The sequence below is a fragment of the Kogia breviceps genome, chromosome 6, assembly GCF_026419965.1.
Source record: "Kogia breviceps isolate mKogBre1 chromosome 6, mKogBre1 haplotype 1, whole genome shotgun sequence".
Lineage (NCBI taxonomy): Eukaryota > Metazoa > Chordata > Mammalia > Artiodactyla > Physeteridae > Kogia > Kogia breviceps.
In genome coordinates this window covers 146,586,712-146,654,736 of record NC_081315.1, presented here as the reverse complement: position 1 = coordinate 146,654,736, position 68,025 = coordinate 146,586,712, and the positions used below count along the sequence as shown (strand labels likewise).

The 68,025-nt window shown below is 62.5% G+C and overlaps 2 protein-coding genes and 1 pseudogene across 10 annotated transcripts; 1 reads left to right on the top strand and 2 right to left on the bottom strand.

Moving 5' to 3' along the window:
- Nucleotides 1-3,317: 3,317 nt before the first annotated feature.
- Nucleotides 3,318-6,816, bottom strand: SPON2 (spondin 2). Of its 2 annotated transcripts, none has more exons than XM_059067421.2 (6): nucleotides 6,598-6,816; nucleotides 5,990-6,212; nucleotides 5,410-5,633; nucleotides 5,140-5,331; nucleotides 4,867-5,044; nucleotides 3,318-3,748 (listed from the first exon to the last, which is right to left on the bottom strand). In XM_059067421.2, the coding sequence occupies exons 2-6, from the start codon at nucleotides 6,207-6,209 to the stop codon at nucleotides 3,564-3,566; spliced, it is 999 nt and encodes a 332-aa protein (XP_058923404.1). In that variant the 5' UTR covers nucleotides 6,210-6,212; nucleotides 6,598-6,816; the 3' UTR covers nucleotides 3,318-3,563. The 2 variants fall into 2 exon arrangements, with proteins under 2 accessions (XP_058923404.1, XP_066892958.1); XM_067036857.1 differs by having other exon boundaries at nucleotides 5,410-5,627; nucleotides 6,598-6,813.
- A 24,342-nt stretch (nucleotides 6,817-31,158) lies between these two features.
- LOC131758235 (queuine tRNA-ribosyltransferase accessory subunit 2 pseudogene) lies at nucleotides 31,159-32,823 on the top strand (annotated as a pseudogene).
- An 8,770-nt stretch (nucleotides 32,824-41,593) lies between these two features.
- CTBP1 (C-terminal binding protein 1) lies at nucleotides 41,594-65,161 on the bottom strand. Of its 8 annotated transcripts, none has more exons than XM_067036852.1 (10): nucleotides 65,026-65,161; nucleotides 57,158-57,350; nucleotides 55,641-55,795; nucleotides 48,147-48,291; nucleotides 46,906-47,112; nucleotides 44,907-45,121; nucleotides 44,036-44,166; nucleotides 43,280-43,407; nucleotides 42,702-42,819; nucleotides 41,594-42,474 (listed from the first exon to the last, which is right to left on the bottom strand). In XM_067036852.1, exons 2-10 carry the CDS (start codon nucleotides 57,162-57,164, stop codon nucleotides 42,288-42,290), a joined length of 1,293 nt encoding a protein of 430 aa, XP_066892953.1. In that variant the 5' UTR covers nucleotides 57,165-57,350; nucleotides 65,026-65,161; the 3' UTR covers nucleotides 41,594-42,287. The 8 variants fall into 8 exon arrangements, with proteins under 8 accessions (XP_066892953.1, XP_066892956.1, XP_066892955.1 ...); XM_067036855.1 differs by having other exon boundaries at nucleotides 41,594-42,471; nucleotides 65,026-65,111; XM_067036854.1 differs by lacking the exon at nucleotides 65,026-65,161 and adding an exon at nucleotides 64,448-64,582 and having other exon boundaries at nucleotides 41,594-42,471.
- Between the last annotated feature and the right edge of the window lie 2,864 nt (nucleotides 65,162-68,025).

The following is a 68,025-nucleotide window of genomic DNA, read 5'->3' as shown; positions in this document are numbered from 1 at the left end:
AGCCTCCTGTGACATGCCATCCACTCTTCACCTCACCAGGAACAGAAGCTCACGGCCCGTCTGCCCCGGCCTCCTGCCGGGCCAGCCCCACTTCCTGTGCGGGCCACACAGGCCCCCTGGCTGTGTCCTCTGGCTCTCGCTCTTCCTCTGCCCGGACGCACATCGCCATCTCTCTGCAAGGCTTTCCCTCCTTCCTTCAGAGCTCTGCTTGGAGGGGCTTGTCAGGAGGGCGTCCCCAACCACCTTCCTGAAACAGCATCTTGTACCATCAGCACCGCCACCTGCATCACCACCACCACTACCACCATCAACATCACCTCGGCCACCACCACCAGTACCAACACCACCACCACTACCACCACCACCATCAACATCACCTCTGCCACCACCACCAGCACCAACACCACCACCACTACCACCATCAATATCACCTCCGCCACCACCACCAGCACCAACACCACCACCACCACCACCATCAACATCACCTCCGCCACCACCACCAGTACCAACACCACCACCACTACCACCACCATCAGCATCACCTCCGCCACCACCACCAGCAGCAACACCACCATCAGCAGCAGCAGCAGCAACGCTGTCCCAGCCCCTCTTCATCAGAGCCTGGGCATCACCTAAGGCAGGACTCCTTTACAGGCTTACTTTCATCATGGGCTCCCTTCACATCTCGTTCCTGAACGCACCAAACTGGCTTCTGAGTCGGCGCTGAGCCCCGGGCACTCTCCAGGGTGCCGTCCTCCGGGTGCCGGCCCGGGAGTCTTCTGCAGACGCACCTCCATGTTGACTTGTACTCCCACGTGGGCAGTAGATGTTCTGGCCCCAAAGACGACACGCGCCCTCCCCCCAAGGCCCCACCCAAGCCTGTGCCCCAGAAGGAGGGGGAGGTGGACAGGGGGTGGGGTGCCCCCTACTGTCTTTCCCCAGCCTTTCAGTGTTCTCACAGGGTGTCCCCTGTCCTGTAAATGGCACATGGTTTGTGAGTCCAGCCTACAGTCTCTCATTGGACTGGAGCGTTTAGCCCATTGATTCAGGCTTAAATCTGTAATTGTGTTACACGCTCGGTTCAGTGGTGCACTTGCGTTTTGAGCTCAGGTGTGGATGACACAGTCAACCTGCTTCACTGCATCTCACACGTGATCATCCCAATGTCAGTGGCTTTGTGGTCTGATTTTGGAGCTTGATGTCTCCTCCAATTTAGGGGTGTCATTTTCCCGTGTTCTGTGGGTTTGATTTGAGTTCATGTCAAGGTAGGGATTTTGAGTCCGGAGTCCACAGTGGGGTCTTGCAGGGAGCACCTATGCTTATTTCTTCTCTGTGCTTATTTCTTATTTCTGCTTATTTCTTCTCTGTGCCTCAGGATGTTAATTGGGGTTTTCAGACCTTTGCTGTGGTCTCAGAGCGCAAGCCCCGGCGAACGTCAGGGTGCGTTCGGGAATCGTGTTCTCTGTGCAGAGCCCCGTGCTGGAGGCTGTGCTCTCGCAGGGCCGACTGTGTGCTGGTTCCCATGCTGGGGCTACCGCTGCGAGCGCCTCAGACACCAGGCAGAGTGTTCAGAGGTCAAAGGGGCTGTTCAGGCTGGAGTCTGGCTCCTGCACCACTGCTCGCCAGTGGCCGCCCTCTGCAAAGCAAGGCCAACTCCTCTGTCTAGTACTCAGTGTCAGGACTGCTGCCAAATAGAGGAAGCAAGTCAAGCTTCTCAGTCACTCGAAGTCACCCTGCCCCTGCCCTGCACCCCAGGGCCACTTGCTCGGTGCCTGCGGGGCAGCTGCTGCCCCGGGGCAGGAACATCTATGCCCCTGGACTCACAGGAATCTGGCCCCGGTGGCGCTCCAGGGACATGCAGGGAGCCAGGGATGCGGGATGTGGGTGCGGTGCCTGGTGGGGTGTGGGCTGGCACCCCCATCGGGGAGCGCTGTGCCTGAGCCCATATGTCCACGGAGCACGTCCGCCAGGAACCTCAGGCACCTGAGGCTCCTCCAAACACGCGTGCCGTCTGTCGAGCAGGGCTTCCGCTGGGCTTCCAGCCCTGACTGGGGGTGGCTGCTTTCACTCCTTCCTCCCTGAGGTCAAGGGTCAAGGTGACCGTGGGGGATAGAAATCTGTTGTGGAGAGGATGGGTGGGGGGGTCCGAGGTCGAGCTCCTGGGGAGGGGTGTCAGGGAGGAGAGGGGCGCCATCAGAGGAGACAGAGAGGCCCGTGGGGGGATGGGGCGGGGGCCTGGGGGTCAAGGGGCATGCAGGGCAAGGAACAGGAGCCAAGTCACGGGCCCCCAGGTGCAGGGATGGGCAGACAGGGCCCTGGACAGCGTGGGGACGGGGGCGGCTGCGGGGAGGGGTAGCGCTGGCCGAAACGTGGGAGCCCCTTCCAGGGCGTCTGCACCCGGCGGGGGCGGCCCCAGAGAACTGTGTCCTCGGGTGGAAGGAGGGGCGCGTCTGCTGAGGCAGAGGGACAGGGGGCACGGGGGGGGCTGATGACGGGGACCGCACGGCAGGTGCGCCGGGCTGGGGGGGGCCGAGCAAGCCGCTTGCACGGGACGCGGAGGGTCACCTGTGCTGACTCGAGGGGTCACCGAGGCTGCGGGGAGCCCCGAGGGCCGCCCGGAACAACCTTCAGGGGAACGAGGTGGCCTAAGGGAATGGAGAGGGTGGGCGAGTGGGGCTCCACGTGGGCGAGAAAGGGCCCGAGAACCGCCGGAGCAGGCTGAGGCGGGCAGGGGCCGTGGCGCCGGGCGGCCGTGGGGTCAGCGCCTAAGGGGGCCAAGCAGGAGGAAGAGTGGTCTGGGGGCGTCGAGGGAGCAGGCCGTCCCCTGAGGGACCAGCCGGGGTCCACGGCAGCAGGACGAGGTTGTGAACCCCGACCTCAGACAAGGGTTAGGGCAGGTCCAGAGTGAGGCCTCAGGGCCCCCCTGCGAGGCCGGGGGCCTGGATGGTCAGAGGCCTGGGGGGGTGGCACTGCTGGTCCTGAGTTCCCCCTGTGCGCCATGTGTGTGCCGCGTGTGTCCTGTGTGTGCCCTGTGCGCCGTGTGCCCTGTGTGCCCTGTGCGCCGTGTGTGTGCCGCGTGTGTGCCCTGTGCGCCGTGTGTGTGCCGTGTGTGTCCTGTGTGTGCCCTGTGTGTGCCCTGTGCGCTGTGTGCCGTGTGCCCTGTGTGCCGTGTGTGCCGTGTGTGAGCCGAGTGCGGTGCGGTGGTCCACCGGCTCCTCCCCGCAGGGTGACACCTGCTCCTCAGGGAAGTCTGGTGGCCCATCTGCCGGCCCCGCCTTCACCCGGCGCCCGCCCAGGACACAGACCACAGCACCGGGTGTCAGGAGACGCTGGTCTTTATTCAAGAGCTGGGATGGGAACGCGACGAGGCAGGTGTTGGTCTCGCGCCGGTGACCCGGCGGCCCGGGCAGCTGCCTGGCGACCAGGTCAGCTGCCTGGCGACCAGGTCTGAGGTATTTCACGGCCGGGCTGTGGCTCTCGTGCAGCGCGGCCGCCGGGCCGGGGGCCAGTCTCTGCGCGGAGGTCGCCGGCGGCGGGGCTCAGGGGGCTCAGAGGCCCCGGGGTCAGACGCAGTTGTCGGGGACGCAAGGGGCCTCCTCCTCCAGCGCCGGGCAGGGCGCCCCGTGGTTGGCGGGCCGCGAATGGACATAGCGCGTCCTGCTCTTGGCCCCGGGCCGCCCGCACGGGCCTGCGCACAGCCCCCAGGACGACCACAGCGACACCTCGCAGTCCAGCGGCGTCTCCGGAGCTGGGGGCGCAAAGAGGACGGTGAGCGCGCCGGGGCTGCGGGGGAGGAAGGGGGCCCTCGCCCGAGACCGCCTCCGAACTTGGCCAGGAAACTGACTCTATCAGCGCGCTCTCCAGCGGCCTCCAGGGCGACGCCACCAAGCACACCCCCGAAAAGCCACCCCCAGCCACTGGGTGAAGGTTTCCGCCCCGAGAGCCCGACGCCGTCTGGGCCCCCGCTCTCCGGGGTGGGGGGAGGGGGGAGGGCGGGGGGAGGGGGGTAAGGCGGGGGAGGGCGGGGGGCCGGCGGAGACCCTGTCGTGAAACGTTCTCTGACGTGGGCACAGACCGGCAGGGCCTCCACCGCCTGCTCTGCTGTTCCAGGCGCCGACCCTTCGGGAGGCTGGCACACTGGGGGCGCGGCCCCCTCGCTCGCCCGGCACCGGCGCACCGCTCGGCCCTCCCCTGCGGGCAGCACCGCCCCCACCGCCCCGCTGCCGGGAGGGCACACAGGGGTCGGCTGGGACACCGGGCGGGGCCGGGGGCCTCTCCGACTCACTCCTGGGCTGTAGAAGTGTGAAAGGCTTTCGGCCGAAAATGCTGGGCAAGAGTTAACTCTTCGGTTTGGAGTTGAATGAACCGAATCCCAAATCTCTCAGAACCAGCGTCCCCAACCAAATGCTCCCATCCTGCTTCTGAAGTCGCTCAGAGACGCGGGGTTCACGCAGCCCCAACGGCGCTGCCCCGCCCTCTGAGCCGCGGCGGCCTCTCCCGGTTTGCCCCGTCCTCACACTGCACGCGGCCACCCAACCCGGCTCTGTGGCCTGGCGACGGTGCTCTGCGTGGGGCGGGCCCAGGCCCCTGGGGGCGGGGCGCACGCGGGCCGGGGGCGGGGTTGCCTCTGGGATCAGCGGGTGTCACTCCCCAGGCGTTCCCTCTGGGGCGGGCGCTGACTTTCGAGGGTTATTCTAAGGGTGGGAGGTAAGAGCTGGAGCGGAGCTCAGGACCAGGTGATGTCTGAGCAAGTGGTGAGCGTCGCGGCTGCCCGGCAGCCCGAGCGCCTGCAACCCAGGGTCACGCGTGTGAAGCGGGGGCGGGGGGTGGCCGTGGGTGCCTCGGAGGGGTGGGAGCTGGGCTCACCTGGCAGGCTGTTGGCGACCTCGTTGCCCCCGACCCCCAGGTCCAGGGCGGGCGGGAAGGCCCTGGGGCTGTGCAGGAGCCGCGCCAGGGTCAGGGTCACCGTAGCGATGGGAGGCAAGGACTTCAGGCGCGGGTAGTAGAAGGAGTTCACGGGGTGGCTGGGAGAGGAGGCCGTGATCTGGAAGAGGGGCCCGGCCCGGAGATGGGTCAGGAGGGGCCAGCCCCGCCCCCAGGCCTCGGCTGTCCTCCCCGGGAGCGCCGCCGTCCCCTCACCTCCGTCACCGTGTCCTGCGGGACGGTTGCGAACTTGGGGGATGAGAAGGTGAAGCCGCTGTCGGTCCCGGCGTCGTAGGGATGGAGGTCCACCGCCACCTGCTCCCTCCAGCGGCCCCCGTCACACAGGTCCATGCTCTCGACGCCCACGAACCAGTCGGGGCTGGGGACGATGCGGACCACAAAGGACACCTGGGGGCCGAGGGCTCAGCGGCAGCCCCCGCGCCCCGCTCCTGCCCGCCCGCCCGACGTCCACGCCGCGCCACTCACGAGCGAGTGCCTGGAGTGGGCCTCAAGCTGCGCGGACGTCTGCCCGGTGCCGCTGGGTACGGCTGGGGCCGAGAACACGCTGTGCACGCTCTGCAGCTTCTCCCCGGCGGCTTCCATCTCCCGCATCAGCGCCCAGGCCTCGCCGCGCTCCGCGAACTCCCTCAGCCCGTTGCTCGCATACTGGCCCTTCCTCCACAGGCTGTAGTCGGGGCTGTGCACTGCCCCTGGGCCCCACCCACCCGTGTGAGCATCACCCCTGGACACCGCCCCTCCCCCCGTGCAGCTGCGCCGGATGTCCCACAGCTGGCCTCCCACCGCCCGGCACCTGGCTGGTGGAACGGGCAACCGGCTGGCCCTTCCCGTGACCCAGGCCACCCTGCCCCGCCGCGGCCCCGAAGCCCGGGACACTGCTGCCGGCACACAGTAGGCACTCAGCCAGTACCTCCTGCACTGGAGCGAACTGGGTGAGGTCCCCTCCACACTGTGAAGTGCGGGGCCACGGTTGGGTGACCGCCCCCTCCTAGGCAGTGGGGGTCACCGCCAGGCCCACCGGGCACGGGACGGCAGGGGCTGCACTCACCCAGCAGGGGTGACCACTGCGCGGGCGGGCGGAACATCGGGTACTGCTTGGGGAAGGATGCCTGTGTCCACTTGCCCGTGAAGGTGATGCTGTACTTGGCCAGGGGCTGGGCCGTGCACATGGCCTCTCCCCCCAGCGGCTGGCCGGCCGAGCAGCCAAGGGTGGCCAGGAGGGCCCAGAGGGCTCCACCCCAGGCGGCAGCCGGACTTGGGCTTCCCATCACCTATGAGAAGGGGGGGGCACATGCTGCACCGCTGGTCCCCGATGCCCTGCGCACGGCCCCTGGTTACAGGCCCCCGAGGATGCCGGGCACCTCCCTCCACGTTCCCCCTCCAGGCTCTGGCTGGGCCTGACGCCATGGCTGGAAAGCCAAGCTGTGTTGGGTTACAGGAACCCAGGGCGCCTGGCCGGTTACACCTGGCATGGAGCTCACAGCCAGCTCAGCGCCCTGCGGCTTTCCCGAGGGACACACCTCTGGCTCTGCCGTCTGAGGGAACCCCGGGAACCAGGAGGGTCGCCGTGCCCCTGACTAGATGGGCCTCCCTCTTGGGGTGCTGCGGGTTTCTGGGCGGGGGCAGCGCCAGGAGGCCAGCGCACACAGTACTTACCCAGCAAGAGCGACCCGAGGCTGTGGGCAGCCGAAGGTCCCAGCAAGAGCCCAGAGCTCCAATTTATGCTGCAGATGGCACCCAGCCGGCCAATGAGGCCCCAGATCCTCCACCGCGACCGCCGGAGAGCGAGCGGAGCAGCAGATAGCACGCGGGGGAGAGGGAGAGAAAGGGACCTCAGTGCTGGAGCTGGCCTGGCCACCCGCCCGCTCTGACGCCGAGCAGATGCTGCTCCAGCGCTGAGGTCACTCCCCTTGGGCGCCGGCCACTCGCCGCACCCCTTCCTTTGTCTTTCCCTCCCGCCCACCCCCCTCTCCCCCCAGTTCTCTCCGTTCCCATCAGGCCCTCCCTGGTGTCTCCCCGGAGGGGGTGCCAAAGCCAGCTGCTGGGAAGAGAGCTGGGCCAGGGCCGCCAGCGTGCACTGCCCTCAGGGCAGGGTGGGACGTCTGGGCCATGGTCAGGCCTGATACCTGTCCGTCTGTCCGAGCACTGGGGACGGGCGGGAAAGCAGGGGCCCTGGGTTCAGTGGACACAGCTGCCTCCTTCCCGCGTACAGAGCTGCATGGAGCAGCCATGCTGTCCACACCGTGGCCAGGGCAGTGGACCGTCCCCCCCGAGGGGAGTCGGAACCATGAGGCCACCTTCCCCAAGCGCCAGGAGGTGACCCCAGGCCCCCCAACTTCCCTCATGGGGAAGAGCTCCAAGGATGCCTGGCATATGGAAGAAACTGCCAGCAGATTCTTATCTCTGCTCACTGTCAGGAGAACATTTCCAGAACCCTCATCATGGGGCCTGGGAGCCGGGAAGGACAAGGTAGTGGGATGGTCTGCCTTGTAAGAACCACCCCGGGAGCTTTAAAGCTTAAAATGAAGCATTCGGAGTTTTGAAACCACCTTAATGTTTTACACATTCCAAAAAAGAGAGAAAAATAAACAGAATCCACAAGAACAGACGGCAAACAAAAACAAATGATCGAACCTGTATTTCAAGTGAACAACACAGCCGCGGGGAAGCGGCTGTGAACGCGGCGTTCAGGCTGCGGGTCCTGAGGCTCCCGACAGAGCCAGCGCAACGGTTCTCAAACACTTTGGTCTCGGGACCCCTTACGCTCTGAAAAGTCACGGAGACCCACAAGGAGCTTCTGTTCGTGTGGGTGACATCCATCAACCTCACCGTGTTTGAGATCCTAATGGAAATGCTCGGAACGCTTATCAATTCACTTAAAAACAACAAAAATAAACCTATTGCACGTTGACATAAATAGCAATGCTTTACGGAAAACAACTCCTTTTCAAAAAGAAAAACCCTGTGAAAAAAGCGAGGAGTGCAGCTCTTTTTCCGCCTGGCCTCCTGGGAGGCGTGGGAGGGTCCCTGCCGCCCCGCGGTCGCTCCGAGGGGCGTGTCCTGCCCGTCGCCGTCCTCGCAGAGAGGCCAGCCATGCAGGGGTGCAGCCGGGGCTCGGAAGGCTCGTCGCGCGTGGGTGTGCCACGTGGCCTCTGGGGACGTCCCCACACCCTCGCGAGCCGGGCAGAACGGGCAGGGGTGTCTTCGCTCACACCCTGTCCTTGGAGAGGTGGCCGATCCGGGTTTGAGGAGAGAAGGTGGGAGGTCGGCCCGGGCCGTTTCGTGCCGGGAAGTGAGGACGTGCTTGGGCGGCGCTGGCCCGCCGTCCAGCGGCCGCGGGCGGCCTCAGGGCTCGCCCCGTCTTACAGGAGGCTCCCCTCCTAGCCCCTCGCACCCACAGCTCCGCCCTCCCGGGGCCCCACCTCGACGTGCGGCCACGGGGGACTGAAGGCTGCACCTTCAGTTTGCTCAGGGCTCCCCTGGGAGGGGCCGGGGGCGGGTGAACAGGGAGGCACTTCCTTTGGTGGTGGAGTCCTTGGGACACAGAGAGGGGTGCAGAGGGCAGCTTGGGGGCCGGCGGCCTGCGGCCCCTTGGCCTGGGCTGGGTCTCCTCCACCAACCAGGACGCGGTGCCCCGTCCCTCACGGGCACCAGGTGGGGTGGCATCTGGGCAGCACTTGACGGCCCTACGGACAGCGGGCTCCTCTGCACACAGGTGCCCCCCCATCGGGTAGAGTCATCCGTCTGCAGACACATGTCCAGCACCGCCGGGTCTCAGCGCTGGGGACACGGGAGTGACCCCAGCGGACGGAAGCCCTGCTCCCCGAGGCTGTGGGGCTGGGGACCTGGGTGCCTTTGTGGGTGGAATTCCGTTCTTCGGCGACTGCTTGGTTCTTTGGCTGACACCGAGGCCGGGGTCCCCTCCCGTACGTCGGTCTATGGTCAGTCACCCCGAGGTGGCTTCTGGGGACCGAGGCTCAGGGCTGGGCTGTGGCCAGGCCTCTGCAGACTCCACCCTTGCTGACGGCTGCCCCTCCCCGCTTGCCCCAGTGGCAGAGGCCTGTCCAAGCCCCGCTTCCCAGGCCTGCCTGCAACCCCCGCCCACCCACGACTCCGATGGCCGCAGCGGGCACCCCGACCCCAGACCCCCACCCCGGGGCCGCTGTAGCTCCAACGAGTGCCCAGCGCAGGGCGAGCCGCTGACACTCCTCCCAGGGCCTGGCGGTTCTCAAAGGCGTCTTCTAGCCGAGTGTTGCTCATGGTGGACTTGGGGCGGGGTCTGGGCTGCCCCAACTGGCCCCGGAGGGGCGTGGAGTTAGCAGAAGTCCCTGTGTGAGCTGCTGAGGACGGGCTAGGCACACGGGATGCCGGGGACGCAATGGTCGTGTCCGTGCCCCGGGGCGGGGCCCTGCCACGGCCCAGAACCCACGGGGCCCGAGGGACCTTCCGTTTGTATTCTGGCCAAGGGGCTCTTGAGGCCGGAGTAACAAGGGCTCTTTCAGGCGGGGCCCTGGGTGTGGGGACGCCCGTCTCCCTGGGAGCACCTAGACCTGGCGTGGAGTCCGGCTCCTCAGGGACTGGCCGGCTGACAGGCACGCGTTTTGTTTGCTGCTCTGTCCCCACTCCAGACGTTGACCGAGGGCCAAGTTCCTGCCAGACGCCACAGCCCGCACACAGGGGCTTCCCATCCCCGAGGCTGAGCCCTCCCAGCGCCCTGCTGGCCCCTTGCCTGCCCGCCCTCACTCCTGTCCCAGCACCTCCTCCCCGTGTGCCCCAGGGCCTTTGCACTGCGGCTCCTTCTATCTGGAGAGCTCTTTCCAGGCCGGCCTCTTCTCGTCTCAGGGAGAGCCCCTCCTGACAGGGCCCCCGGAAGGCCTGGTCGGCCCTGCCTTGTTTACAGTCTTGGCTCCTGCAGAGAAGTAAGTCTGCCCGAGCAGACAGGGATTTGCCCTGGGGGGTCCTGCAGCCCAGAGTCTGAGGAACGCAGCTGTGAGCTGCTGCCCACCTGTCCAGAGACCTCGCTCCTTCCCTCCTTCCCACCTCACTCCATCCTGGGTTCAGGGCTCTTAGCACTTCAGATTGGTGGGGCCTGAGTCAGGTCAGGGGACCCTGGGTCCGGGAGGCGCTAGGATGGGTGCTGGGTGAGCTGAGCCCCCCAGCAGCACCCGGTTCCCTGCGCTCGTGCAGGGAGGCCCAGTGGGGGCCTCGCCACCGGCTTGGCCTCTGTGGGTGTCGCCCCTGCGAGCAAGCCTGGCTTGCAGAAGGACCAGGGGAGCCAGGGCTCTCGCCAAGCCTCACCTTCACGGAGGAGGCCTCCACGGCCGCCGACCGCAGGCCTGGGAGGAGATATGCCTCCATCTGGCTGTAAACATGAACGTTCCCTCCTCTGCTCAGCAGTCCGGCTTCCAGAAACACAGGACTGTCTGTGCAGCAGAATTTGCTGTGTCTCCATCCCAGTTAAGATTCCAGGACCTCAGCAAAAACGGCAGTGAGGAGCTCGGAAAACACTGTCCGTTGTAATAGCAACGAGAAAACAGGCCCAAACGGCCAGAGCCAACTTTTTCTATACTCTGGAAATAAACCAGAAGCTTGCAGCAGTCCTTGGAGAGCTGTTTTTGGTTTTCTGTTTTTCAGTCAAGAAAATTAGCTGAATCTTGGTAAGAGCAGCTATGAGGTTTTTGTTTTTCACCATCTTAACCATTTTTCAGTGACAGCTCAGCGGCATTAAGCTCATTCACATGCTGTGCCGCCATCGCCACCATCCGTGCACAGACCTTTTCGTCTTCGGAATCTGAAACTCTGTCCCTTTCCAGCAACAGCTCCCTGTCCCCTCCTCTCAGCCCCGGAAACCCTCACTCTACTTTTGGTCTCTGTCATTTTGGCGACTCTAGGGCATGTGATCTGAGTGGAGTCGTACGGTGTTTGTTTTTCCTTTTGTATCTGGCTTATCTACTCAGCATAATGTTCTTAGGTTCCTCCATGTTGTAGCAGGTGTCAGAATTCCTTTGTTTTTTTCATGTCCCTGTAATTTCTTCTTCTTGTAAGTCGGTGTTTACAAAGTGTCATGTACATAAAGGAAATTATATTTTTCCTTGCATATAGCTCAGTGGATTTTCAGAAATGGAAGGCATTCGTGTCATCAGTGATTGGATCAAGGAGTAGAAATTTAAGAGCACAGGAAACCTCCTCTTTTGTTACCTTCCGGGCACTACCATCCCCTAAGTGAACACTGTCCTAATTTCCAACTTTATCCGTTATTTTTGCCTCTTTTTATGCTTGATACAAATAGTCACATAGTGTACTGTCGGTGTTTGACTCCCTTCATAGAATTCCCTTCCTTTTAAAGGCTGAATAATAGTCCACTGTACGTATTTACCACACTTTGCTTATTCATTCATCTGACAATGGACACCTCCACATCTTGGCTATTCTGACTAATGCTGCCAAACAAGGTGGCACAAGTATCTCGTCGGGACCCTGCTTTCAAGTCTTTGGGGTAGAAGTAGAATTGCTTCATATGGAAATTCTTTAAAAGCAATTTTTTTTGTTGAAGTATAGTTGGTAGCCCTGTTTTTAATGTTTTGAGGGACAGCTGCTGTCCCTCAAAACATTAAAGCCGTCATTGTTTTCCACAGCTGCTGCACCATTTCACATTCCGGTTAACAGTGCACAAGGGTTCCGGGTTCCCGCATCCTCTCCAAGCCGTGAGGTGTTTCACTTTGCCCTAGGCCCATGCCCCACCCTCCAGCTCTGTAGTAGCCTTGAAAATTGACAACCCAGATTCATGGTGAAAACCAGCAGCCCAGCACCACTGGAGAGATCAGAATGGCGCCGAGCACTTTCAAAGCACTGTCCCCAGAAACTTGTCATTATGTGACCTGTCCGTTGGTTTCCTGGAAGACCCCCACTTGCAAGGCTGTCTGTATTTGACTTGATTCGGAGCCCACCCGGGATGAAAAGCCTTTTCCCCGGGGCTGATTCTTGAAAACGGTTACGGACGATTAATGAACTTTGCAGCAGCCGAGGTGATGCATAAACATGGGGGCAAATAAGAGACTAACCAAGGAGCTTAGAAGGAAAACCTGAGGATGCAGACTGTCTGGCTGCGTGTTGAAAATGTGGCCCAAGACCCACAGAGCCCCGCAGTAAAGACTGGGAGACTCATTGGTTCCAGGCATTTAAGGAAATCTCTGTCCAGTCATTGACCACTAAACTGACGAGGCTGAGACTCAGTGACCACACGTGGCAAAGATTCAACAGAATCAACTCAGAAATGTCACTAAACAAACGGCAGCAGGCGGCAACAGCAACGAGTCCCAGGGAAACCACCAGGAAAATAACTGAGAAACATGGTAAAAGAAACAACAAGTGGGGACTTCCCTGGTGGCGCAGTGGTTAAGAATTCGCTGCCAATGCAGGGGACACGGGTTCGAGCCCTGGTCCGGGAAGATCCCACGTGCCGCGGAGCCACTAAGCCCGTGCGCCACGACCACTGAACCTGCGCCCTAGAGCCCGCGAGCCACAACTACTGAGCCCGCACACCTAGAGCCCGTGCTCCACAACAAAAGAAGCCACCGCGATGAGAAGCCCGCGCACCGCAACAAAGAGTAGCCCCCGCTCGCCGCACCTAGAGAAAACCCACGCGCAGCAACAAAGACCCAAGGCAGCCAAAAATAAATAAATGAATAAAATTTAAAAAGAAAAGAAACAAGTGAATTAAAATGAGACACTAGAAAATATCCCTTTAACACAAAGGGAGGCAGCATAGAGGAATAGAGGAACAAAAAAGATACAATACAGGTGAAGACATGTAGCAAATGGCAGATCCTACCTTACGGTTAAAGATTCGATATGAATTAAACATCGATTAACTGAGAGTGAATGGCAGGCCGGACCGAAATAAAAGCTGCTCTTACTACACGCTGCCTGCAAAAGACCAGCGTTGCCTTCAGAGACAGAAAGAGGTGGGAGTTAAAGGATGAACCAGGCGAACCAAACGGTAAACAAAAGCAAGGGAGAGGGACTCTACCGTATGAGGCAAAAGAGGCTTCAGGACAGATACGGTTAAGAGACAGAGAAGGGCGTTTTATAATGATAGCAGGCGAATCCTTCAAGAAGATGTAACCGTTATAAAGTATATGCATCTCACAATAGAGTCCCAAAATGCGTGAAGCACACCAGACAAACAAAGGGTGAAATGGACAATTCAACAGTAATCATTGGGGACTGTCAGCTTTCAACAGCCTGTTTTCAATGACGGATAAAGCAACAGGACAGCAGATCTCCAGGAAACAGAGGACGTGAGCTACTCTGTAGACCCAGCGTAGACTCGGCCCAGCAGGCGTCTGAGAAGACTCCGCCCAACAACAGTGTGCTTCAGCACATGGAGCGTCTCCAGAACAGACCAGGTGACAAGATGTCTCAGCAAACTTAAAATGGTTGAAATCATGCAAAATACGTCCTCTCACCACACCGGAATGACATTAAAAATCAGTAACAGGAAGACATTTGGGAAATCAAAAAATACATTGAAATTAAACCTTATACTCCTTAGTAACCAATGGGTCAAAGAAAAAAATCACATTATCATTTAGAAAATACTTTCGAGATAAATGAAAATGAAAACACAACATATGGAAACTTATGGGATGAAGCAAAGCCGTACTTAGAAGGAAATAAATAAGATCTCAAATCAGTAACCTAACCGTCCACCTAAAGAAACTAGAAAAAGGAGAGAAAACTAAATCCAAATCAAGCCGAAGGAAATAATAAATATTAGAGCAGAAATACATGAAACGGAGAATTTCAAAAATTGAGAAAAATCAATGAAAACAAAAGTTGGTTCTTTGAAAAGATCAAGAAAATTGACCAGCTAGACCAAGAAAAAAAAAGAGGAGATTCAAATGACTAAAATTAGGAGTGAAATAGGACACATTACTAATTACCTTACAGAAATAAAAAAGAATTATAAGAGAATCCTATGAACAACAGTACGCCAATAAATTAGATAACCTACATGAAATGGATAAATTCCTAGAAAGACACAAACTACCAATGCTGACTGAAGAAGAAATAGAAAATCTGAATAGACCTATAATAAAGAGATTGAATTAGTAATAAAAAAAACTTACCATAAAGAAAAGTCCAGGATCATATGGCTTCACCAGTGAATTTCACAAAATATTTAAAGGAGAATTAATACCAATCCTTCTCTAAATCTTCTGAAAAAATAGAAGAGGGAACACTTCCCAACTCATTCTACAAGGCTAGTATTACCCTGATACCAAAACTAGATGAAGTCATTGCAAGAAAAGGAAAAGGAAAGCTTTCCCCCTAAAATTAGGAGCAAGACAAGGTTGCCCACTCCTGTTACTTCTATTCTACATTGTGTTGGAGGTTCTAGCCAGGAAAATTAGGCAAGAAAATGAAACAAAAGGCAACCGGTTGACAAAGTAGAAGTAAAACTATCTTTGTTTGCAGATGACATGATTTTGTATACAAAATCAAAAGAAATCCGTACAAAAAATATTGGAGCTAATAAATGAGCTTAGCAAGATTGCAGATACAAGATCAATACACAAAAATTAGTTGTATTTCTATACACTAGCAAGAAACAATCTGAAAGTGAAATGAAGAAAACAATTCCATTCACAATAGCATCAAAAAGGATAAAAAACTTAGGAATCAATTTAAGCAAAGAAGTATAAGAGTCGTACACTGAAAACTATAGAATGTTGTTGGAAGAAATGAAAGAAGACATACAGACATCTCACATTCATTGATTGGGAGAGTTAGTATTGTTAAGATGGAAACATTCCCCAAATTCATCTACATATTCATTACAATCCCTATCAAAATTCCAACTGCTTTTTTTTTCCCCTCCAGAAATGGAAAGGCTGATCATAAAATTCATATGCATTTGCAAAGGGCCCCAGATAACCAAAATAACCTTATAAAAGAGGCACTAAGTGGGAGAACTCACACTTATCAATTTCAAAAATTATTACAAAGCTACAGGAATCAAGACAGTGTGTCACTGGCATGAGAATAGACATAGAAGCCAATGGAACATTATTGATAGTTCAGAAATGAACCTTCACATTTATGGTCAATTGATCTTTAACAAGGGTGCCAAAACCATGTGCTAGAGGAAAGAACAGTGTCTTCAGAGATGGTGCCAAGACAAATGGACGTCCACATGCAGAAGAGAGAACTTGGTTGCCTCCTCACACCGTATACAAAAATTTGGTCAAAACAGATCAAAGACCCAAATGTAAAACTAAAACTATAAAAATATAAAAGGAATCTTAGGTATATATTTTGTGACCGTGGATTTAGACAATGATTTCTTAGCTTTGACACCTGAAGCACAAACAACCAAAGGAAAAATAAATTATGCTTCATCAAAATGAAAAACCTTTGTTCTTCGAAAGACACCATCAAGAAAAGACAGTCAGGGACTTCCCTGGTGATGCAGTGGTTAAGAATCCGCCTGCCAATGCAGGGGACACGGGTTTGAGCCCTGGTCCAGGAAGATCCCACATGCCGTGGAGCAACTAAGCCCGTGAACCGCAACTACTGAGCCTGTGCTCTAGAGCCTGCAAGCCACAACTACAGAGCCCACGTGCCACAACTACTGAAGCCCACGCGCCTAGAGCCAGTGCTCCACAACAAGAGAAGCAACCGCAATGAGAAGCCTGCACACAGCAACGAAGAGTAGCCCCCACTCGCCGCAACTAGAGAAAGCCCACGCACAGCAACGAAGACCCAACGCAGCCAAAAACAAATAAATTAAATAAATTTTTTTTTTTTAAAAAAAGAAGAAAAGACAGTCAAAACAATCGGTGACTCCTGTGTGCCAGGCACAGTCCTCAGCACCAGCCGCATCAAAGGGTAGAGCAAAGATGCCAGCCCGGGTGGAGCCTGGTATTCAAGACAAGATGCAAAGGAGAAAAAACAGAGAGGAAACCAGACAAGCACACAGGTTCGCAATAAACTGCCGGTGTTTCCAGAGAGAATAAGACACAGGGAAATTTGTCTCAAAGATACAGTATAGTAAGTTCCCTATGTACGAACAAGTTCTGTTCCGAGAGTGTGTTCGTAAGTCCAATTTATTCGTACGTCCAGCAAAGTTAGCCTAGGTGCCCAACTAACACAATTGGCCGTATCGTACTGTACTTAATAGGTTTATATTTTTCACACATATAATACATAAAAAAATAAATAAATAAAAGCATTTTAAATCTTACAGTACAGGACCTTGAAAAGCACGGTAGTACCAGCTACATCACTGCTGCTTTTACGCTTGCTTCCAGACATCCTGGCCCTGAAATAAAGATACGTTACTACCGTACTCTGTACGGTACTGTACAGTAAAGTACACAAAAACACAACCACGGGCAGAGGACGCACACACGTGACAGTGTGTGCCAGACACGTGACTAACGTGCGTGATTGGACGTGGGAACACACGTTCGCATCTTTGAAAGTTCACAGCTTGAAGGTTGGTATGTAGGGGACTTAGCGTAGGAGAAAATGCTCCTTCGGCGAAGGAAGTTGTGGATGGGCAGATTCCCGCGGTGGTGCCCGCCGGGAGTAATCGAGAGCCTGGGCATCTCAGGGGTGAGAGAGTCGGTGGATACGTGGCATCCGAGGAGAAGGAGCCCAACAGACCCGTGAGCAACAGTCCTGGGGGAAGGCCCGACTGCCTGCGCCGTCCCTGCAGAGTGTTCTGGAAGACGCGGCCACGGGGCTTTGCATTCAGGGCAGGAAGCCTTTTTGGGCTCCCGTGAGCACTCAGACCCCCAGCGCTGCAGGGACCACGGGCCTCAGAAGGGTCTGGAAGGAGCCCCGCTGCCAACAGGCAGCGCCCCGGGCCCCGCATGGGCTCCGCTCTGGTTATCGGCGGGCACTTGACCAGCCAGCCCGGGACCGAGTGCCTGGAAAGCACCGCACCGTCGGTTTTGCCCACAAACCTGCACGTGGGCAGGGCTCAGTGGGCAGCCGGTCCCTGCTCCTCCCGGTGTCACGGGGTGGCTGGAGGGCCACGGCCGAAGTCATCCGGAGGCCCTTCCGCTCACTGCCCGGGCTTTCACGCTGGCCTGGGACCTTGGCGGGGCCTGGAGCTCCTGCCCGTGGCTTCTGTGTGCCCTGTGCTCCCTGAGGCGCGGTGGCCGGTTCCCGGGCGGGTGCCCTGGGAACGCGAGCCAGGAGGAAGCTGCACGGCCGTTCCTGCCCTGCCCTCGTGAGTCGTGGAGCCACGGCCCCGGGTCACGGGACAGGCGGCCGACCCCACCTCTCACGGGGAGTGGCGCCGTCCTAGAAGACGTGGGGCTGGAGGGCTTGTGGACATCTGGGGGACCCGTGAGCCGCCCTGGGGTCTCTGCCGCAGCTCACACCTGTCAGGAGCTTCCGGGTCCCTGCAGGGGCCGCCAGTCACACGGTCGTCGCACCCAGGGGCAGAAGTGCGGCGTGTTGAGGAGGATCCAGTGCCCCAGGTTCCTCTGCAGCCCCCAGTCCCAATGCCGCCCACCCGTCAGAGGTGGGCTCCGAGGAACCGGCCGCCCAGCGCCGGGCAGGGACGCAGCTGCAGAGCAGCCGAGGTCAGGCGCTCAGAGAGCAGGGGGAAGCCTTGTGGGAAGTTTACCCCAAGCGGGGCGGGGCTGAGCTGCAGGCGGGGGCTGGGACCCCACCCCATGCTCCCCCCAGTGCCCAGGCCCACGACAGGGGTGCCCGGGGTGAGCTCCCACCCAGCAGGATATGGGGCGGGTTGAGCCTCTGCTTCCCTATCTGCTCTGGGTCTCGGCCACGAGCGTAGACAGACAGTGCTGAACGGTCGCACACGGGAAGGACCCAGCGGGGGGCAGGAGGGTCCTCACTGCTCACCCGACCCCTGGCCCCATGGCCTCTTCCCGGGCTGTGTGCTCCGCTGCCTCTTACACCCTCTCTGGGACCCTGTCTAGCAGAGCTCGGCCTTGGGAAGGGCTCTGAGATCTGCAGGGATGGCCTGGGGGTCGGGGAAGGGGGGCACTGGCTGGAGTGGGCAGCAGGGGACGGTGCTTGAATGTGTGTACGGCCCAGAGGGGATGCTGAGCCCGCGGGCAGGACCCCAACGCACCCTCCCGATGGGGTTTGGACCAGGGCAGGTGGGGGGGGCAGGGCCCCCAGGACAGCAGCCCCCGCCTCTGGGCCTGGGCGCCCAGCACCAGGAGGGTGGCCCCGGGCTTCTGGGCTTTGACGGGGCTGCGGACGCCCTGCGCCCGGGGGTGAGCTGGGCCGAGGAATCCCTGAGCCAGAGTTGCCTCGGGGTCTCTGCAGAGTGTGGGGTGTGGCCAGCTCCCTGATGGCCTCCAGCCCCTCTGGCTCCCAGTGTGCTTTCCCACCGGGACGAGCCCTGTCCTCATGACCCCGAAGGCCAGCACAGCAGCTGTGCAGGAAGGGAGCTCCGTACAAGCCCTGAGTCAGAGGCCTTCCCTGGTGGCCAGGCTGGCCGTGAATCCTGGGGAGAGTTCTGGGATTTGTGGATTTACGCTTTAATTTTCACATTTTCTTCCTCCTGCTGGATTTTCCTCTGTCACTTTCCACGGGGCTGTGAAGTCATCTGCTATATCTGAACCTGGAAGCCGAGTTCTGATGGGTTCCGGGAGCTCCGTCTCCACAGGAAAAACATCTTTCCTTGGAAGGACACGTGGAGGGGAGAGGGGCAACATTGGAGAGAGCCAGCAGAGGGCTGCTCCCAGCAGAGGGCTGCTCCCAGCAGAGGGGGTGCTCCCAGCAGAGGGCTGCTATCAGCAGAGGGGTGCTCCCAGCAGAGGGGCTGCTCCCAGCAGAGGGGGTGCTCCCAGCAGAGGGCTGCTCCCAGCAGAGGGCTGCTCCCAGCAGAGGGGGTGCTCCCAGCAGAGGGCTGCTCCCAGCAGAGGGGGTGCTCCCAGCAGAGGGAGACCCAGGAGACGCCTCGCCCCTGGGGCAGAGAGCACCTCCACCACCGACACCTCCCTCCTTGTCTGCCGGGTTCACAGGACTCACAGTCTGGGTTACAGGCTGGGGAGGAGTGGGGCGAAGAGGGGGAGGCACAGCCTGTTGCTGCTAAAAGCCTGGAAGTGTCCCGCTGTCCAGGGGGCCCCAGCCCCAGGGCATTTGCCTCAGCGCTCCCTGTACCGCAGCCCCACCTGGTCCAGCAGGCTCCCACGAGCCACACCACCCATTGATCCTGTCAGCAAGGGGAAGGGGCTGGCTGAAGCCGCAGACCGCCAGTGACAGCCGGGGCCGAACCCTCGGGCTGGGCTCTTCTGCAGAGCAGAGCCGGCCCAGCACCGGGGGAGGGAGGCGGGGGGCCGAGGTGTCCGAGTGAGGAATCCGCGGGCCACAGGCCTCAGTGTCTGGCGGGGCAGGGGCTGCCGGGGCTCTGCTTCACTCCCCCTGCACCGGGGCACGGGGCGGCACACGCATACACCCCCCACGCACAGCCCTGCGCCCCCGCGATCGCAGCCGGCGTCCCGGGCTGACCCTGCAGCTGTTTTCGAGGACGCACCGGCCCCACGCCCCCTTGCCCCTGTCACTTTGCTGGGGTAGCTGTCCTGAGATGGGTCCACCCGTCTGTCCAGTGGGGAGAGACCACGCTGCAGCTCAGGGACCTGGCCCTTCGCCCCAGAGCTCCGGCAGTGCCAGCGGCCCTGGCCTTGGGGCTGGCAAGTGAGGCCGTGACACCCCTGGTGGCCTCACTCGCTGTGGCCCTGAGCATTGCTGGGGGGTCCTGGGGGGAAGCGACCGCTAGGGCTCCCCACCGTGGGGGAGACACACCGCCGGGGCTTTGAGCACAGCCGGCGGGGCTACCAGAGGGCAAAGTACCCCCCCCCCCGAGCGATGCTCCCTGGCCTCCATCCACCCCTCCCTCAAGATGGGGAACGGCCCCTCCTGGGGTCTGTGCTGCGGCGTCCAGGCCTGTCCTGTCTAGTCAGGGCGTCAGGTTCAACCGGAGGGAGCCCGGTCAAGGGGCCACCTTCAGACGGGGGGCGTCACCGGAGGAGCCAGCCCCGCTGGGGGGGGTCGCCAGGGCGGTGTGAAAGCAGCGCCGTGCCCTGTCCCCGCCCCCTGCCCAGGCGGCCTCCCCGCTTCGCCCCACAAGCCTGGCGAGGCCGGCACCCCGAGGACCAGGGGAGGCCTCCCTCCCCTCGGGACCCACTTCCCAGCCTAGGATTCTGGGCCCACAGCCTTGCGGCCAGACGCCCCGGCTCCAGCCTCGCGGTGGCCTGCTTTCCTCCGGGCGCGGTGGAAATGTGGGTCAGCGTCAGCTCGCGTGGCCGGGGGCCAGAGCCGCTGGCAGGAAAAGCGTGCGGCGCAGGCCTGGCTGCCGGCGGGGCCCACTCCTCCCCCGGGGGCACCAGGGGGCCCGCCCGCCCCGCGGGTGCCCCTGCCGCCCCAGCGGGGGGTCTGCAGCACCTCCTAGAGTCCCCGGCCCCCCGAGCAGCCCACAGGGCCCCGGTCCTCCAAATAGCTCTGCTCGCGGGGAGAGGAGGACCCCGGTTTGGGAGGGCGCCCCGGCGTGGCGCCTGCTGCGGCCCCTACAGACCGCGGAGGGCGGAGCCGGTGGGGGGCTCGGAGGATCACGTGCACTTTGTGCAATGCCCCCCCTCCTTCTGGGACGTCCCAAAGGACATCTTACAAACGTGGAAAGTGAGCCTTATTCTTAGTGAGTTAAAGAAAGCACCAGCTGCCCCCCGCCAGCCACAGAGCAGGAGAGGAGTGGGCGGGAGCCCAGCAGCTGCTCATCGGCGGGGGGTGGGGGCACGGAGCCCGCCTCGGGCGGGTGACAGGCCGGGGGTAGACGAACGTCCACCCTCTGGCGAGCCAGCGTGCGCTCCGGGCTTCCACAGGCCGACCGCGAGCCCTCGCCCCGCACCGCCCCGACCGCAGAGACACTCGTGAGGAAAACGTTTGTTTCTGAACTGACTTTAGGCAGAAAAGTTGCCGAAACAGTCGAGTTGCTTGTGCCGTCCACCGTTAAGGCTTTAAGTGCCCCAAAGAGCGGTCAGAACCAGGACACTAACGCTACCACCTGTCGCTAGCCAAGCCGCAGACCCGCGCAGACGTCAGCAGCTTCTGCCGGCGTCCCTCCGTGCAGGACCCCCTCCCGGACCCTGTGCTGCCCTGCGGACCCGTGAGTCCTGGGCGGTTTGAAGGGTGTGATCAGGCGTTGGAGGCTGGCTTGGGCGGGAGTGCCACGGGGGCGGCAGGGCAGGCACCCCCCTCAGGGGTCAGGTCGGGGTGCTAACGTGTAGATCCCTGTGTTCAGGCCGGGGCGAGCGTCCCCAGGGGTCGGCACCTGGGCCCCGAGCTGCTTGGGTGAGGCCCCCGGCCAGGCACAGGCCCTGCGGGCGCAGGTGGGATTTGTGGGGAGACGGTGGCTCTGGCCAACCTTCCGCAGGTCCTCTGCAGGGAGACCCTGTCCTGTCTCCGTTCTCCTGGCTCCCCAGGTCCTGGGGGTCCTGCCCTCTGTGGGAGAGGGGCTGGCAACCAGACCCCTGATGTCCTGGACGTCCTGACCGCAGTGGGCCTGGGAGGGTGCCAGGCGGTGTGGGCTTTGGCTCGGCCCCTCATCAGCTGTGGGGGTGGCAGCCCACCCTGGGGGACGCAGTGCAGGGAAGAGGGTGCCCCTGGGTCCCGCAGGGCCTGGCGGGGGCTGTCCACCAGTCCCCTCTTAAGGCAGTGAGTTTCCCCTTTGCTGCGGTGATCCGAGCTGGGGTCCTGTGATGGATGTGAGAGGGGGCCGTTCGGGTAGTCCTTGGTGCCCTGGCCTCTTAGGAGGCTTGTGGAGGCTGGAGGCTGCCCGCCCTCCCACCGACCTTTACCCTTCACCCCCAGCGGGCCGGGAAGCCGCACCCAGAGGGAGCCCAGGCCAGGGGACGTGCCCAGGGAAGGAGCGGCCTCTTGCGCGCTTTCCTATCGGGCCGCGCCCGCAGGAGGCCGCGCTCCACTCCGGGGAGGGGACGCTGTGGAGAGCCTTTACTCACCAGCCAGGCACCCCCAGCGAGGTTCTGTGCCTCTCGGGGCCTCGCCTCTCCCCGTCTGAGCGCAGGGTCTGCAAGGCACTAAAGGGCCGGGGGGCTCTGTCTTGATCTCTCACCTCTGCCACTGTACTGGGCAAACCCACAGGCATCCAACGGGGTCGCCGACTGAAAGCACGGAGGCGGGTGTGGCAGCAGCACGGCGGGCGCCAGGCAGGGGCCTCGCAGAAGCTGCTGCCGTAATCGTGGCCGCAGCAGCCCCGGCGCCCTCCTCACCCTCCCGGGCCCTCGCAGGCGGGGAAGGTTTCGTGCTTGCTGTCAGAACGAACGTGTTACTTCAAGAGAGAAGATACTAAGGAGGGCTGCGGTTCTCATCGGCAGCCTTGGAAGTGGAGGACGGTGAAATGTCATCCACGGGTCTCAGAGGGAGGGGGACACCGCCCAGCGTGGCACGCTAGCCCAGAAGTAGTGGCTGTGAGCATGGCATCCACACATCCCACCCAAGGAGAATTCCAGGAACAGACCAGCACTGACCGTGGATCAGAATAGGGGGTACAAGCTGATGTCCCGACGCGGCTGAGGACGGGAAGCAGTGGGGCACGGAGGCCGACGGAAGCACTGGACGCGCTAACGCACGCGTTCGGTGAGCAGGCAGACGGCAGGAAGCCGTAAACGTACGTGCCAGATAACACAGGGGCTAAACACATAAAGCCAACTGGAAGGTGAAACAAGGACTGTGGATGCAGACACGGGGGTTCTCCCCGGACCGCTGCATAGTTAGGTCTCGTGACAACTGAAAAGCAAGCAGATGTGGGTGTAGATACGGATCTTCGTGTTCCTCAGAGAGAAAACGTACTTTCTATGAGGCCGCGATGTGGACTCACCCACAAAGGAAACTTCCTCAATGAGCAAAAAGTAGGTTAACATCTTATTATAATCCAACAAGATTTAAAATAAATTTTAAAAGGTGTCCCACACATAGCCCCAATCTTGACCACTCGTAAACTAAGCAAGACATTCCCCGGTAACGCTTAAATAAAAGCAGGAAGTCGAATCTGAATGCGCAGGCTCTCTGGAAAGCTCAGCATCTCAGCCGAGCCCACAGGCTCAACCGACCAGCGCTCAGGCGCTCCAAGGAAAGAGTAACAGTGAGGGATTTCGTGCCCCATCTTAGGAAATTAGAATGAGAGCAATAAGATACAGTTTAGAAAGTAGAGAGAGGAAATTATGAAGGTAAAACCAGAAATTAGTTGAGTAGAAAACAAATAAGAAAAAAGGAGAAACGATAAGTGTTTTTTTCTAAAAGAAAATAAAATGGAGCTGCCTGGCCCTGCCCAGAAGCCTGAGGAAGGAATGGCGGTCTCGATTTAGAATTTACGTATGAAATTTAGAAACCTGCCTATAAATAGGAAGGAGGAAGGAGACTCAGGGACAGAAAAAGTGGGAAGGATGACACACACCACAACTTTCAAATCTGGGACGAGTGCTGAGAAACCTGAGGCAAACTGGTAATTTTCTAGTGAATGCAAATCACCAAAATAGCTTAAAATAGGGAAAATGTGAGCAGGCGGACACAAGCACCTGGGAAGGTGACTGAAAATGAACAAATAGGGAAAAGCACCAGGGACAGACGTTCACAGCTGAGTAAGATCTAACCTTAAGTTACAAGAAAAGATATTCCAGTGTTATTTTAACTTTTCCGAGACACATAAAAAGATGGAAAACTCTGTAATTCACCTCATGAAACCAGTATAATTTAATAGAAAAACCTTATGTAGTACAAAAAAAGAGAACTATAGACAGATATTACTTACAAAGGAAGATGAGGAAAAAAATCTAAATAAGAGAATAGCAAAGAGAACCCAGTAAAAAGTCTGCAGAATGAGATGCTACGACTGGTCTAGGCCAGGCTTCCAAGGGGGGCTCAGTGATTCACCTAAATAACAATGGACAAATTAGCACAGAAAATTCATGAAGCCAAATCAATAAGTACTGAAAGGAAATGTGACAAAATTCAGCGATTAATAGTAACAACATTAATTAAAATAGAAGGACAAAGTGAAGACTTTGCCCACAACAGAGGCCAAGATCATGCTGCATGGAAAACACAAAACTGTCTCCCCAATGCAGGAGAGGACGGCAGTACTCCCCTTTGTCTGCTGTCATTCAGCATTTTCTTGGAGGTTCTAGCAAATGCAACAAGAGAAGCAAGAGAAATGACATCAACCTTAGAAAAAATAGATAAAGTTTTTAGTGTGGATGATGTGATTATAAGTCTAAAGACTCCCCCATATCCCCTAGTTTAAAAATTACAAATGAATAAGCGAAGGATACTAGAGAAATGTGCAAAAGCTAGTAAACTTCTCGAGCAATGGGCGCCTAGAAGCCAAGGCGGCAGAGATTCCGTTCAAAGCAGTAACTGTGGTCGAGCGGCCCCACGCGTAGAGGTGGCGTTAAGGGCCGAAGGCATTCACAGCTCTCGCCCTGATTGGCCGCCCAGCTCCTGCGGGCCTGGGAACCGGCCCCTCCACCGCGCCTCCCCGCTGGCCCCCGGGGCTGCCCTCTGGGCTGCGGGATCCAGCCTGCGGGAGGAAGCGGCCGCCACCTCTTCCGAGGCCGTACCTGGGGGGTCCACGTCAGCCCGTCTGCTCCGCGTGGCCACTGCCTGGCCGCCAGGGGCCCGGTGCAGCCCCGCCGTGTGCGTGGTGGGGGCATGATGACGCGGAGGGGCGCCAAGCACGCCGAGCAGCAGGCCCCCCACGCGAGCAAAACGGCAGGAGCAGAGCCACAGCCGCTGAGTGCAGAGCAAACGAGACTTCAACAGATGGAAAAACTCGAGGCGCTCGGAGGGCCCGACGGCCAGACGCAGCGGGTGCGCGCGCTCCCGGTGGGACCCCAGCTTCTCCCGTGGCGGACGCTGGCGGTCGCCGTGGAGGGCGCACGCAGGACACGTGGAGGGGTGGAGGCCCCGGTCCAGACCCAGCCGAGGGACCTTGGGCGGCCACTGCGCCTCTAGAGCCGCGGCTCCACGGCTGTCGGGGGGGTGTGGCGGTGGACCGTTCCGCGTGAACTACGGGGACCTGCGGCGGCACGTGGCGCCTGCCAAGCGCCTGGCGAAGGTCAGCTCGTCCTGGTGGCGGCATCTGCACGACTCAGAACATACCTGCCGCCACGGAAGCCCCGTCCGGGTGCTAGTGAGACGCAGAGTAAGTCGTCTGCTGCCTAGGATAGAGCCCAGAATCGGATTCTGGAATATGTGAGCAAGGCCAGATAGACAGTCGGTGCAGAAAACGGTGGTTTGATCCAGTCATAAAGAACCTCCTGGTGAAGTAGCCCGGAGCAGTCCTGCAGCGACGGGTGGGGCTCGGCTGGGGTGCTGGGGGGGCCCCGGATGAGGGGCTGAGGCCACCGAGAGGGGGTGTGGCCTCAGAACAACCAGCCCCGGCGCGGAGGAGGCTCCGGGAGGGCGCGCCGGCGCAGCACCCCGGGACCCGCCCCCTCCCCAAACATCTCATCGGTCTGCGGAGAACGGGTAGCCACGAGCTAACTGCCGCGGGAGTGGGCTTTCTGCTGGGCCCGGGGCCGACAGCAGCTCCCCAGCAGGAAGCTCGACACCCGTCCGCCACTGCCCGGCTCCAGGCAGCCCTGTGGGGGGGCGGGGGACAGACAGGGCCCAGGTGCGGGGGGGGAGCAGGCCTGGGCCCCGCAGTCCAGACAGAGTAAGGATGACCTCGCAAAACCACGGGGGAGGACGGGGGCCTTAGAAGAAAAGAGGGTCCGCCCTCACGGGCACAAGGGCGGAGGGCTTACGCAGCCTCAGGGGAAGCCACCCTCCACGCCGTCCTCGTGGAAAAGGGGGGCCACACTCGGGACGCGGCGTGGATCCCTGCCGACCCGGCACGGGCCCCACCGTCGCCCCCGAAGACAGATGGCTGGATTTTCTAGAAACGAGGCCTTTCCTGAGACATAATTCACATGACATAAATTCACCCTTTTAAAGGGTGCGATTCAGCGGTTTTTAGTGTCTTCACAAGGTCGTGCAACCATCACGTCTAATTCCAGAACATTCCGCCACTTCCCAGAGAAACCCCATGCCCGTTAGCAGTCACCCGTTCCCTCCAGCTGCCCCTGGAGTCCACCTCTGCCTCTTGGAAGCTGTCTGTGCTGGGCGTTTGCACGCATGGAACCTGCAGGAGCCGCCCCCTCACGTCACATCACTTCTTCAAGGTCCATCCCCGTCCCTACAGGTGTGAGGACTGGCTTCCTTCTGGGGGCTGAACACTCTTCCCTGTGTGGATGGACCACGTTTTGTTTATGGCTTCATCCATCGACGCCACCTTCCAGCTGCTGTGAACACCTGTGTGCTCATCTGCTTGTGTGGACAGGTGTTCAGACTCTCGGGTTTGTGCTGGGGAGTGGAGCTCGTGGGCTGGGTGGCGACCGTCTAACATTCTGAAGTGCCCACCTGGGCCCCCAGAGGCTGCATCCAGGTGGGCGTGAAGCCCTAACTCACTGATCTGCTTTCCTCGATGACCACCGACGCCGAGCGTCTTTTCACGTGCTTGTCAGCATTCGGGTAAATTGTCAGGAGCCCGTGTGCACGTGTGCTCCGCCCACGCTCTCTCTCAGCTGTTCATCTCTTGATTGTTGACTTGTAGGAGGTTGTTAGCACGTCGGTTTATAACTGCCTCGCCCTGGGGTGACAGACATTGCCTCTGTCCAGAAATAGTCACATGACCTCTTGAACCAGCTCGAAGGGGGCGCAGGACATGTTTTAGGGGTGTCGGCTGGGTTAGAGCCCAGGAAGGGGGTCGCCTGCCCCCCGCCGGGGGGAGAAGCTGCCCCGCCGCCCGAGTCCCTTGTGTATCCGGCCCGCCTGCTCTCCCGGGCCGGGAACGGGCCTTAACATCTGGCAGAGGCAGAGTCCCCACTGCCCGGCCCCCCCAGACTCTTTCTACCTGCTCTCACTGTGTTTCCCAGCAATTGAGAGGTTCTTTGGTGATCTCCATGGCCTGAGTCACGTTTCAGATGAGCTCAGGGTCAGATGTCATCTCGGGGGTGCTGGGACATCCCAGCCTCGGGCGGCGTGGGTGCGGGTGGAGGCTGGAGGGTGGTGCCGCCGGCCGCCTTCCGGGGCTCTTTCCACGGAGACCGGGCACGAAGCTTGAGCTTAGACAATCGACCGCTTTTATCGCTGTCATAAACGCCGTGTTCTCCTTGTCATCTCTTCTAACTGGAAGCTGCTCTGCTTTCGGAACATTGGTTTTGTGCACAGCTGCTCTCGTGAATTCACCTGTGGCTTCTGTGGTTTCTGCTTGTTCCAGGGCCTGCACGAAGTTGCAGCGGGGCCTGTGTGTGTACGTGCGCGCGTGGTCCGGGGGGCCACGTGGACAGGGCGTGGTGGTCTCTGAAGGCCAGGCCAGGTGAGGCCTGGGTCCGAGCCGTCATCACGCGGGGATGCGGGGGAGGGGCCGCCAGGCTGGGGCCCTGCTCCTCATCCCTCGTTCCGAGGAGAAATGTGTAGGTCTGTGCGTCTGTGCCGTCTGTGCCGTCGTCTGTGCGGTGTCTGTGCGTCTGTGCCGTCGTCTGTGCAGTGTCTGTGCGTCTGTGCCGTCTGTGCCGTCGTCTGTGCGTCTGTGCCGTCGTCTGTGCCGTCGTCTGTGCCGTCTGTGCCGTCGTCTGTGCGGTGTCTGTGCGTCTGTGCCGTCTTTGCCGTCGTCTGTGCTGTCTGTGCCGTCGTCTGTGCCGTCTGTGCCGTCGTCTGTGCGTCCGTGGCTGTTGCCGAGGGCGTCTGGCACTTGGCAGCACTGGATGGGTGTCAGGATTTGGGGTCACTAAGAGGAACTCGAGTCTCCCTTGGGGAAGCCAGGACACAGCCCAGCACCCTCCACCCCAGGGCCCCCGCCGGCACCGGCTGCGTTCACCCGGCCCGGCCAGGCATCCCGAGGTGTTCGCCTCAGGGATGGTGGCCTCAGAGAGGGTGGGGGGGCCGCAGGGGCCGCGCATCCTCACTCACCCAGATGCCTCCTCCGTAAGAGCCCCAGGCTGCCCACCACCCAGGCCCCCTTGAGGCGCCCCCGCCCCCCGTCGCCACGGGTCCAGCGGGGCAGCTCCCACCTCTGAAGCCACGCAGACTTGCACAGGCTGGGGAGGCTCGGGGCTCAGCGGCCGGCAGGAGTGGGGTCCCCGGGCCCCAGGAGGCAGGGTAGCAGGAAGCAGCCTGGTCCCTGGCCCCACCTGGAGCTTTCCCGGGGGCACCAGGTGGACTCGAAGGTCTGCCCCGGCCCCTCTCTCCCTCCAGACCCCACGCCCCGGCCAGGGAGGGGCTGGGGCAGGAGTGCGGCGCGGGAACGGCCTGGGGACCGGCCAGGCCCCAGCGTGGGGTCTTGATTTCGGGTGACGGCGCCTCCTGCCAGAGTCTTCCTCCCCCCGTCCCTAGACCGGGGGCCACCAGGGTGACCCTGCTCTGCCCAGGGCCGGCACGGGGCCCTGAGTGGGAGCGGTCCCTCTCTGGTGTCCCCGTGTCCCACCACGCGGGCCGGCGGGCAGCTCACAACCCCGGCCACGTCTCTCAGGGAGCCCGCCTGAGGGCCGGTCCAGTCCAGCCTCTGGAGCTCAAAGGGCCCAGCGCGGGGTGGGTCGGCACTGCCCACCGCGCGTCCCGTGAAGAGCCCAGCCGCAGAGCGCGGCGTGTCCGCCCAGGCCAGGCCCCAGCTCCCCCAGGCTGACCGTGGGCCCACGTGGCGCTGCCACAGCCCTGCCGGGGCGGAGGGGCCGGTAGCCAAGGTCACCTGGCTAGTGTGTGACCCTGGCCAGCGTGTCACACGGCCACCCCCCACCCCTCCAACCGCTGGGCGTCCCCGTCCATCCATTCACACTTGCCACCCAGGGTGACCTCGGTGGGGGCCACATCCCAGGGACAGAGACCAGCGATGAGAGTCAGCAGGTGACAAGGGGCCTCAGGCTTGGGACCCACAGCACCTTGGCCCTGCACCTGGGTGGGGGACAGTCTGCCCAGCGGAGGGCCGCTGGCTCAGCCAGGATGCCAGGGGGAGGGGGCACCTGCTGCTGCCAGGGGTCCCAGAGTAAGAGGGGTCTCCTTCAGAGATGGAGCCCAGCAGCGTTCATGGCGGCTCAGGATAGAAGGAGCCCCCCAGCAGCCCCGCCTCTGGGCTCAGTGCTTGGCCTAGCTCTGCGGAGAGCGGGGGAGGGTCCCTCGAGGGGGAGCAGGCCTGGCCTGGGGGGTTCTTGGTCACGGGGCAGAAGGGCTGGGGCATCCCACGAGGTGGGTGGTTGGAGCTCTGCCAGGAGCACAGGGGGTGCACAAACTGACGCCCAGCCCTGGGTGTGGGGGTGAGAGCAGGTGTCTGGGCCGCTGGTGGAGAGTGAGGGCAGGGCAGGGGGGGAGGGGAGGGGAGGCACCGTTGGCCAAGGTCAGTTGCGGGAGGGCCCGAGAGAGGACGTGAAGGTCTGCAGGGTCATCATTGCTGGCCTGGGGTAGGTGGGCCGTGAGCGTCGGGCACAGCTGAGGCACAGCACAGACCTGACCTGCTCATCCCAGGCTCCCTGAACAGGGCCCCGGCGGGGCACGGCTGCACCAGCCCCACTCTCGGCCCCCGCTGGGGGCGTCCGGGGTCCGAGCTTGCCGGGCCCAGGGATCCCATTTCAAGAAAACCGGCGTCCCCAGCGTGGCCTGGGGCAGGGGCCAGGGCCGGGCCCCCATCCTCTCCGCGGCCCTCTGAGCACCGCCGTGGGCCCAGGGCGGCCTCTCCTCCCCGTGGCCGTCCCGGCCAAGCCGCATGGGCCCGAGGACTGGTTTTTTCCTCAGCAGTTTCCAGGACCTTCCATTTGTCAAAACACTCACTGCTTTTATTGGAAAGCTGGCCCCCGGCCCTGAGCTCGGGCTGCCACCCCCGGCCTGCCCCCGCCCGGGTACCGGGCCCCCCGGGGACGGTGCACTGGGCAGCCTGCCACGGCCCCGAGGGGGCAGTGACGGCCCGCTGCTCGGATGGGGACACCGCGACTCGCAGCAGGTGGGGGAGGGCGTGGGCGGGTGTGGCTCCTGGAGACCCACGCGTCCCGGGAGCAGGATGGAGGTGGCCTCTCTCCGCAGCCTCGCGCCCCCAGGGGCCCGGCCTGGCCCTCACCAGAGGGACCTCCTCTGCCCTCCCAGCCCCAGGCCTCCTCCCTGTGCTTGGGTGGGAGGGGACAGGACTAACTCCGGCTCTGCCCCCCACCTCCCAGCTGCAGCTCCGCACCCAGGGGACAGGGCCCGCTCACACCGGATGGGACGCACCGGGGTCAGCTGTGGGCCGTGGGGCAGGCTGCTCTAGAAGGCTCAGGGGCTGTGGGCGTGGGTTTGGAGGAAATGGCCTGGGACGGCCAGGAGATCCAAGGCAGGCGGGGACCTCTGGTGCCCCGTGAGACTGGACGTTTGCCGAAAACCATGCGTTTCATCCTTAAGGACAGGACGGAGGGGGTCTGGCCCATCCCCACCTCCAGGACGGAGGGCTCTGTGCGCTGGGCGCCACACACCAGCTCTGACCCTGCTGTTGATTTGGGGTTGTTCTCCTCCGTGGGAGATCTTAGTTTCTGGACCCAGTTAGGACCATCAGACATCAGCTGCCCTGGACTGAAGCCCCTGGCCTTTATCAGAGTGAGGAGGGAGTCTGTCCTCCCGAGTGGGGGCTTCCTGGGGGATGCACTTCTCTCCTGACCCCCGAGGGGCCTGCCACCCTCTCGATCTGGGCCCTGCCCTGGCCTCCACCCCTGGCAAAGTCCAGGGCACCAGGCAAGGAGAGTCTCACCTGAGCCTGGGCACCAGGCCTGGGTAGGGCAGGCTCCCGGGTGAAGAGGACATGGTGCCGGCACAGCCAAGACACTCCCCCCGCCGGGGCTGACCTTCCCGAGGAAAGTCAGTAAATGTGTATGTAAACAAACAACAAATGAGGAAAGTATTTACAACTCATGTTGTGGATAAGCCTGATTCCTTAATATATAAAGAGCTCTTACGAATCAATAAGAGAAAGACCAGCCATAATTTCCCAAATAGAAAATGAACGATTTTCAATTACCTTCGCCTTTTCCTGGTGCCCGGTGATGACGCAATGCTCCCCGATTGGCTCTGCTTCGGAGGCTGTGGTTCAGGGAGCCGAGAATTCTGAAAGCTGGACACGTGGTAGTGAACGGCAAGGAGCTTAAGGGGTCCAAAAAAGTTGGGAGGTTTGCAGGACCTAGAGGAACCCCTTAGGATGAAGCTAAGTCTTACCAAGGTGGTTAATGGCTGTCGCCCAGGAAAAATAAAAAAACCTAGGCAAAACAGGGGACTGCACCATGGACATTCCAGGCTGCCTTCTGTACACCAAGACTGGCTCCGCCCCACACCTGACCCATCACACAGTGCACAAAATCCACGGGGTTCCTGCCACGGCTCAGCTTACACTGTCATCACTGGCAGAACATCATGAAGTCTTGGCGGAATATAAAGAAGGAGTTGGAAAGTTTATAGGCATGCCAGAATCACCCTTGTACCGCTCCCTGCATGATCCAGTCAGCCCTTGCCCAGCTGGTTATGTAACAAATAAGTCGGTGCCTGTGTGGGGTGTTGGAGGACGAGTGGAAATGACTGCCTCCAAGTTCACGGCAATTCAGCAGGCCCTTCAGCCAGACGGGTTCCAGTGCCTGTCAGATGGAGAGGCAACTTGTGATGAAGCCACTTCCATAAAGAGAGCCAGAAAGTCTGTTGACCGATCGCGTCTATTCCTGGATAATTGTCTGAAGCTACAGGAAGAGTCAGAGGTCCTCCGGAAAAGTATGATCATTGGAGTGACTGAAGGTGGAGATGTGATGGAGGAGAGGCTGAGGTCAGCACGAGAGACAGCCAAGCGGCCTGTAGGTGGCGTCCTTCTGGGTGGCTTTCAAGGGACTCCAACAACCCTAAAGACTAGACTGCACTTTGCCGTCACCAGTCACAGCGGAGCTGCCGGAGCGCAGACCGCGACTCACCTGCGGTGCTGGCCACCGGAGCACAGACCACGACTCACCTGCGGTGCTGGCTGCCGGAGCACAGACCACGACTCACCTGCGGTGCTGGCCACCGGAGCACAGACCACGACTCACCTGCGGTGCTGGCTGCCGGAGCACAGACCACGACTCACCCGCGGTGCTGGCTACCGGAGCACAGACCACGACTCACCTGCGGTGCTGGCTACCGGAGCACAGACCACGACTCACCCGCGGTGCTGGCTACCGGAGCACAGACCACGACTCATCTGCGGTGCTGGCTGCCGGAGCACAGACCACGACTCACCCGCGGTGCTGGCCACCGGAGCACAGACCACGACTCATCTGCGGTGCTGGCCAGCCGGATGAGGCGCTTGAGCGTATTGAAAGAGGAGTGGACTTATTTGAGAGTTTTTTCCCTCATCCAGCAACGGAGCGGGGATGTGCCCTGACTTTCAGCTTCGATTAGCGGCCGATTCCTGAAGAGAGATTATTGCAACAAAATGGGACACAGGAAGAAGTAAGATATGTGGATCAAACAAAGAAAAGTAAGACAACCAGCTGCACCCAAGAAGTGACATCATTTGAAATTAACCTGAAGGAAAGAAAATACCAGGAGGACTTCGACCCGCTCGTGAGAGGGTGTCGCTGTTACTGCTGTAAGAATCACACCCGGGTGTACATCCACCACCTGCTGGTGACCAACGAGCTGTTGGCTGGAGTCCTGCTTGTGATGCACAACTTTGAGCACGGCTTTGGATTTTTCCAGGCCGTCCGGGAAGCGCTAAAGGGTGGCCGACTGGCACAGTTGAAAGAGCTCGTCCACAGGCAAAAGCATCTCGAGACCCGGTGCGCACGACCCGACTCTCCACGTTGAGCCTGCGCTGCGGTTGTAATGCGGGAGGAAGAGAGCGGGAGGCGATCTTCACTTTCATCACTGATATTTGAGAATGAAGGAACTTCTGTACTGTACTCTGCCCACCTGAGGCCAAAGAGACTTCTTCTTATGACCGCAATGACCTAGAATGACCTAGACTGATCAGAAAGAATTGAAACCTGACCTTGAATATTTCTGCGCTGACTCTTTTATTTTTTATTTTTATTTATTTATTTTTTTTGTGGTACGCGGGCCTCTCACTGTCGCGGCCTCTCCCATTGCGGAGCGCAGGCTCCGGAAGCACAGGCTCAGCGGCCATGGCTCACGGGCCCAGCCGCTCCGCGGCACGTGGGATCTTCCCGGACCGGGGCACGAACCCGCGTCCCCTGAATCGGCAGGCGGACTCTCAACCACTGCGCCACCAGGGAAGCCCTGCGCTCTTTTAGTCAACAGAGATCCGTTTAGTCAAAGATAAAAGCTTTCGATGTGAAGGGACAGCCTTGAAGTGGGGATGATGAGAATCTGAGGGTTCGCTGAGTTGCATTGGAGCTTGAAGGGAGCGGATTGGTCATGAGTAGCATGACCTCTGTGGACACATGCCTGTTGACCAAGAAGGAATTTGTCTGATTCAAGAGTTTTCTTTATTTTAATCCTTATATTCTCAGGGGTCTCTTTTGGACACTTGTGCCTTCCAAGCTGTCCTGGCAGTGCAGTCAACCAGAAATGACTCTTGTGATTTAACTCGGCTCTCATCTCCATGGAACGTGGAGCTCACACGTTGCTCCAATGACCGGTTGGCCCAGGGCACACTCTTCGTTTGACCATATGGTCTTTCTGTGACTTGTCTCACTAGAGTCAGCGCAGTTGCCTATTGGGGGCCGAAAGTTTGCCTGGCTGCTTTCATCTGGTCCTACAGATCCACTGTGGTCTGCCTTTTAGGCTCATTAAGCGTCGAACCACATAATAACTGGAGCTACATCACCTGGGGAGATTCAGTCACCGTGTGTTCACTTGGACGGGACCCTGGCCTGCCAGTTAGAGGATTGGGTTTCAGTTCTACTCAACTATGGCACTTGGGCAAGTCACTTAACCTCTCCATGCCTGTTTCCTCCTGAATGAATGCGGACAGGCAAAGTGAATAGTGCTAAACGAATTTCTGAGGTCCCATCTAGCTCTAATATTGGGGGAACAAGAAGTTTTAGATTGGAACCATAGCTTTATGTGTATCCTTGTTTATTGATCACTATTGGCCTGATACAACATGCGGTGGTGCCAGGAGTCAGGCAACAGTAGAGATATTTGAGAGCCTAAAAAGGTTTAGCCTGTGGATTTTAAAGTGGTTGGTAAATTGGCATCAACAGGTCCTGAGGCTGGGAAGACCTTTGCTGATCACCTCTGATTCTCTGAATTTTTTCCTGCTCTTGTCAAAGGAAGGACATTCATGTTGATGGTGTGACAGGTGATTTTTATATTCTTTGTCCTTTTCTATATTTGTCAAGTTTTCTATAAGAAAACTTGCACGTTTCACACATTGCTTTTATAAAAACAGCAGAACCAAAAAGCTGCCTTTGTTTTGTTTGTAGGGGTATAAAATATATTTGTTTTTTTACATTCTTGTGCTACAGTTTTCTATTCATTTTAGCGGGCATTACTGAACCTTGTTTTTAATTATTATGTGGTTACTATATTTTTATATTTAGGGTGCGCATCTATACTGCTTTCTTTTATTAGTGGTTTAAGAACACCCATGAATTCCAAAGCTCATGAATTCCAGAATTCATGGATATTCTTACAACCTCTCCTCCAATTAATGGCAAGGACACTTACGAAAGACAGAGTTTCTGTTCTCAAGAATCTGCTTGTTTGGGACTTCCCTGGTGGCGCAGTGGTTCTGCCAGTGCAGGGGACACGGGCTCGAGCCCTAGTCCTGGAAGATCCCACACGCCGCGCGGAGCAACTAGGCACGTGCGCCACAACCACTGAGCCTGCGCGCTGCAACTACTGAAGCCCGTGCACCGAGAGCCTGTGCTCCGCAACAAGAGAAGCCCCCGCTCATTGCAACTAGAGGAAGCCTGCGCGCAGCAACGAAGACCCAACGCAGCCAAAAATAAATAAATTTATTTTTTAAAAAAAGCATCTGCTTGTTTTGAAATATATTGGATTGGAGTTGTTCATATGTTTATAACTCCTGTTCAACGCCAAACCCATTGTTGGAGGGGTATTAATAAATATCCCAGAATCCATAGAAAATTTATGAGTTTTATTTGTGTTCAAAACTGAAAATTCTGTCCAACTTTGTCCATTTTTCTGGGTCTTAAAAAAATGTTCCTTTCCTTTAATGTAAATCTATTAAGGTCAATAGCCAATAAACATTTTTTTTTTTTTTTTTTTTTTTTTTTTTTTGCGGTACGCGGGCCTCTCACTGCTGTGGCCTCTCCCGTTGCGGAGCACTGGCTCCGGACGCGCAGGCCCAGCAGCCATGGCTGACGGGCCCAGCCTCTCCATGGCACGTGGGATCCTCCCGGACCGGGGCACGAACCCATGTCCCCTGCGTCAGCAGGCGGGCTCTCAACCACTGCGCCACCAGGGAAGCCCCAATAAACATTTTTAATTAAAAAAAAAAATGAACAAAGATACCTCCCAGGACATGGAGCCATGGGCAGTGTGCAATTTCACTAGTACCAGGAGACAAGCACACCCAGAGGTGCCATTTCTCACTGTGACGTTGACGTGAATTGTGAAGTTTGATAACCAGAGGGTCTGGGTGGCCGTGGGGAAATAGCTCTCGTACACGCAGTTGGGAGCGTAAATTGGCCAGTCTGGGAATGTCTCCCCAGATGACACGGGGGCATATCTTGCAGGAGCTATTCCACTCCTAGGAATCACCCCGGACAATGACCGAGGACAACCCCAGGCGGAGCGGCTGTTTGTCAGAGGGACAGAGGGGGAGGCACGTGGACGGGGAAGAAACAGTGACTCATCCCCACACGGCGTCCCACGCAGACATCACCAGGTCCCTGGCGTGCGAGGGCGACGCAGGAAGCATGGGTGCCCCGGCTGGGGGGGCGGCCGCCGGGCTGGGGGTCTTGTGCCCCCCCCTCCTGTCTCTCTGCGCCTCTCGGAGATGGTTCCAAGCTGTCTGGGATGCCTGCCAGAGACATCCCTCAATTCCATGACAAAGCCCCTCTGGCCTCTGTCGGAGGTAGCTTGCGGGGGCCGGGCGCCCGGAGCAGAGGTAGACTCGTGCTTGGGCCTCGGTGCTTCAGGTCTGAGGCCAGAGGGTCAGGGACACAGATGGGGGCAGTGTGTCCCTGCCAGGGCCACTGGGCGAGGCGGACTGGGCTCCGTGCCATGACCGGGGCAGGCCTGGATGCCGTGTGCCGGGGAGAGGCCGGCAGGGCGGCCTGAGGAGCGGGGCTGGTCACGGGGGCCTGCGGTCCTCCTCCGGGTGCCGGGCGCCGGCCCAGAGGACCACATGGTTCTCCTTACGAGGGGAGCGCCGGCGGCCGGGGGCAGGGAGCCCGGAAAAGCCTGCAGCTGGCCCTCGTCTCCGTGCTTCTCCATGATGTTGTCTTTTGCTGGAAAATCAATTCCGCAAATCCAGCTGGGCCCTGGCCCAGAGCAGCTGGGGGCGGTGCGGCCGGTGCTTTGGCAGATGCGGACCCAAGGCCTCTTCCTGCCTCCTCTGAGCCCTTTCTGGGCCCAAAGCGGGGAGGCGGGGCAGGAGGGGGCCAGCCGGGCAGAGACTCAGAGGCCGCAGGGAGAGAGCCTGCCCCCCACCCCGTGTCCTACTCAGGCTACCCCCAGGCCAACTGTGCCCTGAGCTCTGGCCCAGGGCCCGGCGCACCCACAGACCCTGGCAACGGGCGCCCACTCACTGTCCCCATGGCCCTGAGCCCCAGATCCAGGGCAGAGGCCTGAGGGCAGCCACCACTGGGTTCCTCGAAGGACCACCGTGGGGGCAGCCCCGATGGAGGGGAGGCCGGACGGCCGGGCCTGCAGACGGGCGGCAGCCTGACCTCGGGCCCCACTCCCGCCAGGTTCTGCTTTGCTCTGCAGATCACAGGACCGCCAGCGGGCTGGGCCCCGACCCCTCGTTGTCCCGGCCCCTCCTTGGGTGGAGCCCACGACGGGGACACGCAAATCCAGCTGTTTTCTCCCTCGTGGGCCGCGCTTCTACGGTCCTGATGTTTAAGAAGCCGTTCCACCCCCATGCCGGCCACAGGGAGATGCTGTCCACAGAAGGGCGTCCTTTCCCATCGACTCGTGTCCCCGTGATATCTCAAGGTTCCACGCACACATACACAAGCGCACACAAGCACACCCCCCCCAAGCCAGCTCTCTCCGGGTTCTCTTCCATTTGGCCCCAACTCTGTCTCTGTTGCTAACGTGCCTGGAAGTTTTATAATCCCAAATTCACAGACCCTTGTTTAGTCCATATACATCTGGAGATAAGAACGTGCTGACAATAAGCAGCTGGCATTTGGACCAGGTTGCAGTGAACCTCCGTGTTCCTATGCAGAGAAACGTGCATTTCAGTGTCACCCCCCGAGGCCACCCACCGACAGGGACTGGCGCTCGTCCTGATGGGTCAGTGTCTCCCCAGAGGCCGGTGGCCTTTGCTAACTCCCAGGATGCTCTTCAAGCTTCTTTCTTCTGGAGTCAGCGCAGCGTCACACGCTCTGGAGCTTAAGATCGGGGAGGTTGTTGAAGAACCTTTGTTCGCATGTCCTTCTGTGGGTTCATCAAAGCCACTTGTGAGCCGCTGGCTGAGCTCTCGGCGTGAAACGGCCCTGCTGTCTTCTGACGGGTCCTGGTGAAGTCGGGGTTTCTGTGCCGATGCCTGTCGGCAAACGTCGGCAGGCTTGTCTCTTCCTTTCCCACAGCCCGGCCCCTTCCTTCCCGCTCCCGCCTCGGAGCTGTGGCTGTGACCTCCAGTCTCAACCCTGCGACCTCCATTCCCAGAGGGAAACCCTGGCGGCCAGGGTGGGGCCCGCTGAGGTCGCAGGGCAGCGCAGGGCGCTGGGTGTGCAGAGGGGCTGCCCTGGGGGCTGAGGGGCGGCTGGGGCCCACGGGGGCCCGAGGTCAGAGGGGAGCTTCTTGCCTCCCCACCGCCCTCCCTGCAGCCCCCAGCCCCTTCCAGCCTGTGCCCGAGACCCTGGAGTCACCCTGAGCGCCCCCTTCCCTAGCCCACACCCCGAACCGGCAAGGCCGGCGGCTGTTTTCTCCAAACACACCTGGAAGCCACCCCCTTTCCCACTGAGGTCAGCCACCTTCGGGCTCTCGGGTCCCTCGGCAGCCTGGGCGGCCAGGCAGGGCCGGACAGGGGCTCCTGTGGCTGCTGCTGGTGATGAGGTGAGGGACCCCGCCCCAGGGTGCGGGCCTGTGGGAGGGGGTCCCAGGACTCGGTGCAGGGCCTGAGGACGTGTGGCCTGGCGACTCTTGGGCTCCAGACTCAGGCCCCGGAGCCAATGGGGGCTGCTCCACGAGGCAGTGACGTGTCACAGGGGCCACCTGCGGGGTCGGCCTCGAGACCACAGGCAACTGGCCACACCTGCCAGTGACCTCCGAGGAGCTGGGGACAGGAGCTCCGGGTGGGGTGCTGTCCCATGAGACCAGGCACCAGGTCAGGAGGGGCAGGGCTAGCAGGGAGGGGGCAGGAGAGGCTCCTCTTTAAAGATGCGGGTGATCAGAGTCCCGAGGGTGAGCGCTGAGAAGCCTCCAGGCCCGGAACCAGCCACTGGACAGAGCGGGTGCAGGCCAGGCCCAGGGGGGCAGCGCCGTCCTATCCGTCACCCTCGCAAGATGGTCTGCAGCGGGCACTGGTCCAGGGTCTAACCCAGTGGGGTTGGGCTGGGGTCCGGAACTTTGTCCCACCCGCCGCAGAGTGGCCGTGCCCGCGAGGCCTCCTCCCTGCCAGGCGCCGCCCCACCCAGCTGGGACGGGCGCCCCGGAGCCCCTGGAGCAGCACGATGGGCCTGACCCCCGCCTCCCCACCAGTCAGTGTGCGGGTGACACGAGGAGATTGCAGACACGTGAGGTTTCACGAAAGCAGCTCCCCCGAGCCCACTGTCGGGAAAAGCTACTGAAGGATGTGCTTCAGCAAACTGAGCGTGAAAACCCAAGAAGGGGGCGTCGCGGGCTCGGGAAATAGGGCCGCCGACACGGGGAGGTCCGGGGATGGCCCGCGCCTCCAGTCGGAGGAGAGGCCCAGAGCCAGCGGTCCATTCCCACCTTCACACACTGGGCACGGGGCAGAGAACAGAAGGGACAAAGGGCCGGCCTCCTGAAGCTCACACTTCTGCCAAGGAAGTTAGACCAAGAAAGGGCTCAAATTAAAATATAAAGTTTCAGCTCCGACATGGAAAGAGCTCAGAAGCCTCAGCCCTGTCCTTACAACAAGGAGAAATCAACAGGGTTTCCTGGACCCATTCCAGACCCAAGGTCACAGGGCAAAGCGCCACCCTGAAATCTGAGGGGACAGCTGACAACAGCATCCCAGCCGAGAGCAGATCCCCTGGAGCTGAGGCCATGGGAGCAGAAACTGGTAGGAAGCGTCCCAGGGGGGCAGGGCGGGCCAGAGAGATGATGCCTCCGGGAAAGAAGCCTCGCCACCCCCAGTCACCGGCCCCCAACCAACACGTGCGCCGTGAGCACTTGTCCCACCGAGCTCCGCGCGCACACCCGACGTCTGGCTCCGACCCCCGCTGGGCGAGGCCCACGCTGGCCTGTGCAGGCCAGGAGGCCCCGTGCTGTGGTCGTTAGGGGGAAGCTGCTGTAAGATTCCTGGACGCGTCTCCCAGCCTCTGCGTGTCGCAATTCTGTGGCGATACCAAGAGTAGAGATGCAGGGACTGGGTGATAACCGGGCCCAGGGAAGGGACGGAGGGCATGTGTCCACACACAGCAGACGTACACCTAGTGCTCTCAGCAACCCCTACAAGGCCCGGAGGCGACACGCCCGGGCAGAGGGCCGGTGTCTCTACGGGAGCTCAGGGCTGGGACAAGCATCAACACTGTCCTCTGTGGAGGACACCTGGGGGACCTGTCCCTATACGGTCACCCTTCAGCCTGACGGCGACCTGGAGCTCCTGGGCCCCGTACAGCACGCCCCCTCGTCCAGAGGGACAGCTGGGGGCCCTGGTCCCCGTAGAGTAGCCCCCTCCTCCTAGGGGAGAACTGGGGGCCCTGGTCCCCATAGAGCACGCCCCCTCGTCCAGAGGGACACCTGGGGGCCCTGGTCCCCGTAGGTGGCCCCGTGCACCACCTGGGCTGATGGTGTAGGAGTCGCCCCCACCAGCACTCACTCCTGAAGATGAGGCTGGATTGTCTTTTTTTCCTAGAAGGTTTGAATCAGAGTTAATCTCATAAAATGATTGGAAGGTGCACCTCCTTTTTTTGTCCTGTGGAATCAGTTGGTAATTAGTGTTTTTTCTACTTTAAATATTTTTTAGAACTAACCATTGATGCCGTTTGTAATTTTCTTTCAGGAAGTTTTTTTTTAAGTTCAATGTCTTTAAGTTATAGAGCAATTCGGATCTTTGACTTTTTGTCTGTTTTAGCAAAAGTGCGTTTTCCTTTTTCTCTAAATCCTCGTCAGAAAGTCGTTACCGCATTCTCTGTCACGTGCAGACATCGCCACCTGGTACAACAGGCTCCTGTTCAGTCCTGTTCCTGGCGGTAAATTCCTTTATCTGAATTTAATAATTTTACTAATTTAAAGAACCAACCAGTGAATTTCTTGACCCTCTACTATACACTTGTGTTGCACTTGATTAATTCCAATCTTATATTTATCACGTATACCCATCTATAATTTAAAAGTGTATTTTTTCAGTGTTTTTTCTAGTTGCTAAGATACACATAAATATGTCCTCGTTCCAGCCTTTATATTCTTCTCTCAAATTCGTACCGCCTCTCGGTTTTCTCCCAAGTCACCGCTCCGCCAGCTCCGTGACGCTAGCTGCTCCTCCGTTTGTGCAAGTTGTACTTTCACTGTTGTTCAGGATTCCCGAGGGGAAAGAAGGGGCCCCACGGAAGACAGAACAGCTGAGAACCTTCCACAATCAAGTAACGACTCAAGGTACGCGGCTCCAGAAGCAGAAATGACCCGAAAGCCGGCGTGGACCTGAGCGGCGGAGGACGGTGGCCGCGGGCACGTGGCAGGTGGCGAGTGCGGAGTGCGGCACAGCTCCCGCCCGGGTTCCGGGCCCACAGCCAGGCGGGGACGTGCGCAAAGCCGAGGCTCTTTTCCCAGAAGCCTCCCGTCAGCGAGCGTTTGCAGACCGTCGCCCTCGCGGGACCCAGGGAGGAGTCCAGGGGCGAGAGGCCGAGGGGCCGGAGCTGGCAGCCCGGGACCTGCTGCGGCAGGTGGCAGGAGGGACACGCCCCGTGCCCGCCTGGCAGCAGCTGCTGAGCAAGTGCAGCCACGCGTCGCAGCCACGCACTGCGGCCCGACCCACGGGCGCGGCAGGGCTTCCGGAGGTGGCGGCGTGACGGGGACAAGGTGGTGTCGCCGAGCACGTCCCCGCGAGCCCGGAGCCAGCGGTCTCTGCGGCCCCCGGGGGCCCGGGTCCGAGGCTGCCCGAGGACGGCGGGCGGGGGGTGGCAGAGGCCAGCACCCAGGCCGCAGCGCCCCTCCTGTGGTGACAGCGGGGCCCACTGGGCCGTCCGTCCAGCCCCAAGGCCACCAGCGCCAGGAGAGAAGAGGACTGACCCCGCCCGTGTCCCGGTGAGACGAAGCCAATAAAACAGATGCGGGACGTGCCGGCTCTTTCTGGGACTTTTATTTCTTTAAAATAATTCATACAAATGGTTACGGTCACAAACATGATTTTAACCAAAATATCGCTAGCCTACCACATCAGCAGGACGGCACCGCGCGGCCAGGCGCCGAGCCCCGCCGCCCGGGACGGAGGCCCACGCGCTCCTCTCTGCACCGCTGGCGACGCCGTCTTCGTTTGGAACAGGGGGGTTCATGCCAAAGTTAGGAAAGACAGCCTTTGTTTTGTTTTTCTAAATTATTCTAAAAATAAGACAAGCAGGTAGAAAAAACAATGCACTGTGTGGCGTAAAAAGAAAACGGGAAGGATTCATTGTCCTGAGAAGTTTGCCAACTGCCTGGTTCGGGATGCGATGCACACACAAAAGGGAAAACGTCCGAAGCAGACCCGCGAGCCCTGCCTCGGGCTTCTCCTGCCGACAGCTAAGCAAACAAATCCTTTGTGATGTTCTAAAGACTGCACACAGACGGGACGTTCATGATAGAATTAACTACCGACTTCCGTTGCTGAACGAGGACGCAAAGGACGCGGCAGCGGCCGGCCCTCGGGACGGGACAACTAGAGCTGACGCGGGGAGAGGGTGCCACCCCTCAGCCCCGGCGCCCGGACCGTCCCGGAGGCCGTGGCCGCCTGCGGCGCCGCCCCTGCACGCGCCTGTCCGAGGGCCTGGCTGGAGCCCGGGCTACAACTGGTCGCTTGCATGGTCTCTATCCGCCTCGGGCTTGACGGTTTGGCCAGGAGAAGGCGCGTGGGGCGGGTGGGACACGGGGGGCAGGCCGTGGGACAGGGACATGGCGCTGGGGACGATGCCTTCGACGGCGGCGGGGATGCCGCTGGGGGCCACGCCCACGACGCCAGGGGGGTACCTGCTGGGAGAGGAAGGAGGCAGGTGAGGCCAGCGGGGCAGGACCCCAGGCTGCTCCTGAAGGCCGCGTGCTGGGGGGTGCCGTCCCACTCCCTGTGTGGCCACCGCCCAGATGGACGGTCTCGTGCCCACCAGGCCCTGAAGGTCGCCCCCACTCGGGCGCTTAAGCCCCAACCGCCCGTGCGCACGGGGCCACGTGAGCACGCGTCCAGGCCGCGAGCCCCCGCTCACCTGTAGGCGGCCCCGTTGAGCTCGGGGTGCACCACGGCCGGGTCCACGCTGGCCCAGTGGCTGGCGGCCGCCAGGTGGTCTTTGTTCACGCAGTTCTTCAGACTGTCGGGGATCCGGCCTGGGGGACGCCGGGGAGACGGGAGGAATGGTGCCTGCGTTAGGCGGCTGCCACCAAGGGGACCCCAGGGGCAGGAGCTCCACTGGGGACACAGGCAGTCTCCACAGACTCGCTTCCCTTACGCACTGCGGGGTCCTGTCTGGGCAGTGTTGCCCTCAAAGCTCGGGGACCCCCAACCCCAAGCAGCCGATCTCAGCTCAGCAGTGCCCCCAACCCCATCTGCTTGGCCCGGGGATTTTAGACAGAAGCTGACAGGGCCCAGCCCGGAAGGCTTACACGTGTGAGTGACTTTTTACAAGGTGGGGGGAAAGCCTCACGAGCTGGCACCCCAAGCAGGGTAGCCAGCGGGCGCCGCACGCGTAACACGAGGGCCTGGGCGGCGCTCGGCGGCCCTGGGCGGCCCGGCTCCCCACCCGCCCCGCAGAAGACGCCGCGGCCTCGGGGCCCCGGCCCGGCCCACCTGTCACGGCTCTCCGGATCTCGCGGGCCGCCTCCTCGCGCATCTCGATGGAGGCCTGCTCGCTGTACCAGGCCGCGTGTGGGGTGCAGATCAGGTTGGGTGCGTCCTTCAGGGGGCCCTGGCTGAAGCTGCACGGCACACGGGAGGTCAGAGGCCCTGCGCCTGCCCGGAGCCGCACCCACCCTCCGTCAGACTCGGCGGATCCCCCGAGAGACAAACCTGCCCTCGGGCTTCTGACTGCAGTGGGGAGGGGCCTGCACTGGGTGGGGGGACGCTGCCCGCCCCTCCCTGCAAGTGGCTGCAAGCTCTAGACCCCAGGCCCTCCGGACACCGCTCCGTCCTGGCAAGGTGAGGACCCACCTGGAGCTGTCCTGCCGCCCCGGACGGGCGTTTGGGCCACGAGGGCCTCTGACGTGGCCGCGTGGGGGCCGGCCGCCTCATGCCCCCGGGCACTCAGCAGGATGCCTGGCCTGAGCCCCTCCCACCAGGTGCAGGGGGCTGGGTCGTCCCGGCCCACCGTGGCGGCCTCCCCTCGCTCGGAGGTTTGGCCAGGGAGGGAGGTCTGCCCAACGTGGGCTCTCAGGCTCCCGTGTCCTCGGACCCTCGGCTGCCCGAGGCCGGGGCCTGGAGACTGTGCGTGGGCATCGGGGCCCCACTCCCTCGCGGCGCTGTGGCCACTGGGTCAGACACAGGCCAGCGCGGGGCGCAAGCTGGGTGAGCGCCGTCTCAGGGACCCCGGGCACCACCGGGAGGCACCTGAATGGCTCCGACTCGTGAACGTCCAGGGCCGCACCGCGGATCCGCCCCTCCTTCAGGGCCTGGGCCAGTGCCTTCTCATCCACGAGGCCGCCCCGGGCCGTGTTCACCAGGAAGGCCCCTTGTCTCATCTGGGAAGACACGAGACAGGCAGCCTGACGACACTGCCCGCCGGTTCAGGGAAGCGGCCCCCCCTACTCCCAAGTAAGGGGTTCCCTGTGACCCCAACTTCACCTCAACTAAGCCCACCCCGTCGTGGGGCTCAGGCGGCCGTCCACCAGCTCAGGGCAGCTCGTGCCTGTCCGGGCCTCACTGAGTCCTCGGGGACCACACAGCTCTGATCAGCGCCCCCCGCCACGCCCTGTCCCCCAGAGGCCCAGACCCACTGGGTGAGAACCCAGGTGCCCGGCCTCACTCTCTACAGGGCTTCAGGAGCCTGGGGCAGACGGCAGCTGAGGCCCCAGGTGGGCACACTGAATGCACACACACGCCCACCCACGTGTACACGTGCACACGCGGACGTGCATGTGACCACACCCACGTGCACACATCAGTGCAAGCGGCCACCCCACACTTAAATGCATGTATACACACGTGTGTGTACAAGCCCACGTGCGCACACACACACGCGGGGTGGGCACTGTCGAAACTGACCCACCCCCACGTATATACACTGTGCACGCCTGCAACACAGGTCTGCGCGCAAGGGCACAGGCCCCACGCCGCGGCTCGGGGAAGGGCAGGCCCCGTGGGAGGGCCTGCGCGGGGCCGGTGACAGGCAGGCAGGCGCGGCGGGCAGGCGGCGGCTTGGGCCCCGCCCAGACCGCGCCCCCGGCCCCGCCCAGACCGCGCCCCCGGCCCCGCCGCGGACCTGTTTGACTGTGAAGTCGTTGATGAGGTGGTGGTTGTGTTCGTTGAGGCCGCAGTGCAGGGTCACGCAGTCGCTGTGGAAGAGCAGGTCCTGCAGGGTGCTGACCCGCTGCAGCCCCAGCGCCCGCTCCGTGCCGTCTGCCAGGTAGGGGTCGTAGAACAGCACGTTGAAGCCAAAGGCCTTGGCCCGCAGCGCCACCGCCTGCCCCACGCGACCTGGGGGGCGACAGGGTGTCACCACGGCACCTCTCTGGCCGCCCCACCTAGGTTCCCCGTCTGCCCGGGGCGACCCTGAGGCGTCTGCTCCCAGAGGCCGAGCGGCAGGACGTGCACAGGACGAGGCTCCGCGGATGCACGGGGGCGAGGCAGGGGCTGCAGTGTCAGGACAGGCCCCAGCGCCCCGGAGGCCGAAGCCGTCTGTCCTCGGCTCCCGAGAAGACAAAGCAGGGAAGCGGCGCAGGCCAGGAGCTGGGCGGGGGGGCAGGCACGCCAGGGCCCTGCGCTCGGGGCCCCGGGACACCGTGGTGAGGCGCCAGCGCAGAGGGCCCGGGGAGGACGGGCACCCGGCGGTCCTGCCGACCAACCGCGGTGCCAGCGCCTCGAGCAGTCACTCACACTGCCCGGCAGGCGACGCTGGCACGGGAGCCCCCGCTCGGCTGGCCTCGCTTTAAGCCACTTCACCTACGGCGTCAGTCCCCCGTTCCAGGAACCGAAAGAAACCCGAAGAGGATTTTCACTTTTATGAAAAAAGGCAAAAGCGAAGTTGCGTTCAGCGTGTCTGGCAGGTGCCATTACAGAGCCCTTCTGTCCCCGGGAACCGCACACCGTGTCTCAGTGCGGAGCTGCTGAGACCCTGGCCTCCACGGGCGACACAGACCCAAAGGTCGCAGCTTCTTCCCTTTACACCACCTGGGCCACAGAAGGTTTCGAGGGGCCGCTCTGCTTCGGGGCAGTGGGGAACCAGACAGAGACTCTCAGAGTCCCGAGGGGCGCGGGGAGGGCGGGAGCAGCTGAGCCAGGGCCGTGGTCCCCAGGGCCGCTGGGCGCCGGTCGAGAGGCAGCCTCGGGGGTGCCCCCACCCCACTGTCTTGACCAACACTGCGCAAAGGTGGCCAGCCACACCCAGCTCCTCCCCACCAGCTCCCTTCCCTCACTCCTCCGTGCTGCCCTTCATGGCAGCGCACGGGCCGGGCCATCCCCGCCCTCGGCCTGGCCTAGGTGCCGGGTGCGGGGCACCCGCAGGGCTACGGGGCTCTGGCCAGCCCCGGCGTCTGTGTGTGCACGTCGGCAGGACAGCAAGTCGCGTCGGGGCGGGACCCCCGTGTCCCACGGACGCCCACGACCCGGACCCCCTGCACCAGTGCAGGCGCGTCTCTGCCCCGCAATTCCCCCACAGCTGCACGAGGCGGCGCCTTTGCCGTGGAGAACCTCTGGGAGACAGCTGATGGGGCCGCAGGGGGCCACGGTCCCGCCCACGCTGGGCGGCCCAGGTGGACGGGCCGGCCCCTCCCGCCGCGCCGCCCTCCCCCGCTTCCCCAACCCCTAGGGCCCGCACCACCGCGGCACCTCTGCCCCCACCCCCACCCCGTCTCCGGTCCCCGGTTTGCCGTCTGAGCGCAAGGGGCCCAGGATGCCGGCCTGCAGGGCATGCGAGTGAGCGGGTGGGTGGGGGCAGCAGCCTCCATCCACCCAGAGCAGGGCAGCCTGCCCGCCACCACCTGAAGGCCTGTGCGTTCAGCTGCGAGGGGCGGGGGGCGGAGGAAGCATGCGTGAGCGTGCGTGACCCACGAGCACCTATGTAACATCTGCGTGTGTGCGCGCCCCCCGCTGGGCGCTCCCGGGGCAGATAAAGACCAGCACGGTCTCTGGGGCGGAGACCCCTCAACCCTGCGCTGCCCCCTGGCTGGGCAGCCGTGCCGGGGGGGCACCCGCCGGCAGCACAGCGCAGCCCCAGCCTCGGGGCCCGCGGCGCCCGTGCACGGGGGCAAAAGCCATCGCACCTAGTCCGATGATGCCCAAGGTCTCCCCGCGGATCCTGGCGGCCCCAGAAGCCACCTCTCGGATCTGCTCAACGCTCTGGACCCGCGTGCCTTCCCGCAGCGCCTGGTGCAGCCACGTGGTCCTGCGGTACAGGTTGAGGATGTGGCACATGGTGGAGTCGGCGGTCTCCTCCACGGACGCGGCCGGCACGTTGCAGACAGCGATGCCTGCGGACACGAGATGCGGGGGGCCGTCACCAGAACGGTCCTGGGCCTCACCTGGGACAGGCCGGAGGACACATGCCCGCCCCAGGGCGCTAGGGGACAGTCGCAGGTTACGTGGCCCGGGCCGCGTGGGAAAGCCACCCACAGGTCCAGCGGGCAGACGGGGTGGGGGACAGGAAGAGAAGCCGCCTGCCGCAACGACTGCACAGCACGCCCCAGCCTGTCCCTGGATGGACGGAGCCCCAGCCTGTGAGGTCGCGGGGCAACGAGGACCCGCTCCGCCAACGGGGACGAGGCCCGGAGGACGTCCCGGCTTGAAAAGTGCCCAGACCGCAGCCTGCCCCCGCGGTGCCTTCCTGGGGACAGGTGATAGCGGGCAGGTGACAGGTGATAGCGGGGTGAGAGGGCTGGGCTGCAGAGAAGAATGAACCCTGGGGCGCGTGGCAGCCGTTTTCACGCCGCACGTCTGAGGCCGCCGTCGGTGACCGCGGGCCGTGGCCGAGCGTGTCCTCACCTGCCCTTAGGCCGTGACCAACACAAAGAACAAGGAGAGACTAGACCAGAATGTCACAGGAGGCAGAACGCCGTACCCGGGGAAGCGTGCGGAAATCTGTTTCCATGAGTGTGGGTCACACACCTGTGCGTACACACCCGCACGTGTCCTAAATCACAACACAAACCTCCTTTCCCAGCAAGTCTCGTGCACAGGGCTGCACGTACCCTGACGCGGATGTGCTGGCCGCCCCCCCGGGCTGATGTCCCTTCCCCACGGTCCCCAGGAGGCAGTGCAGGAGGGCGGCGGACACGCTGCCCACAACGCCCAGGCTTTCTGAGGGACGCTGCTGCCACCCTGCACCTGCCTGAGGGGAGCTGGCGTGGGTCCCACACGCTGCCAGCCCCCGGGCCACCTCCAACCGGGCAGGCGGCTGCAACGGGAGTCTCCGCTTCCCAGTAAAACCAACGGACAAAATGTAATGAGGTCGCACCAAGGGAGCAGGGCGCGAAGCTGCGAAGAGAAGAATCCAAGATCGTCCTACCTAAGTCCCCAGCTGACTTGATGTCGATGTTGTCAAAGCCGCTGCCGATTCGGACGATTATCCGAAGGGCCTTGAACTTCTCCAGGTCCTCCCTGGTCAGCGTGATGGTGTGATACATCAGCGCCCCAACGGCCTCGTTCAGCACCTGCGGTGAAGGGGGCACGTGAGCCGGTGCCGCTGCGGGAGAAGCCACACAGGCACTCCCCCCAGGTGCGGCCCCCGCCAGGCGAGTCCCAGGGCTCCGGCAGGTTCCCACCCGAGCGGCCTTCTCCCCGGCGTGCGTGGCAGGCCCTCTCGGGGGGAAGCTGCCCGATCCCCGTGTGAGCGGTCTGCAGTGACCCGAACGCGACAGACCAGCAAACTCGTGAAGGACACCGAAGGTCCCTGCCCGGCTCGACACGGGGACGGCGCTCTGCCTGCCTGACGCAGGGGGATGGGCGGGGGCTACTTCCTCCTCGGGCACCAGACGCTACGACAGACGGGAACCGCCGGGCGCTGGGAGGACCTGCCGCACCCGAAACCTCCAGACCCCGCCACTGGGAGGGGCATCAAGGGCACGTCAAGGTCGGGCACGCGCTCCGGGCGCGTTTGCGCATGAGACGGGCCTCGCCAGCTGCAGCCCGCAGGAGGGGCCTGCCGGCTCTGTCTCTGCACCCCTCGGAGCGTGGCCGTGGCCCATCACCCCCAAGTGCGGGGCTCCAGGACACCTGGGGGCGGCCCGTGTGTCTCGGCGAGTCTGTCCCAGGCGAGGCCCACGCGGGCAGCTTGGTGCCAAGCGCACAGACCTCCCCGTGGGCGTCCGCCCGCCATCACGCCCCACGCAGAGCCCCGCCCACAGCCCGCCTCGTGGAGCCCTCCCCACCCACCAGCTCAAGTCCATGAGCTCTGCCAGCGCCGGGCCCACCCACGCACGACGCACCTCGATCCTGCGGCTGGGGGCAGGGAGCGCGGGGCCGCAGCCCAGGACTGTTGGCCGGGGTCCACACCAGGACGCAGCCTGGCCAAGGCCAGGGACGCATGATCTGCCATCTCTGGGCCCAAAGGCAGGGACTGCGGAGCGGGCCCACCCGTTCCAACGCATCGTGTAATCAAAACTGCCATGCTTGGGGGCGAGGTGTGTTCCTCCCTAACGGGACGTTATCATCATGACGTCTCAAATTCAGTGAAAGAGTCTACTGGGAACCTGTGGTGACGTGTCTGCAGCCCTCTCCTCTGGACCGAGCTCCCAGTGCTGACCCCGGTTCCCCGGGGCGACAGAGGCCGCTGGACCACAAGGGGCCACGTGTGAGCTGAGGAGGCGGCTGGCCCACGGCTGATGCGGTCAGCAGAGTGGAGCGGACCCTGAGCGTGGGACGCGGGGCAGGGGACTGCAGCCTCGGGGAGCCTGCCAACGGCCCCGGGCTCGCCCCTCCTACGGTGACCGAGCCCCGGTCCCAGCCGGACACACGGCCACCCGGAACGCAGCTTCCTCTGAGGCTGGCCTGGCCTCCCTTCCCCTCCTGCTGCTGCGGTGGCCTGGAGGACACGGCCACAGGGGACCTCACAGAAAGGACCAAGGCAAGGACAGCTGGGCAGCAGGGCAGAGGGGTCCTGGGTTCCCGATCCTGCAAGGAAGGGATGGCGTGCTGCCAGCCCTGCTCTGGCCCCAGCGTGGAAGATCTAGGAATCTCAGCGCCGGGAGCAGGGGGCTGCCAGCGGGCGCGTGAGTGGACCGGCTGGATCATGCCCGAGTCCTGACAGCTTCCCCGGCCTCCTGGGAGGACCGCAGGTGCAGGCGCGGGTGCAGGCTTCCGGTGCCACGACTCGACGGGACGCGGGGTGGACGGGTGAGGCCCGGCGTGTGGCAGCAGGGCAGCATCAGGGCGGATTAGCCAGGAGCACGTGGGGAGGGCGGGCAGGAGGCAGGGCAGCGGACACGGCGAAGGCCACGGGAGCTGCAGGGGCGAGGGGAAGGCTCGGCTGGCGGTTTCCCCGGAAGGCCCCTCTGGCCGCCCTGTGCTGTGTGGACAAGAGCTGGTGAGGGGGGCCCCCTGGGGCCGGGCGGCAGGCTGCACGTAGACAGAGATCTGCCACCCACAGCGTCCAGCACAGCCGGGTGCCAGAACCAGAGAGACGGCCACGTCCCTGCCGGCACTGGGAGGGTCGGCCCCGGACGCGGCGGCAGCTGGACCGGCTGGAAGCCTGCGGGGCCCTCGGCTACGACGGGCGCGCGGATGGACCGTGGGCAGGCGGGCCGGGGCCGGTGGTCCTCGCGGCTCAGGCGCGTGCGCGGGGCCGGCTTTTCTGAGCGTCGTCCCCAGCTGTGGTCCTTAAGTGTCCCGGGCTGCACTTTTAAGCAGGGAGGGTCCACGACGGTCTGAACGTTTCTAAAGCTGGACAGACTGTGTGGCTTCCGGCACCGGCTGTGCGGCGGCAAAAACCCACGTGTCTGCTCGTTTCCTCGAGGTGAGAAGCGAGTGGACCCCTGCAGACCTTCCTCAGGCTCCAGTCCCGCTGTGGCTGCCCCCGCTGCCCGGCAACACTGACTGCCCAGCACCGGGCATTCCCAGCTTCCAAACACTCGGGGCGACGCACGCAAACTGCAGTTGCTACTTTAGCTTTCGTTTGCATTTCTGGGTGAGACTCAGTCACCCGGGTACGTTTCTGGGTAAGTTATTTTTTTCATGCCTGGTCCTTTTTCTAGCGAGCATCTCTTGACTCCCAGGGTACCAGGCGAAGTGTTCTCAGAGGGGAGCCCGGGCTCCTCTCAGAGCAGCGCCCACCTTGTACCAGCTACAGGGTGAGGCCACTGCAGGGCCACCACACTGCCCCATCCAGACTCCAGGTCCGTGCTCCTGCTGGCTCCTCCTGACCCCTTTCCTGGTTGCCAAGTGGCCATGACACCCCTGGTACGGTACCGACCTCCCAGCGTCCACTCCTGCCAGCCTCTACCTGCTGTGTAACCAGCTAGTCACTGACCTGGCGTCCTCGGGTCCGTGGGGGTAACGCGGCCCACCTGGCCAGGCACTCAAGGCAGAGGGCCGGAGGGGCACCCCAGCAGGGGCAGGCCGCCGGTCAGGGCACCTCCTCGGCCCGAGTCTCCCCTCCCAGCGTCACACACACACACCCCCTCAGCGACTTCTCATCTTTCCAGACGGGCGTGTTCTGTGAAAACTGCCGGAGACCCCAAGGGAGACGCTCCCGACCGCTCCCGGGGTTCCCGATGACAGATGGCCCAGGAGGAGGGACGGTGGGCTGAAGACGGCAGACAGGTCCTCACAGGCCTGCTGGAGCGCCACCCAGAGCTGCAAGCCGACAGCCCGGCTGCCCCGGGTGTCTGGGTCCCGGCGTGGGGGGCAGCGTCACCTGCTCCGCGGTCACTGTTCTGTCCACACACACCCTCCCTCGCCCACTTTCTCCTGGGATTTGTCTTTCTCCCGTTGGCTGAGAAGCCTGAGTATTTCAGCTGTTCACCCCCGACCGCTACGCACACCGCAGACGTGTCTCTTCACCCCCGTCTTCCTGTTTTGTGTGATTTGTCCTGCAGGGAGATTGTTTAGACGGCCCTGTACTCGGACGACCCGTCCTTTCCACGCCACGCTTTCTGCAGAACTGCCCACGCCTGGTTCTGTCCTGACCAGGGGCAAACACGCTCCCTGCAGACGCCCCTCTCACTCTGGTGACAGCGGGTGCGCCCGAGGGTGCCGGCCAGCAGCCCCAGGGCTCATGGGCTGACCGGTCCTTTCCACCTCCAGGGTCCTCAGGTCCCACCGACCGGGAGCCACCCCACCACGGGCTACAGTGCCTGTTTCTGCGTTTTCCCTGGATTTTATGTCACGTCTTCCCCGGCCTCAGCGCACCCCTCCTGGGCCTGGGCGCTCCACTCCCGCGAGGCCCCCGCTGGTGCCCCCGGAACCCCAGGCGCGTCCCCGTGCCACTCCCGCCCTGGCCCGGCCTCTCAACGGGACCCCAGGTCTCCCTTTTCCACAGCTGCCCCCACCTCACGGGCGCCTGCCTTTCTCTGAGGCGCGTCAGAGGGCGGCGGAGGGGAGAGGCGCCTCCGCCGGTCCCGCGTGTGGGCGGGCGAGCTAGCGGGCCTGCTTAAAACCCTCCTCTCAGGAGCCTGGACGTGTCCAGCCGGGGCCGCTCTGGCTCTTGTCCCCCACCCCTGGCGCTGGTGAAATCCGGATCCTGAATGGCAGGGCCTCCCGGGGCCCCTGACACTCGTCCTGGGTTCGTGGCAGGAGCACGGGAGCGTCCGTTCAGCTTTGGTGGTTTTCCTCCTGCTTGTGGTGAAAACGTCTCTCCTCCTCAACGCTCAAATAACGTCGGAGGACGTCCAACCGGCTGTGAGGAGGTAGAAACCCCCTGATCAGATGTGACACATGAGACGGGCTGATATTTCCCTTCTAGGCCAAAGCCTGCAGGCAGGTGGTCCACGGACCCCGCGTCAGCTCCAGAGCCATCGGGGGGCCCTGGGCTCCCGTCTTGCTGCCCTGCCATTCCGAGGCTCCCCTGGCTCCACATGGCTTCCTTTTGTGGTCTGGGCTCCAGCCACCACGTCTGGTTTCCAGCCAGCAGAAAGAGGGGAGGTGGCTCTGCAAAGGCTGCTCTCCCTGGCTGGACTTAGTCATTTGGCCGCCCCTGGCAGCAAAGAGGGGGGAAGGAAGTGCTTTCCAGGCCGGGAAGCAGGAGGCTCCTGAGAGCGGCTGCACTGGCCGGCGGGGCGCGGCACCCCGGGGAGTCCGCGGATCTCCTCGTTGCTCACCGCTGCCATCTTTCCTCTGGGCTTCCCTTGACCGTGTCTTCCGAACTTCCTGTTAACGTTTAAGTCTTCCACTCGCACTTTGGTTTCCAGGAGCCCCCCTCTACTCCTCCCGATTCCCTTCTCGCCGCTTCCTGCTCGGTGTACAATCAGGCGTTACCTCAGGTCTAAGGACACCAATCACACACTTCTAACGTCTCTTCTGTCAGGAGCATAAAATTCTGTCCCCAGGACACTTTTTCTACCTGTTCTTCTCTGGCAGGCAAGGCCTTGGCTGTGGCTTCCCGTGGGTGTCAGGAGGCACAGGGCTCGGGGTGGGGGGACGCCACCTACCCGTCGGGCGGGGCTCTCAGGGCCCTACCCCCCTCCCCGGGGGTCTGTCAACGTACTTGGTATTTTTAAATTAATTAATTAATTAATTAATTGTGGCTGTGTTGGGTCTTCATTTCTGCGCGAGGGCTTTCTCTAGTTGTGGCGAGCGGGGGCCACTCCTCATCGTGGTGCGCGGGCCTCTCACTATTGTGGCCTCTCCCGTTGCAGAGCACAGGCTCCGGATGCGCAGACTCAGCGGCCACGGCTCACGGGCCCAGCCGCCTCGCGGCACGTGGGATCTTCCCGGACCGGGGCACGAACCCGCGTCCCCTGCGTCGGCAGGCGGACTCTCAACCACTGCGCCACCAGGGAAGCCCTGGGTTTTATATTAACTTGTTGAAATAGTTTGGTAAGTTACAGTTCTGGAAAAAAACACGTTTTGTCTTAGTTTTCAAATTTACTGGCAAAACTTGTTTTAGTACTGCTTACAATTTTTAAACATTTCTCTCGGTGAATCTCTTTTTCATTCCACTCCTGGTTTTTTAGAAAGTTATCTTTTTAGTCTGAAACAGTTTAAGACCCATGAGAAGCTGCCAGCGAGAGGGACCCCGGGTGCCCCTGCCCGGCCCCGCGGGGGCGGCGAGCTTGTGCCCGGCGAGGGACATCTGTGCACCCAAGTCCCCTCGGCCGTCTCGTCCTTGCTCGCGTGCGCCGTCTGTGTAAGTTCACTGTGAGTCCGCTCGAGTGGCCGCCTCACAACAAGACGCAGGACCGCCGTCGCCACGCGGAAACGCCCCCGCGTTCGCCGCGCCTGAGCCCGGCACCCCCGTCTCCTTCGCCGTCCCCGTCACGGTGGCCGGCCGGAGTGCCAGCGCCCGTGACCCCGACGAGCTGGCTGCTCTGGCCCGGCCGACGCCGCTGCCCGTGGCCCATCCTTCCTCCTCTTGCCCAGGGGGGCTCCTCAGTCCCCGTGCCCTGGCTGAAGGCCACCCGGTTCCCTCTGGTTCCGGCCACGAGGAACAAAGCTGCTGGGGGGCTCGCGGGCAGGTTTCCGTGTGGACGTGTGTCTTGCTCCTCTGGGAGAAAGACCGCGCTGGGACGGCCAGGCAGGTGGCCGGAGCCTGCTCGGCTTTGGGAAACCGCCAGCCCGAGTTCCCGGAGGGGCCGCCGGGCGTGCACGCTGCCGCGCTCTTCTCACCCGCTTGCGGCTGCCTTCCCTCGGCTCTGGACCATCGTCAGCCCTCTTCTCATCAGATTCTGCCCGTGGCCCACCCCCTCCCCTCGGTCCCTGAGACTTCTGTCGGAGGCTGGCTCCCCACCGTGGCCCCCTCAGCCCAAGCCTCCGTCCTGCCGCTGAGCCGAGTGGCTGGCGAGTCTGCCCGGTGCGTTCTCACTTTCGGCTCCGCTGTTTCAGCTCCTAGATCTTCTAAAAGCTCCCCCGAAGCCTGCCGTCGCCACGTCTTCTGCTCTCGGCTTCTTCTGAAGTGCTCAGGCTTGGTTTTCACGTCGTGGTTGTAGCAGGAGACACCCCACCGGCCCCGAGGGTCCCCCTAGTCCTTTGTCTCTGCTCAGTTCTTCGCTCAGTTCTTTCCTCTCCTACTATCTTGTTATCTTCGACTGTGTGATGAACATTGTGCTAGGAGGTGATCTGCAGAAACGACTTGGGGCCCAGGCCCACGGTCTCTTCCCGTAAAGAGTACTGTTCTCCCTTGTTTCCGCCAGCCACCCGAGCATAGGGCACAGGGTCGCCTATAATCCAAGTTCAAGGCTTGATGTGGACGTTGCTGGGCTGGGGGGTGGACATGCGAGGGTGCATCTGGTTCCGGCTCGTCCTTTCTCCAAGGGTCCAGCCCAGAGCCAGGGTCCAGCAGGGCTCCAACCTCACTGGCCCATGAGGCTGCCAAAGCCGCCCCGGCCTCTCAGCCGCCTCTTCCAGCACAGCTGATGCCCTGGCCCGGCAGGCACGACCTGTCCACCCCTGCAGCATCTGGGCCTCTCCTGACCCTGTTGGCTCTCCGAAGCACCTAGGTTTTATAAACCTTGGTCCAGCTTCCTCAGCTGACTCGGGGGAAAGGTGCTTCTGAAGTACCCGGTTGGCTGTGACTACAAACAGAAACCAGATTAACATACTTCCCGTCCCAGGGAGCCTGAGAGCTGCAAACCACGTGGCACAGGCTCGGGGTGTCCTGGCGACGGCCGTGGCCTGAGTTGTCAGGTGATGGAGATGCAGTCTGCCCGCCCCCAGCACCATCCACTGCAGCCACATCCCCAGATGCCACTTTCTGGGAAAGAACTGGTTGTAATGGAGACATCCCACCCCCGCCTCCCGACAGGCCAGGTGGTGAGGGCAGTGCCACCCCTGCCCACTCCGGCAGGAACCCTGGGACGCCTGCCTCAGCGCTGGCGAGGCCACAGCTCCCCGCCCCCGCCCGTGGTACCTTCTCGTGGATCTCCTGCGTGGACTGTGCGTCACAGAAGGCCACTGTGGCCACGTCCTTCAGGATGGGCATCTCCACTGTGCAGTCCCGGCCGTCCAGCAGTGCCACCAGGGGCCGGGGGTGCAGGGGCCCGTTCATGATCGGAGGTCGGACGCCTGCAACGACAGGGCCGGATGCTCAGCTTCCCGTGGCAGCACAGCCCCCACTGAAACCTCCGCCCACCCGAAGGACTTCCAATTCTACGTGTCCAGCCACCAGGATCTTTGTGAAAAATAAGTTAATAATCAGGAAGGAAAACACACTGGTGTTTGCCACAGCCCCGTGCCGCCCGAGTGGACACCGATGGTGGTGACTGCCCCCCCCCACAGGTCAGGGCCTCAGGGAGGCAGAGCCCCAGGCAGCCCCGCACTCCAGATGGCGTCCAGACACGCAGGTCGGAACGACGGGCTCGGGGACGCACCCGACGCTTCTCTTCCGCTCGATGCCGTGGTGTTGCCACCCAAAAACCCGACAGGGACCCACCCAGCACCAGCATTGCCTCTGCTTGTAGGTTTGAGGAGCAAGAAACAGTGCAAAGGTAGAAGAGGGTTAAGACACCGGAGGAAGGCCAGAAGCCCTCACCTTCCCAAAACGAGACAGCGAAGAATTATTAAAAACTCACTCCTTCCACACGAGGCCCAGGTGGAGACGGGAGGGCTTCACGGGTGACACGCGAGACAGCGGTGGCGCGTCAGCCCGCCCCCTCGCCACGGCCCCGCCAGGCTTGCCCGGGGACGTGGCAGCCGGCACGCGGGGTGCAGGGCGAGCACCAGGAGGGGGCCCCGCAGCAGCCCGCCAGCGCCCGCCGCTCCTGAGAGCGCACAGCCGTCAGGACAGGCAGCAGAGGCGCCAGGACCGCCGGGAGGGCTCCGGGCATGGGGTCCAAAGGCCAGGACCTCCCTGGCCACCTCCCCCCGCGTCACGAGCAGAGCGTCCAGGCCCCGTCTGTGGGGCGACGGCGGGAGTTCTGTGCAGACGGCGCCCTGGCCCCTCCAGCCCCGCTGGGAGGACAGCGACGTCTCACTGCAAGACGTTGCTTGTTTTCAGCGCGCAACAAACCCCTCTCCCCAGCCTCGCCCAGCGGAGCTCGGCCCGACATCGATCCGCGCGACCGCAAGAACCGAGCCCTCCGGGCCTGCGAGGGCGTCTCAGCTGAAAGGTGCTTGCGGAGCCTTGCCTGGGGCGCCCAGCGGCCAGGGAGGACGGGAGGGCTCCCGCCGCAGCGCGTCCACGGGAGCACCGAGAAACCGCGCGCCGACCCGCGGCCCGGCCGGGCACCCCGCCCTCGAGACCCTCGACAGAGGCAGACTCCACGGCACGCGTGCGGCCCGACCGAGGCCTCGCCGGCCCGGCGACTCGCCCACTCGGGACGTCCCTGTCCTAACCCACCACTCGCAGGGCGCCCAGGAGCGGCTCCTCCTCCGCGGCCGCGGGGATGCCGGCCTTGGGCGGCCTCACTCTCCCGAGCCCCGACCAACCTGACATCTCTTAATATGGGCTCGGCTTCCACGACCATGAATTCGACTGTTCAAAGCGTCTATCTTCAGAATCCCCCTGCAGAACCGCGTCCTGTCACTGGATCCTCATCCCACGTCTTTAATTGTCTCGAACCAAAGCTCCTAGGCTCCCGTCCACGGCGACCACTGAAGCCCACGCCGGGTCAAAGTCTGACTAAAAATTAAACACAAGAGACACGTTAAACACCCCTGAGGGTCAACTAGACTCGCGAACCTCAGGTCCGTGGAGGAGGGGCTTCCCTGCACCTTGACCCCAGGCCCGTGGCTGCCGGGCTGGGACCTACCCGGCATCGGGCCCGGCCCTGCCACGGCTCGGACCAGAGGCGAGAGGCTCACCCCGAAGGTCGCCGCCACGTACGCGGGACCCCGCCCGGACGCCACCACGTGCACCAGCTGGGAGGCCTGGGGACAGGACGGCCAGGGAGCAGGTCTGTGTCTCATGGGGCCCCTCGCCTCCTGGGCCCATGACGGGGCAAGGAGACTGGACTCCCGACCGGCCGCTGGCGAAAGGGCCCCGGGACACAGACCCCGACCTGGATGCTTCCCGCACCCCACCGGGGGCCCTGCGCGTGGTGCCCTGGGGCCGGGGCCAGATTCAGGTGCGGCCCTCCCCAGAGAGCTGCCCGGCCCTTCCCGGCAGGCAGGACGACCTGGTCAGGACCCGAACCTCGGGGGCACCCGAGTCCTCCCTGATCCGGCTCAGCTGCGGGGACTGGCCAGCCGCTCCTGAAAAGCTCCAGCCAGCCAGCCAGCCAGGCACAGCCCACGACCCCAGGACACGGGCGGCAGGGCCAGGGGGCAGCCTGCAGCCACGGGCCGTCGGCAGCCCTCAGTGCCTGCCACCCGGTGGGTGTCCAGCGCCCGAACTGACCTCAGCACCGGCTCCCGGGCGGCCTGGGCCCCTCTCAGCCCCCGCGGCCATGTGTGCCAAGGGCCCCCGCGCTCCCACAGGCGGGGGTCACGACGCCCCGGCCCAGGTCCCCGTCCCGCCACACCTGCTCCTCCTCCCGGGCCACGCAGCGTGGACGGCAGCCCCGCCCCGAAGGGACTCCGTGCCCGAAGCTCCCACAACTCAAGTCGCCGCCCCCGGCCACAGTGCAGCCACGCTCCTCTCCGGGGTCACCAAACACGAGCAATCGGAACGCTTCCGGGCTGCAAACGGTGGACGCTCCTTTGATCTAACTTCCCCCGGTGAAAAACGTACTCAACGTGCCGTAAGGCAGCAGGTGTCACCCCACACCCCAGACACGGCCCCGGGGGCGGCCCCGGGACAGGACGACACCCCCAGGACCTCAGGGACCCTCGGTGCCAGCCTTCAGGCCCTCCTCTCACTCCAGGCCGACCTGGAGGCCGGCCTCACCTTCCTGCCCTGAGGGGCTCAGGGACAGCAACGGGGGTGGGGTGCCTGGGCCGGGCGGCAAGGACGCTGGCCTCGCTTGGGGTCTCGCTGGCTACGGGGCCCCAGCCTCGCTCCCGCTGACGGACCACACCGCGGCCAGGGTGGATGCCGCCGACTGCAAGCGGGCCCCCCGCCGCGGCCCCGACTGGGCAGAGGCAGGAGAGCCACAGCTCCAGGACCCGCTGACCCCATCGTCTCTTCCAAAGCGGCCCCAAAGTCACTCCTAACTGCAGTGGCGGCACCGGGCGAGGCACCACAGCGGTCACCTCCGCAGCACAGCCAGCCCCGCCCTCCTGCCCGAGGGTCCCGGGAGCCGCGCGTGTGCAGGCGATGAGAGCCCAGAAGAGTCACAGCCAGCCGTGTGCTCACGAGGCTTTCTCCAGTGCCCCCACTAAACCCCTGAGGAGCCAGGGCCAGCTGCACCGGGAGCAGGACAGCTCCAGTGGCCCAGCCGGGCCTTCCCTGGCCCACTCGGGGTCCCACCCATCAGCAGCGCCCCTACACGCCCGCTACATGCTGACGGCCAAGACGGTTCCCCGTCCCCCGAGGGCCCGGGGCTCACGCGCCTCAAGTGCAGCCCAGCACTGCGTCTTCCCAGCCCTGGTGAACAACCTGGACCCCTGGGCTCTCCCGTCTCCACTGCCCACCAATCCTTCTGTGAGAATGGTCTCAAAAGGAAGCTTTGCTTCACCAGTGCTGAGCAGCCTAAAAGGAGCCAGATGCACCCCTGCTACCCCATGGGGGTGGTGGGTGCCTGCAGAGGAGCGGCGGGCGGGCCTCGGAGGGCAGCCTGGACAGACAGGAGGGCCCCGGGCAGGTCTCGGGCCCAACGTGCAGACGGGAGGCGGCCTCTGGTGGGCACTGCAGACAGACAGGGTGAGTCTGGCTCTCCCCTCCCCGGCCCCGGTGCCCTGTGGGCAGGACGGCAGCATCCAGCAGTGGCCGAGACACAGGGATTCGACCGTCCAATTGTGCTTGAAGTAAGAGCAAGACCACAGCCACAAGAAGCTTCTGGGCTCGTGCTGGGGACGCTCATGGGTGAAGACGCTAAGCTGCGCCTCGTTTCTAGAAATAAGCCAAACAGGAGCCCTGTCAGTGACTTCGCTGCGCCAGACACCGATGGGAGAGCCCCCGGACGCACAGGGCAGCAGGGTTGCGCTGAAGGGTTGACAAGGTCAGGCCAGGGGAGGGGAGGGTCATGGTCCAGCCCAGAGCAGGCCAGCAGGCAGCCCCAGGGACCTCAGGGCCACCAAACCACCTCCTACAGCCACCGCTGCCCCAAACACCCTGAACAGGAACCTACAAGAGGCCTTCTGCCCTCCGGGGGAACAGCCCCATGTTTAAAGAGGGAGCGAAGGATGGCTGGAGAGAGCAGGGCCCGTGGCCAGCAGGCATGGACCCCGGGGGTGGCACGCAGGCCACGTCCCACGCGCCCGGTGGGTGCAGTGCCGCCAGCCTGGCCCCCCTGCCCTGTGCTGACTGGACGAGTCTCAGGGGCTCCTGCCCTCTACTCACCCGCCTGTCTCTCGGGAGCCACAAGGGTCTGCACCCCTCCCCCACCAGGTGAGCCAAGGGCTCCAGGAGCTCAGTTCGTGGTCGGGGGCGGGGCAGGGATGGGGTTCTGGCCGGAAGCCCTCAGGCCCGATTCCAGACACACTTGTCCCTCCCCCTTACCAGAAACTGGACCCGTGTGGGAGGGTGGGACTCAGGGCCGGCTCCTTGCAAAGAAACTCTGGGGACCAGACACGACAGGGACGGCCCCAGCCCCTTGGGGACTCAATGACCGTGGCTGGCAGCCAGGACTCCCGTCGGGGCGGAGACTCTGTCCCCTCAGCGATGGGACAGCTGAGGGGCAGGTGGGCCGTCTCCCGACGGCGTGAGGCTGGCCCCAGGTTCCCGGGTGTCCCGACGCCCTCCCTGGTCAGCCCCAGACCCGGGGCTCTGGGCGCAGGACGGGCCCCATCCCGTCCCCACGCGGACCCTCTCCCGCACCTGCTCACCACGCGGAGGTGCTGTCGGGGTGAGAGTGCCTGCCTGGGGCCACAGCCCCGTGCTTCCCACACATGACTCTCCCAGCCTCCCCTCTCCTCCAGGCCCCACCTCCTCCCACCACCCCAGCTTCCCTGGTCCCCTCCCGCCCGCCCGGTTTCTGCTCAGGGATGGACGCGGCTGCCGGCTGACCACCGGGGCCCTACGGCCGGAACACGAGCTCGGCCAGGACGGGCTTCCGGGGGCACCCAGCGAGCACATGGGGAGGGGGGGATTTCCGACGCACCGATGGCTCTGTCCCACGTCACAGAGGCGCCAGGTACCCGCCACGGGGAGAGGCAGTGCACGCCCGCATCCCAGTAGCTCAGTAAAGGGGGGAGGGGAATGCAGGGGCCAGCGCGCCTGCTGAGAGAGGAAGCCCGTGCCAAGAGCTGGCAGTGCCGCGGGCCTGGGCTGCCCCAGCTCCCGGGCAAACGCTGGGAGCGGGCGGTGGCCAGACGTGCGGGGCCGAAGTGGACGTCCGTGCCGACCGCCACCCAGCTCGGGCCCGATGAAGGCCCAGCAGGCGGCGGCCCTAACACCCTGCCCAGACCCTAGACCGGTAGATGGTTCCCTTGAGCTGCGCCACACAGCAGCGAGAGGGGACGGCGGCACGGGAGGGAACAAGAGGGGACAGGAAAGGACGAAAGGGGACTTGAGCTGCGACTTGCATTCCACGCTAAGGGAAGATGCCGACGGCGGGGAGGCGCACGGGGGACATGGACACGCTGGCACCATCTTCGCGCTCCCTCCTGCCCAGCTCCACACGCTGGCCGCGCGGCCTTCCTGCCCTCCCCACCCCCCACCATGCACCTAAGACGCGTCCTCGGCCACGGCTCCCCAGTGTGGGGCTACCCTCGGAGGGTCCAGGGGCTGCAGCTGGCACGCTCTGGGGTCACCCGAGTCACTGAGCCCTCCAGACCAATCACAGCACATCCCTGGCGCCAGGGCCTGCAGGAAGCGTGGGCTTCCCGAGAACACGGCCCTCAGCCACACCGCGCCCCGAGCACTGGGCCAGGGTCCCGGGCCAGCTCCCGCCTCCTTCTGCAGCGCCGATGAGCAGCATCTCAAGCTCAGCGCACCCAGAACTCGCCCCCAAAACGGTCTCTGCTCCTCTCCAGCCCCGGTAGCTGCCCCCACAACCCCGGCCCCAAACGTGGCGGCCACGGACAGGGTCTCTGGCCCCACGGCCCGTCCAATGGCCAGTCTCCCCGGGCCCACGGCAAGGGTGTGCTCTCCTCACTCCACCAGGCCTCTGGTCCACAAGCTGCAGAGCCCCAGTCACAGCAGCGGGAGCCCGTCACACGCACTGCTCAGCAGCAGGAAAGGCAAGCTCCTTGGCACCGCTGGCGGCCGCTGCCCCTGCCACCTCCCCACCCTCCTGCGTGAAGCCAGCCCCTCTGCCAGCACCGGCCCTCCAGCTTGACCACCAGGCACGCCCTCCGGAAAGCCACCTCCCGAGACAGGACTCTGACCACCCGAGGGCGGCCCCGCACCTGCCCCCGCGTCACTCTGCCGGAAAAGCCAGCAGCAGCCAGCCTTCTCCAGCTCGCCCCGCTGCCCCGCAGCCCAGCGTCTGGCCGGGGTCTGCCGTGTTGCCCCGGGCAGAGTCTGGCTGGGGTGGGCGCTGAGACCCTGCAGCCAAGGCCAGAGCGCCGCCGCTGGCAACGCGTGACCGTGTAAAACCTCCAGCAGGACCACCGGCCAGAGTCAACCTCACTTCTCAACTCCTCGGAAACCAAAAGACGCCCCACACGCGTGCTAGATAAAACTGTGACAAAAGGCGAGGACGCGTCACCAAGACTTCCCCACGCGTGTTCACGTCTTTCATCACCTTTATTTACGCCCACGTGCGTGCACGTGTTCCGCTACCTCCGTGATGCTCAGAGTCCCAGAAACGAGAACGTCATCCACGTGGAAAGGACGCAGGTGGATCGTGATGCCCCCAGTGACTCAAGGAATGTCACCTTCCTTCCAGAGTGACATTCCCCAGCTGCTGCGTGGAGACCCTGTCCCTCAGCCCTGCCCCCAGCCTTGGTCCTGCCCCTGTCCTCAGACTTGGCCCTGTCCCTGTCCCCAGCCCTGTCCTCCATCCCAACACCTGGCTCGCGCTCACTCGTGCGATCCCACCTCTTCACACGCTCCATCCCCACTTTACAGACATGACCCAGAGAAGTTGAGTAAGGGGCTCATGACCATGTGTTGGTCAGGGGCTCAGCCGGGATTCCCCCAGGGGCCGTTCTGTGCTCTTGGCTGCTGTGGTCACTCCCCCAGAGGCTGAAGGATGCTGCCCCACTCAAGAGTAGACAGGCCACACTGACCCACAGGGCACCCCAGACGTCCACACTGCTGGGAACTGGCTTTCTCCTGAATATTTGCCTGTGTATGTTTTTATAGAAATAAAGTTGCTTCTCTTGAAAAGTGGGCGGGGTCCTGGAGAGGTGGAGAACGCCCCCATGGAATATGACCGGCAGTCCCAGCTCTGGACCCCCTTTGTGCAAGCCAACTCTCCAGCCACCCAGAAAAGTGGGAGCCGGGTGAGGGGCTTACCCTCGTGACTACTCAACTCAGAGGACCTGGAGGAAAACCTACCCCATCCCACTTCCGGAGAGCAAACCTGTCCTAACCAACCACGAAGAAGTGCATCACCAGAAATGGGCTGCCCGGGCCAGGTTCTCAGCTTAAGAGGCTGCCAGCTAAAGGCCGTCCTCCCGGCAAGCCCAGGGCCGCGGCACCTTCCGGGACAGGCAGGCACCAGCCAGAGGAAGCTCCGTCCAAGCCCGCGGCACCTGCTGCTCCCTCCACAGGCCTCGGAGCCTGGGGCCCCGATCTGCAGGCCCCAGGGGCAGGGTGGTGGCGCCCCTCCCCTGCCGACAGGATGCACCCCTACCACGAGGAGGCCCCAGCCCCGTGGCTGGAAGCCCTCCAGCCCGGAGAAGCTGGGGCTGGGCAAGGGTGGAAAGACAGGTGGGCAGGTCAAGGAAGTGGCCTGACGGGGGCGTAGGGCAGCGGCCGGCAAACCAACACCACCCGTGGCGCCGCCCGCTCGGCCTGCGCCCCCCAGCCCCAGGCTCAGGGCCCCCACAGCTACCCGGGGCACGGAGAAGGCCTGTTCCTGACACCTTTCAAAACAGGAAGGGCACAAGGTGCCTGGGGACAATCAGAAGCGGGTCACACCTGTCCCGTTACTCAGGTGGAAACGGACTCAAAGAGAAGGGCGCCCTGCCGCCACCTCTGCCGGGTGAGCGGGAACGGCGCGCCTCCCAGCTGACGCATCACTTCGGTCATTTCAAAAACGAGTAAAGATCTCAAAACGGTCATTTCATTTCAAAAACGAGTAAAAATCGCCTGCGGGAAGACCCGGCGCCGAGGACCCGCGGAGAGGCCGGTTCGGGTCCGAGGCTGCGGCCCCGCACGTCCCCCGGCTGCGATCCGAGGTCCAGCCCGAAGGACGCGGGGTCACCAGCGCGCCCGGCCTCCCTGCGGGGCCCCGACAACGGGGACCCGGCCAGCCCGGCCCGCAGGACGGACGGGCCGGCGGGACTTGCGCACCGAGTGCGAGGTCCCGGCTGCGGGGGTCCCGAGGTCCCCGCGCCCCTTTGTGTCACCTGCGCGGGCGGGCGGGGCGGCAGCGCACGCGCACGCAGCAGCACGCGCACGCGCACGGCGCTCCCGCCCCCAGCCCCGCCCCCGGGCGCCGGCGCGCGGACGCCGGCGCGCACGCGCACTCGCACACAAAGCCTGGGCCCGCGCCCGCCCCGCCCGCCCCCGCGGCCCCGCCCCGCCCCGCCCCCGCGGCCGGAAATGCGCGCGCGCGGCCTTACCGAGCGGCAGGCCCTTGTTGAGCAAGTGCGAGCTGCCCATTGAAAGGCGCGGGCGGCCGCGGGCCCCGACGAGTCCGGCGCGCTCCGCCGCGAGCCCGGCGCGTGGGGCGGCCTGGGCGCCGTCCGCTGCTCCGCCCGCTCGCCTGCGCCTGGGCGCCGCCGTGCCGAGCCGCCGCGCCGCGCCAGCAGCCGCTCCACCGGGCGGGGACAGGGCGCGCGCGCGGGCGGGGCTTCCGGCGCGGCGGTCTCCTGTTTCCAGACGCGGGCGCCGCGCAGGACCACGCGGGCGGCTGCAAGCCGCGCCCGCCCGCCCCGCCCGGCCGCCAGGCTCCCCCGCCCCCGCTGGCCGCGCTTTCCCGGCAACCGTACAGGCACCTGCTCGCACACACCATGCCCCTCCTGCCCGAACGACCACGCGCACTTGCTGAGAACCCCCAAGGCCCCACTTGCCGTACACATGCACTCGCACCTGCCCCGAACCTGCCAGGCCCCACCTGCTTGGAACCCACTGGGCCTTGACTGCTGGGCTGAACCAGCCCGTCATCCTCACCCTCCGGCCGCACCCATCCCGCACCTACCCGCCGGCCGCCGAGCGGGCTCCTGGGCACCGGTGGTTTAAATGTGCGGGCAGCCGCAAGGTCGGGGGAGGCAGCGGCGCAAACCCCGGAGGGTTTTTCTGGGAAAACCCGCCCTTATGCTGGGCGGGGCGGCCTACACAGGAGCCCCCAGGACAGCTTCCCGAAGCAACGGCAGGGACTTCCCTGGGCCTGGGGCGGTGCAGGTGGTCCCTGGGAAGTGGCCAGGCGTGGCTGAAGTGGGTGTCAGTCTGACCACCGCTGCAGCCCCAGAGACAGCAGCTGTGCTTAGTTCCAGATGTCCAGAGGGGACCTGGCACCCGAGGGTCATGAGGGCTCTCCAGAGTGGAAGCTAGCCAGGCCTCAAGGGCAAGGTGATCCGGTTATGGGGAAGGGCCAAGGGCAGCCCTGGGAGAACCTGATCCCCAGAGCAGGGTGGTCCTGGGAGACGGAACGCTGTCAGGTGCCCCTGAGGATGGGCGATGTAACTGTCCTCAGGTAAAAAGCACATCATTAAACACGACAGCAGTGGGTACCACTAAACTGTTGGTACGGTTTGGTGAAACATGATGGATCATCCTGAAATCAACTGTGTTATCTATATACCCATAAGATCGGTGAGATCCATAAATCAGTGAGAAAGTGGGGGTGGGTTCAATAAAGGATGATAGGGAACTGGGTGTCTATTTGCAAAACGAATGCTTTTAAATTCTCACTTGGTACTCACCTGTGAAAATACCTCCCAAATTGGATTAATCCGAACATATGGGGAAAATGAGAAAACGGGTTGTAAATGAGCATTCAGCAAATCTCTTAGAGAACTTTCCTAAACACAGACGCAAAACCAGTCACAAGGGAAAGATGAAAATTCCGGACCTGGGCGCGTGTCTTGCCCACACACCCGTCTCATTTTCTTAGTTAACATTGTCTGGGAACAGAGCCCCTGACATACCTGGACCAGCTCTTCCCGTGGCCGCTTTCTCCTCCTTACCCTGGGCCTGCGCCAGGATTTACCTTTCTGGCTGGGCGTCTTTCCCGCTGTGCTGTCAGCTCCCTGAGGGCAGGGCGTCTGCTCCCCGGCCCTCGGGCATCGCGGTGGGAACGGCTCGGTGGAGGTGTTCGAGGCCTGACCCGACTCCCGAATGTGTCTGTCCCACGCTCGCCGCCTCCGTCTTGGGACCGGTCGGAGGCACTCAGGCCACAGGCCCTCTCCCCCACCCCCGCCTTCGCACAGGGCTCTGAAGACCCTGAATCACCCTCAGGGAACTACTGGCCTGCAGACCAGGGCTGGGCGGGCAGAAGAGAGGCCCAGAGACGCTCCTCCCCGTCTCCCCAAAACCCCGGGAGAGGCGGGGACATGGACTAGGACGGAGCTGCCCACCCCGCCCGGCCAGCTAGGCTGCCACCCCCCGGCGAAGCCCCCTCCCAGGAGGACTCGCCACCCAGAAGGAAGGACTGGAGGCACCCCAGCCCTTCGCTCTTGGGCTGGACCCGCGTTTGTACCCAGAGTGCGTCCTGGGAACTTAGCCTAACTCTGCGGACGGCAGGCAGAACGTGGCCCTTGAGCCCAGGAAGACCAGAATATGTCACTCCCTTCGGGAAGAGACCAGGCTCCCCGCCAGGTCACTAGAGGTGTTGCCCCCGAAGCACAGGCTTCTTGAGGAATGCGAGCATTTTTTTCTAACGCCAGAAGTTAATGTTTTACTTTTCTCTCCGTGGACAAGAAAAGATCCTTTGTCTTGATTCTGAAACGTGTTCAGATACCTGCATAATTTATGAAACAATGGTCAGTGCGGGTGACGCTCCCGTCTCATCAGTTGCTGTGGGACAGTCACTCTCCCTGTGTTTAGCAGTCCCTGAGGGCGCAACGGGGGCGCCCCCAGGAAAGCTGTCTCCCCTACTAGCATTGAGAGGTGGCCTCGGGATCCAGCTTCTGGTTGAACAGAGGGGCTCCGAGGCTCTCCCCGGCATCGGGGAGCACTGGCTGCTCCTCACCTTCACACCACCGGGGCCGGGTTGCTGAGGGTCTCCTGGCTGCCCCGTGCCAGTGGGCGGCGCACAGGGGAGAACCTGGGGCCGATGGGCCCGCGGTGGGCTCAATGGGGTCCTGGAGGAGAGGAAAGGCTCAGTGTCCTGATGCGGGCAAGGGGCAGCCCTGCAGAGATCTGGGAAAAGAGCATTCCAGAAAAGGGAGAAGCAAACTCTAAGGCCTGGAGGAGATAGGGGGACAGAGGGCCGAGGCCAGGAGAGGTGGGAGACTGTGGGCTCACGAGGGCAGGGGCTTGGGTTCTACTCCCACTGCTGGACGGTGGGGGGCACAGGGCAGGGACCCCAGGTGGCTATCCAGGAGAAGGCCTGCACAGCTCTCACACTCTGAGTCGGACTTTGGACTCCACCAGCGACCACCCAGAAGCAGGCCATCCCAGACAGAGTTAAAGTTTCTTTCTAGGCTCCCTTTCACCCCGCAGTTTCCTTTTGTAGCAAAAGCAAGCGCCAGGGACTTCACAGGTGCAACTGAGACTGAGCGAATCTCCCCCAGCCCAGCGCCGCAGCTGCTCGGTGCTTTCTCACGGCTCCTGCTTGGCCCCGACCCCCGTCCCGGTGTCCCCGAGCACCACCTTCTGGCACTGGGGCTCTAGCCGCAAAGTTCTGTGGCTCCCCGCACGCGCTCCCAGACGGGACCACGTGGCCCGCGAGGGCGTCCCTGCTTCCTGCAGTGCAGCTCTGCTCCGGCTCTCCTGCTGTGTCCTTCCCTCCATCCCCCGCTCCGGCCTGGGACTAGCAGATGCCGTGTGTGTGTGTGTGTGTGTGTGTGTGTGTGTGTGTGTGTGTGTGGCGCGCACGCGTGTGTGTGCACAGGGCATGCGTGCCAGCCGTCTTGGCTCTCCCTCCCTTCTCCTGTGCCCGGGCCCGCCACGTGCCTGAGCACAGGAGGCCCTGGAGAGTCCCCTGGGTGGGGAAGCCGTGACCAGGGAACAGTGGGGTTCGGGGAATCCACACCCA

Coding starts and splice junctions, on each gene's coding strand:
- SPON2 (XM_059067421.2), bottom strand. CDS start 6,209: ATGGGAAGCCCAAGTCCGGCTGCCGCCTGGGGTGGAGCCCTCTGGGCC. Junction 5,634..5,989: donor GCAGTGGTCACCCCTGCTGG/GTGAGTGCAGCC, acceptor GGTGGGGCCCAG/GGGCAGTGCACAGCCCCGAC. Junction 3,749..4,866: donor GGTCGCCAACAGCCTGCCAG/GTGAGCCCAGCT, acceptor TTGCGCCCCCAG/CTCCGGAGACGCCGCTGGAC.
- CTBP1 (XM_059067414.2), bottom strand. CDS start 64,487: ATGGGCAGCTCGCACTTGCTCAACAAGGGCCTGCCGCTCG. Junction 45,122..46,905: donor CTTGGGCATCATCGGACTAG/GTGCGATGGCTT, acceptor GTCGCCCCCCAG/GTCGCGTGGGGCAGGCGGTG. Junction 43,408..44,035: donor CACGAGTCGGAGCCATTCAG/GTGCCTCCCGGT, acceptor TGTGCCGTGCAG/CTTCAGCCAGGGCCCCCTGA.